We start from the raw sequence: 63630 nt of genomic DNA, 5'->3' as shown, positions 1-63630 counted from the left end.
TCATATAACTTATTGTGAAAGAAGGTTGACTACTGGTCCTAAGGAAGTATTCTGAAATATTCCAATGAGACAGAGTGAGTGACCTTAGTGTGGGGCTCTATGTATCACCACGCACCTGTGGCTTCTTTTTAAGATAAACAAGGTTTGTCCTCTTGCCTTTCTATTGGACTAGAGGCAGTTTAAAGAAAGAAGAAAAGGTCTTCCTATTCAAGGCATATCTGATAAGTTTGCACTTGATGAGTGACTGAGCTCTCCAGGTTTTGCACAGGTCCACTCACCCAGGTGGTCTTACCATCTCTTATTCCTAGGCTCCTGAAATAATGCTTTAAGCTTTTGTGCTAATTTTTGGTTTCACACAAGTGTAGGGTGAGGGTCAGACTAACTGTAAATGCATTTAAATTTTACCGTGGAGTCATTAAGTAATAATAAACTATGCATATGCAATAATTTAGTTTTAATTAGTCATGCTTTTTCTATCAAATTCGTGGATCTTATAGATAAGCCATTTTAAGTTGTTAAACAATTTACACATATGTACTGAAAATTCCACACATATACACCACTGCAATATCATAGATACCTACACAGAAAATGATTCCTCCCTTACAGACTCAAAGAACTTCAAAGTATCTTGGCTGGAACATCGTTTAGTACAAGCCCATGATTTGTACAGGAAGAAGAGCATGTTGGGATGATCTTCCAAAATTCCACAATCAGGTAGTGGAAAATCTAGACTAAATCTTGTAGCTCCTGTCCTGAGAATTCTATTTCTTTAGTTGAGATCACATCATAGCCCAATACCACAATCATAAATATATATATATAGACTGTGTTTTGTGAAGTAATGTCATAAAATGAGTCATTGTAAACAATTGTCCAAGGAAATCACTGTTTCACATGTGTATTTATTACAGCTCATCATCCAACTACTCATTGTAAAAGCTTTCCATAATGTTTGTGCTCTAGAATAAGAGAGGGAGATAAGAGACTCAGGAGCTTTAAGAAATGATGCAAACATGAGAATAGAACAGACCTACACAGAAAAGATATATGTACTAGTCAATACATCTCTTCCTTCCAGCTAGAAAAAAGGAGAAAGTTCTATGTCAAGGAATGAAAGGAAGTTTTTGGTAGAGTTGAGAAGCACTTATGGAGAACAAGAGGGTCAGACAGGAGAGCAGTTACTGAAGAAGAGTGTAGAGCTTCTTTCTTAAGGGAATTTGGCCCTTTTCCCCTCTTTCACTTCCACCATTCTTAGAGGATGTTGGAACTATTGATGTATTAGGACTTTTCACAACTAACAATGTTTTAATTACTCACAGTCAAATGAAATAGGTATAGACAGAAAATTAATATATTTTAGAAATGCATATGTTGTTATAAGGATCAAGTGAGGGTCAGGATCTTTTATGAAAATCTGGAGGAGATAGACTTTGTTTTTTTTCTTTTTCCAATTTTTTTATTTAATTATTTTTCAAGTACAGTTTTCTGTCTATTAGTCCCATCCCATCCCACCCCCGTACCCCCCCATTTCCACCCTTCTCAGTTGTTGTCCATGTATCCTTTATATATGTTCCTCTAAATCCCTCCCCTATTTCCCCTGAAATTCCCTCCCCTCTCCCCTCTGGTCACTGTCAGCCTGTTCTCTATTTCAGTGTCTTTGGTTATATTTTGCTTGCTTGATTGTGTTGTTGTTTAGCTTCCTGTTAAAGGTGAGATCATATGGTATTTGTCCTTCAACACCTGGCTTATTTCACTCAGCATAATGCTTTCCAGTTCCATCCATGATGTTGCAAAAGGTAGGAGCTCCTTCTTTCTTTCTGCAGCATAAAATTCCATTGTGTATATGTACCATAGTTTTTTGATCCATTCATTTACTGACAGGCACCTAGGTTGCTTCCAACTCTTGGCTATTGTAAATTGTGCTGCTATGAACATTGGGGTGCATAGGTTCTTTGGGATTGGTGTTTTAGGGTTCTTAGGATACAATCCTAGCAGTGGAATTGCTGGGTCAAAAGGCAAGTCCAATTTTAGTTTTCTGAGAAAATTTCATACTGTTTTCCATAATGGTTGTACCAGTCTGCAATCCTACCAACAGTGGATCAGAGTCCAGGAGGAGATAGACTTTGGAGTTCAACTCCGCCACAAGCTGTTTTCCAGTGAAGGGTTGAGGAAGTTAATTTCTAGCACAGCAGCCAAATTAATCTCAGGTGATGTCAGTGTACTATCTAAACACTTCATTTGATTCTGAATTAGAAACTTCTCTTTACCCAGATCTCCTCAGCCCTGAAGGGTCTGAATCTCGTCACCTCCATTACTGATGCTCATGTAGCTCTAGTCCTACTAGGCTAGGCTTTTATCTTTCCAAAATGCTAAAACTGCATCTATGTTAGGGATTCTGAACATCCTCTTCATTCTGCTGGGGTGGGTCTCCTTCTGCTCACTGCATGACCAGCTGATTTTCATCTTGTTCAGATTTTGTTCCCCTCCAAAGGTCTTTCTTGCCTTCTATCTGCTGTCACTTCCCTGACACATCCAAACTGTTGCCATTACATGGCGCTGTCTTACTTTTTCCTGACAGTTATCACTAGGAAAAATAACCTTATATGTTTAGCACTTAGCCCCAGGAGAGTGTGGCACCATGAGAGAAGAAACCTATCTTTGTTCAGTTTGCATTATTAGTACCTATAATAGTGCCTGGAAGGAAAAACATGCTCGGTAGTCCTGGATGAATGAAGAAATGACTGAGGGAAAGAATGAAAATAGAAAGTGGAGAGAGCTTTGGACAAGTGGGAAGTTGATTACCCCTCTTCTGAGGTGTGGGAGATGCTGGTCCTAGATCCTAGACTGGGAGAAGTCATATGAACTGATGACAGAAGTGATCATGTCCTTCACAAGATAGTGATTCCACCTTTGCTGTGTTCAGTCTCCTCCTTCTGCTGTTCTGTGTCTAAATGAAGAATGGACATACTTTTGTCAGGACTTATTTTACCTAAAGTCAATGGATTCTGTTGAGCATGGCAATTTTCCAAACCCAGGGTCTCTGTGCAATAGATTCAGGGTGCAAAACATACCTGGAGGTACAAAACCACCATTGACTTCTCTGAGAAAATACACAAATGCAGCTGCTGTTTGTAGTACTAATAAGAGCAAGCAGTAACCATAGTGGAACAGTGCTTGCAATGGAAACATTTTCTGCGAGGGCCTTGAAAAGGGAGATTAGGACTCCCAGTGCCAAGAACAGAAGTGCAGATTTGATGACTTGCCACATCTGCTCTACCTAAGTCAGACACTCCAAAAAAAAAAAAAACACCCCCCACACACTTTCACCAAAACAATCACCTGAATGCTGCTGGTGACCACAGTTTCTCAGGGGCTTTTCCTTTCTGATTCTTCTTGGGTCCTGAGTGCAACCTCGAGAAGGAAGTGGCAGGGGATCTCCATATCCAGCCTTTGTCTCCGTGTCTCTACAATCCCCTAATGCTGGAGCCTGGAATCCTTCCTGACCTGAGTGTGAAGGAGCTACTGATTCCCACTTGGGGACAGCAGTGGAGGCCAGAATGGGCAAGAGTGGCCTCACCCTGGTGAGACATGTCAATGTTAGGCCTCCTCCCTGCCCTTCCATGCAACATGGGGCAAGATGGCTCTTTACCAGGATACAGAAATTGCCAGGGAAGACTTCTTCTCTTCTCCAGGCAGCAGTAGAACCTACCTGTGAGCTACTTGAATGAGTGATGTCATTCCATATTTGCCTCCCTCCCTGGACTCATCCCTAGTAAAACCACTAATACCTGTAGAATTGATACACTCATATATAGAAAAACTGTCTCTGAGGTTATAGTTTCTTTTTTTCCCTGCTTGTTGTCTCATTAAATATGGCAAATTTTTACTATTAAAAAGATTTTATTTATTTATTTATTTAGATAGGGGGAGGGAGGGAGAAAGAAAGGGAGAGACACATAAATGTGTGGTTGCCTCTCATGAGCCACCCCAGTAGAGACTTGGCCCACACCCCAGGCATGTGCCCTGATTGGGAATTGAACCACTGAGCTACACCACCCACAGCTTCACTTTAATTTTTTTAACAACAAAAGTTTACACATATTATGGAAAATTTATTATTCATTAGTCAGAAAGAATCAAAGACATTTGCTTCCCACTCACTCAACTGGGCCATTTACCTCTTGGGGTGTAAATACGCAGATCAGTTGATTATTCAGGTTTTCAACTTGAGGAAGAGAGAGAGAGAGAGACTGAGAGAGAAAAGTCTGAGTTGCTTTATTTCACAAGAATTCTTGTGTCTCTCTATTTTCCTCAAATCCCCTATTAGAGGAAGAAAAGAATGATCTTGATGAGATGTGTCTACATGACTGCAGAGGGGCACAAACAGACACGCACAGATGTGTAGGTGATTCTGCAAAGAAGTTTATTGCAGGTGCACAGGAGCTTCAGCTCAGCAGAGAGTAAAAGAGGTTGTGAGCTGATGATGAGGGCTGATGCTGATATCCAGGATGGATGGTGGTCTGGGACCATGGCTGTGACTGCGGGGCTGGCGCAGAAACTTGGCACAAAGGGCTGACCCAGGTTTAGTAGAGTCTATCAAAGTGAACCGGAACATTTGTATTGTCACAGGCAATGCTGTAGTTCTTCAGCACAAAATATTGCTGGTATTGGCACTGTAAGTAAGTTCGAGCCTGTCTTGTGGCATTGCAGTAGGTAACATTCACTGCAGCTGGGCTCCTATGACAATTACGGCCTCCCCTAAAACAGGTTATGTTACGGGTATGACAAAGATTAGTTACAACAGGTAATGTAGTTGTGTTGAGAAAAGTATTTTCATTTTTGCATATCCTGTGAAAATAATTATAGCGGTTGATTGCCCGCATTGCAATGTTGCATATATTGCTGGTCATATTAATGTGCTGAATAACAAACCACTGAGCTGGGGTTATACCAGGAGGTGGGGCATGGACCAAGGCTGTCATTCCCAAGAGTCCCAGCACCAGAAGGAGAGAAAGGCAGGAATTCCACTGTGTTGGAACCATGTTTCCTGTAAAAAGAGAAGAATCTCTTACATCCCTGCCCAGTGGTAACAACCCTCTCATTATTCCCCTTGCAGGTGCCCTGCTCTAACTGAGATTCTATTTTCTTCCTTTTCAGCTTGTCACATCTGTCTGTGTCCTAGGTACTAACCAAAGCTCAGTCCTCTCACAGTTTTTGTGCCACCTCTGCCCCTCCTCTCCTGGGTCAGGGGGCTCATTGTCTTACCCAGTCTCTGCTGTGGCTGCTCCGAGAACAGATCCAGCTGGTCGTCCTGGGGTTCAGGGGCAGCTGGTCTCCCCTGCCCTCTGGACTGGAGATACCGAGCAGCTCCTGTGGGTGGGGCTGGCAGAGCAAAGAGGGGTCTGAGTGTAAGATGTGAAGAAACCCACAGATTGGCACATGGCCCAGTTGTGCAATGAGCCTCTTGTTGTATCCATTGCTGATCAATACATATCCAAGGACAGCCGGCTGCTACTTAACGTGGTTCAACTCTAATTGCTGGCATCCCACCCAGGACAGAACTCTGCCCATGGGTCTGGTTTCTGTTGATGAAAACCACACACTGGCTGTGGAATGGCCTTCGGTTTTATAACTGAACTTGGGACAGACACTGAGAGACAGAAAGACAAGCCTATTTCTCAGAACAAATAGAGCCAGGAAGGCTGTCCCAGGTCCCCTCATGTGCATGGTCTCCCTGGTTCCATCTCAGCCAAAAGGTCCCCTTCTCATCACCTCCCTGTGCTGCCAGCCTGAGCTCTGAGTTTCTTGCTGCTTAAAATTCTGAAGGTATATAGTAGTTTCTGACATATCTTTGAGGTTTGTTTTTTGGTTCCCCCTTTTTTGGATTCACTTTGGCTTGTTTTACCACTGGCTTGATTTTTGTTCACTTTCTGTGAAATAGTATAACTTGAAAACACCCAGGGAGAAGCCACGGTGGACACTCTGCCACAGGGTAACCATGTGGTGTCATCTAAAAGAAAATGTAGAGAGAGGGGACAGATATCCCAGTGGGGCAGGCCTCCACAAAGGGATGTTAAATTTTGGTCCAACTTCTAGGTTAGAAACCTGGCATTAAGACCTTTCAATGCTAACACATAACATCCCAATAAAAATAAGTGGCATCATTTTTTCACTGCCTGTCTATAATCCTGTTGTGTGGAAATGCCGTTATTTCACTCTTGATGTTCTTATGTCATCATGGGCACAGTGGTGACTTTCTCAGGACCCAGTGCAGAGCACAGGGAGTTTGCCTTACTATCCTGTTCTTGTTCAGATTCAGGAGTATCTTTTATTCTTAAGGCAGTTTTTGTAGTGAATTATTTGTGGAAGTCATTTATAAGTGATGAGGACCTAAAAATGCATTAGATACAGTGTCACCCCTTCATGTTGCCACTTCAGGCAGAAAGACCTGGACTCAAGGGTCTATTTTATGAGATGAAAGACATATTCTGCAGTCACCTGAGGTGTATCTGGTCACAAACCTCTTCTGATGAGCATATTATAAGTATGACTTACAATATTGTGTTTTTGGTGTTATCTTTTCAAATTGAGATAGTTCCCAGAAAATTTGCATTCCTGTCTTATTTAAAAAAATCAGGAAGTATTGATTGGTGCACTGAGTATCATTACCATAAGGGATCAATTGGAGCTAAGTCAGCAACGTCCCCTGTTGAAGGGGGCAGTTGTTCAGGGGTCTCTTCCCCTGGCCCTACTCCTCCCTACTGATTCCCGTCCTATCTGTTCACTCAGAGATGGAACTACCTGGCTCCTGCAGACTGTGTGTTCATGACCTCTCAGCCTTGTTACTGAGGAGCAGCTCACATAATACCTGCCCAGCTTGCAACCATGCTTTTCCTTTAATAAGTGCATTCAGAGCCCGTGTGCTAAGATTTTCCTGAATGTTTCCTCCAGAGATTTCCTCTGAACATTTTCAGCTGCCCTTCTTTGCCCCCAGGACTGGCACAAATGATCTAATTTGATACTTAAGATCTTTTAGAGAAGACTTCTTTATATAAAGCAGGATTAAATATATGCCTATGTTAATTTAAATACACTGTAACTTGGTGTATTTTTGTCTCTTCTAGATCACAGACACTTTTCATGGGCTCTTTCTATTTCTGCTTTTTATAATACAACCATCCTTGCAGGCCAACTTAGTGCACATTTTAGGACAGGATCCCTATTTGTGAACATGATCCATATTTCCATTGAGATGTATAGCCAGAATTATGCCCCGATATTATTAAATTACTTGCTGAAATCTAGGAACATTTTAAAGTATTGTTCAACAAAAAGACTTCTGCATTTGTGGTAAAAACCAGTGTTGAGTACATTGACCTTGGTATTTGTCAACATCTTTTTGAAAAAGGGTCCACGTACAACAGTGTCATTGATGTTCATTGTTTGCAATTTCTTCAGCCCTCGGTACTCTTGCAGTGTCTGCCCTTAACCTGCTGATAGAGCGATGCTAACTGTCAACACCTTCCTGCACGTGGCTTTCCTAATGCTGGAACTTCTAGCTTGCTTCTCTACATTTCATTTACCCTCCCTTTTTTTCTATATCTTACTCTTTTATTTGGGGCCTGTTTCTTTGTCTGCCAATTTCAGCTGTCTTTCTGTATTTGTTTTTATGTATTAGTAGATCTGCTATGATTCCAGTCTTAGTGGGGCAGCCTTATGTAATAGTTGACCCAGTGGAGTGGTCTCCTTGATGACCTGATCTGGGTGCTCTGGTAATGTCTCTTATATGGGCTGTATGGTCTCTTCTGGTGTAACTGAGTCTTTTATTTTATGAAATAATTTTTAATTTTATTTTTTCAATACCATTTAGTCCCCTTAAACCTCCCTCCCCCTGCTATCACTGCACTGTCATCCATTTCCATGAGTCCTTTTTCTTTTTTGCCCAATGCCTCTCCCTCACCTCCCCCCTTAGCTGTCATCCTGCTGTGTATGAATCTGTCTCTATTCTGCTTGTTAGTTCCTTTTGTTCATTAAATTCCACATATGAGTGAAATCAATTAGTATTTGTCTTTCACTGCCTCGCTTATCTCACTTAGCATAGCATTCTCTAGGTCCACCCTAGAGAATACTGTCACAAAAGACAAAGGTTTCTTGTTTTTTACAACTGAGTACTCCATTGTGTTGATATCCCATAGTTGTTTTATTCACTCATCTACTGATGAACACTTGGGCTGCTTCCATATCTTGATGGTTGTAAATAATGCTGCAATGAACATAGGGGTGCTTATGTTCTTTGGGACTGGTGTTTTGGGTTCCTTTGGCTGTATTCCCTGAAGTGAAGTTGCTGGGTCAAAAGGCAGATCCATTTTTAATTTTTTGAGGTATCTCCATACTGCTTTCCACAGTGGCTGCACCAGTCTGCATTCCCACCAACAGTGCAGAAGTGTTCCCCTTTCTCCACATCCTTGCCAGCAGTTGTTTTTTGACTTATTGATGACAGCCATTCTGACACATGTGAGATGGTACCTCATTGTGTTTTTAATTTACATCTCTCCGATGTTGAACAACCTTCCATATGTCTATTGGACATGTGTATGTCATCCTTAAAGAAGTATCAATTCAGGTCATTTTCCCCATATTTCAATTTGGTTGTTTGTTAAGTTCTTTATTCTTTAAAAAGTTTAGTTATTAAGTCCTTATCTGAGGAAATTAAAATGAGAAAGTAAAGGTTTTATGTGCTGTGCAACACCAGGTCTTTGGTTCTTTAGGTAAACCAAGCCATCATATATAGCCATCAATGCTGTTCATTGCAGCATTATTTACATCCATCAAGATATGGAAGCAGCCCAAGTGTTCATCGGTAGATGAGTGGATAAAACAACTATGGGATATCGACACAATGGAGTACTCAGTTGTAAAAAACAAGAAACCTTTGTCTTTTGTGACAGTATTCTCTAGGGTGGACCTTGAGAATGCTATGCTAAGTGAGATAAGCAAGGCAGTGAAAGACAAATACTAATTTGCAAAGAGCTAAATTTTGCTTCTAACTATTTAACTTTTTGTAATTGTTTTAGTGCAAGGGGAGATAAAGTGCCTCCCAGATAAGGTCAAATTTAAAAAGTTCATCATCACCAAGCCATTTTTAGAAAATTTTATTTTAATTGTTGTTCAAGTACAGTTTTCTGTCTTTTTTATTTATTTATTTTTTAGTTTTTCTTTTTTAAAAAATATATTTTATTGATTATACCATTACAGTTGTTCTATTCCCCCCCTTCATTCCCCTCCACCCACACACTCCCTCCCCCACCATGCTCCCCCCTTAGTTTATAACCACAAGTCTCAAGTTCTTTGGATTCTATATTTCCCCCACTATTCTCGCCCTCCCCCCTATCTATTTTCTACCTACCATCTGCTATTTTCTGTGCCTTCTCCCCCCTTCTCCCCCTCCCACCCCCCTGTTTCTAACCCTCCATGTGTTCTTCATTTCTATGGTTCCACTCCTGATCTAGCTGTCCTCTTGGTTTGCTTTTGTTTTAGGTGTGGTTGTTAATAACTGTGTGTTTGCTGTCCTTTCACTGTTCATATTTTTCATCTTCTTTTTCTTATATAAGTCCCTTTAGCATTTCATATAATAAGGGCTTGGTGATGATGAACTCCTTGAACTTGACCTTATCTGAGAAGCACTTTATCTGTCCTTCCATTCTAAATGAAAGTTTTGCTGGATAAAGCAATCTTGGCTGTAGGTCTTTGGATTTCATGACTTGGAATACTTCTTTCCAGCCCCTTCTTGCCTGTAAGGTCTCTTTTGAGAAATCCGCTGACAGTCTGATGGGTACTCCTTTGTAGGTGACTGTCCCCTTATCCCTTGCTGCTTCTAGGATTCTCTCCTTCATTTTGGTCTTGGCTAATGTAATTATGATGTGCCTTGGTGTGTTCCTTCTTGGGTCCAACTTCTTTGGCACTCTCTGAGCTTCCTGGATTTCCTGGAAGTCTATTTCCTTTGCCAGACTGGGGAAGTTCTCCTTTATTATTTGTTCAAATACGTTTTCCACTCGTGGCTGTTTCTTTCCCCCTTCTGGTACCCCTATAATTCGGATGTTGGAACGTTTAAAGATGTCCTGGAGGTTCCTAAGCCTCTCCTCATTTTTTTGAATTCTCATTTCTTCATTCCTTTCTGGTGGGATGTTTTGTTCTTCCTTCTGGTCCATTCCATTGATTTGAGTCCCCGTTTCCTTTCCATCACTATTGGTTTCCTGGACATCTCCCTTCATTTCAATTAGTTTAGCCTTCATATGTTCCTCTAATTTGTGACTTTGTTCCTCTAATTTGTGACTATAATCTACCAGTTCTGTGAGCATCCTGATAAATAGTGTCTTGAATTGTGCTTCTGGGAGGCTGGCAATTTCTTGGTCGCTTAGAGTTATTGGCTCTGGGACTTTGAGTTCTTCTTGCGCCATCTTTCGGGTTGTTCGTGCCTGTTCCATAGCAGGATCAGAGCCCTAAAGTGTTCACTAGAACAGGGCAACTAAGTCGCTGGGTTGTGACGTTGTATGTGGGGGCGGGGTCAAAGAGGGACTATGGCGTCCTGTCCGCCGCCTGCCACCACGGCCCTCACCGGTGCCCCAGTTGCTGCCGTCACCGGGCCCACGCGTTTCATCCCACTGCACGCGAGTGTGCCACCGCCATCAGCCCTCGCCCCCCGGGGCCTGCGTGGTCTGTCTCACTGTGCGCGAATATGCGCCCTCAGTCTGCCCCGCACCCCAACTTGTTCCTGTCTGCCTGCGTGCCTGGGTCGGGGGCCCTGTCCTGCCCGACCCTGCTCGCTGCTGGCTCCGCCCCTCTTACCGTCCCGTTGAACTGTTAGATGTAGTCGGACTTCCATATAATTCAATTTTCTGTCCTTTGGTTGTGTCTTTGTTTCTCCAAACCTTTGTTGTATTCAAACTTGGTTGTGGGAGAAGGCACAGTGTTTCCACCTATGCCTCCATCTCGGCGGAAGTCCTCTGTCTTTTATTCCCATCTCAGCCCACCCACCCATCCCTCCCCACCTACCCCCCATTTCCACCCCCCTAGTTTTTGTTCATGTGTTCTTTATATTTGTTCCTGTAAACCCTACCCCTTTTCCTCTGAAATTCCCTCCCCTCTCCCCTCTGGTCACTGTTAGCCTGTTCTCTATTTCAGTGTCTTTGGTAATCTTTTGCTTGTTTGTTTGTTTTATTGTTTAGGTTCCTGTTAAAGGTGAGATCATATGGTATTTATCTTTCACTGCCTGGCTTATTTCGCTTAGCATAATGCTTTCTAGTTTCATCTGTACTGTTGCAAAGGGTAGGAGCTCCTTCTTTCTTTCTGCTGCATAGAATTCCATTATGTAAATGTACCATAGCTTTTTGATCCATTTATTTACTGATGGGCACATAGGTTGCTTCCAACACTTGGCTATTGTAAATTGTGCTGCTATGAACGTTGGCGTGCATAGGTTCTTTTGGATTGGTGTTTCAGGGTTCTTAGGATATAATCCTAGCAGTGGAATTGCTGGGTCAAAAGGCGGACCCATTTTTAGTTTTCTGAGAAAATCTCATACTGTTTGCCATAGTGGTTGTACCAATCTGCAATCCCACCAACAGTGCACTGAGGTTCCCTTTTCTCCACATCCTCTCCAACACTGGTTGTTTGTTGCTTTGTTTATGATGGCCATTCTGACCAGGGTAAAGTGGTATCTCACTGTGGTTTTAATTTGCATCTCTCTGATAGCTAGCAATATTGAATATCTTTTCATGTGACTCTGGATCCTCTATATGTCCTTGGAGAAGTGTATGTTCAAGTCCTTTGGCCATTTTTCAATTGGGTTTCTTGTCTTCTTAGAGTGGAGTCATGTAAGTTCTTTGTATATTTTGGAGATTAAACCCTCGTCTGAGGTATCATTGACAAATATGTTTTCCCATATGGTTGGTTCTCTTTTTATTTTAATACTGTTTTCTTTAGCCATGCAGAAGCTTTTTATATTGATGAGATCCCATTTGTTTATTCTTCCCTTTAGGTCCCTTGCTCTAGGGGAACATATCAGTAAAAATGTTGCTACGTGAAATATCTGAAATTTTCTTGCATATGTTCTCCTCTAGGACTTTAATGGTATCACAGTTTATATTTAAATCTTTTATCCACCTTGAATTTATTTTTGTGTATGGTGTATGTTAGTGCTCGAGTTTCATTTTTTTGCACGTAGCTGCCCCGTACTTCCAACGCCATTTTTTGAAGAGGCTATTTTTACTCCATTTTATGTTGCTGCCCCTTTGTCAAACATTAATTGACTGTAGAGACTTGGGTATATTTCTGGGCTCTCCATTCTGTTCCATTGGTCCATGTGTCTGTTTTTATGCCAATATCAGGCTGTTTTGATTACAGTGGCCTTGTAATACAGTTTGGTATCAGGTATTGTGATCCCTCCTGCTTTGCTCTTCTTTCTCAAAATTGCAGCAGCTATTCAGGGTCATTTGTGGTTCCATATAAATTTTTGAAGTGCTTGTTCTATGTCTGTGAAATGTGCCATTGGTACTTTAATAGGTATTGCATTGGGTATTATGCATGTTACCCAGCATGGATAATGGACATTTGGGTAGTATGGACAATTTGATGATGTTAATTCTTCTGATCCATGAACACGGTATATGCTTCCATTTGCTTCTGTCTTCCTTGACTTCTTTCTTCAGTGTTGTGTAGTTTTCTGAGTACAGCAAGCCGTTATTACATGAAACATTAAAGAGCCTTATCTAAGAAAAAGAAGATGAAAAATTTGAACAGTGAAATGACAACAAACTCACAACAATCAATGAATGAACCTAAAAGAAAAGAAAAACAATGAAAACAAAAACTAAGCAAACAACCAGAACAGGAACTAAATCAGAGAAATGGACATCACACGGAGGGATTTCATTGGGCAGGGGGAATGGAGAAATAGAGGGAAACAGTACAGGGAATAAGAAACATAATTAATAGGCATAAAAGAGACGAGGAGAGATAAAAAATGGTATTGGAAACAGAGGACTCAAGAACTTATATGTATAACCCATGGACATGAAGTAAGGGGGCGTGGATGCTGGAGGGTTGTGGAGGCAGGGCAGAGGGGGATAGAAGAAGAAAAAATGGGAAAACTGTAATAACATAATTACTAGAAAAACTTTAAAAAACTGCAAAAAATAAAGTAGATGGTTAAATGGATAACTACAATAAATAAACCTATCTTTATTGGGGAAATAAAACTAACAAGCCTAATGCCACCAATTAGGCCTATTTTATGTTTGGAAAGTAGATTTCAATCCAATTGTCCATCTTAAGGATAAAAATGTCTTAGTGATGATCAGTATATGTTCTCATTGGCTAGAAGCATTCCCAGATTGAAGGGCTACAGCAGCAGCAGTTACTTCTTAATACTTCTGTAAAGGGTTTATTTTCCTGATTGGAAAATTGCCACAGGTCCCACAGGTGGGGGAACCTATTTTACTAGATGAATTTTGCGCCAGGTGGAAATCTTGGCAGACATTGGAACATTTTTATTGCACTTATCCCTGGTCCTCTGGTTTTGTAGAACAAACAAACAAGGTAGGTAAATTTCAATTAGGAAACTTGTTAATCTCCCTGGCCTAAAGCCCTTGCCTCGGTATTGTTTAGCTTAAGATCCATTTCATCAATTGTCCCTTTCTAAGACTGTGTCAAGAAGACCTATGAGAGTAGATGAAGGAATTTGCAAACCTATCTATTAAGGAGACCTTATCCTTTACTGCAAAGAACGTATAAAATCTCTTAAAATAAATGGAAGCTCATAGAGAAATCTTTTCATAGCATGCTTTCAGGAGACCAAGTCATTAAACATCATGGTCTATGACCTGGAGGTATTCTACATTCACAACCATCAAAGCACTCTCTGTATCCATGAGTCTGTCTCTGTTCTTGTTTGCTGAGTTTGTTTTTTAGGTTCAATTGTTGATAGATACATATTTGTTTCTATTTTATTGCTCTTAGTTTTGATCTTCTTTTTCTTTAATAAGTTCCTTTAACATTTCACATAATGATGGTTTGGCGATGATGAACTTTTTTAGTTTTTTCTTGTCTGGAAAGCTCTTTATCTGCCCTTTGATTCCAAATAATATCTTGGCTGGGTGCAGCAGTCTTGGCTGTAGGTCCCTACTTTTCTTGACTTTGAATATTTCTTGCCAATCTCTTCTAGCCTACAAAGTTTCCGTTGAGAAATTATCTGACAGTTTTATAGGAACTCCCCTGTAGTTAACTAAGTGCTTTTGTCTTGCTGCTTTTAAAGTTTTCTCTTTATCTTTGACCTTTGGCATTTTAATTATCATGTGTCTTGGAGTGGACCTCCAGTATAAAAGGATAAAAATGGATAAAAATGGATAAATAGTATATTCATTATACTATTATAGTTGTCCTGATTTTTCCCCTTTGCCCCCCTTCACCAAGCACCCCCCACTCCTTCAGGCAATCTTCCCATCATTGTTCACATTCATGGGTCATGCATATAAGTTCCTTGACTACTGCATTTCCTACAGTGTACTTTACATCCCCATGATTATTCTGCAACTACCCATTTGTACTTCTTAATCCTCTCACCTCTTCACTCATTCACCCTGTCCCCACTCCTATCTGGCAACCACATGGTAACTCACTTCTTTTGCTGCTTTTAAGATTCTCTCTTTATCTTTAACCTATGGCCTTCTAATTATGATGTGTCTTGGAGTGGGCTTCTTTGTATCCATCATAATTAGGACTCTCTGTGATTCTTGGATCTCCATGTCTATTTCCTTCACCAAATTAGGGAAGGTTTTCCCCCACTATTTTGTCAAATAGATTTTCAATTTCCTGCTCTTTCTATTCTCCTTCTGGCACTCCTCTGATGCAAATGTTGGACCTCTTAAAGTTATCCCAAAGGCTGTTTATACTATCTTCATTTGTTTGGATTTTTTTTTCTTCTTGTTTTGACTGGTTGTTTTTTGCTTCCATATTGATTTGATTCTTGGCTTCATCCAATCTACTGTTGTTTCCTCATAAATTGTTCTTTATTTCATTAGTGTATCCTTCATTTCTGACTGGGTCTTATTTATACTGCTGAGATCCTCACTAAGTTCCTCGAGCATTCTTATAAATAGTGTTTTGAATTCTACTCCTGACAGATTGCTTATCTCCATTTCATTTAGCTCTTTTTCTGGTGTTTTGATCTGTTCTTTCATTTGGACCATGTTTATCTAGTCGTTTGGGCAGCCTCCTTGTTTTTGTTTCTACATTTTAGGTAGAGCTGTTTTGACTCCTTGTCTTGGTAGTGTGGCCTAATGTACCGGGTGTCCTGTAGAGTCCAGTGGAACTGCCTCCCCTGTCACCCAAGCTGGGTACTCAAGGTGTACCCCCATGGGCATTGCACCTTGTAGTTGAGCCTTGGTTGTTGTTGGCAAGTCAATGGGAGGGACTTACCGAGGCCAGTCATCTGCAAGAACTGTCTGACCACTGACCACCAACTTTTGCCCTCCATGGAGGATCAGCTGTGCAATGAATGGCAGGGTGGTAGTACTGTAATGGGGTGCAGCCAAGGGGAGCCCTCAAATGGGGATATGTAATGGGATCCAAAACTCAGGGTCTCTAAGAAATATTTAAAAATATATATGTATATGAGATGTCCTCACCCTCAGAAGTCTGAGCTGGGGGATGGGACACATGGAGCAGGGCCATTGAGAGTTGTTTTGAATAGCAACAGTTTTGCAGATAAGCTCTGGAATGGTCATTTAACATATCTATAACCTATAACTAGTTTCATAGATATGTCAAATAGCTGTGACCATGCTTTGAGTCAAGGGGGTGGGAGTGACTTCAACCCACAATGTAACTGGGAGGTTACTCCCTCTGGGTACAGCACCTGTGTAAAAGCTTGCACATGATTGGCTCTGCACCACAGGGCTACAACTGCCTGGACTTACTATGGAATCCCAGTAAAGCTGGAAGAATAGGGGAATGCTGGCGGGTGTAACTGATTGTGGGAGGAGTTGGAAATGGGGCTGCAAAGGAAGATTGGCGCTGGGATTTAAACCCAGGCGCGTGAGCCATGTGGGGCTAGTTGGCCTTGGGATGCTCCTTGGGATGCTCCCTTTTTTTCCATGTGGCTTAGCAAGCAGGAGAGAGTTTGCCTAGAAGAAAAGGGGTGAATGGATTCTTGCTGGTGGGCCACGAGAAGGTGCCACATGGTTCTGGATTAACTGGAAAATGTGGTGGCAACACAACTGATGGTGTTGGAACCAAGGGGCTGGCTGGATCACAGACTTTTACTTCTTTTCCTGAGATATGGTACCCTGGCCTGGGCAAAGGGGAGAAGGATGGACTATGTGTTTGTGGGTATTCTAAAGGATTTTAGTATTTTTAATGAAGACATTAAGTCATTACTCTAAGTCTGTATAACTTTTTAAATAAATAATTCCTTTCTTTTTCACCAATCTCTGGCATTGAGAGACATCTTTCCCTAGTGGCAGGCAAGGAGAACCTACTATGGGGTGGGGGACCCTCAGAGCTCAAGGGTGGGTCCATTCAGTAATAGCGCATCATTCGCCCCCTCCTGGGTCTGTTCTGTAACAGTACTCCCACATGGTCTGTAGCTGTTCACTGTGTGTGCTGGCCCTGGGTGGTGCAGGCCAAGATCAGCCCTTACTTTTGTTTTGCCTGGGGTACCCTCACTGAGCTATAAAACAATCTGAGATGGCTGCTACTTGTGCTGGGCTTGGAGATTCCCAGGTGGAGCCAAGCTGTGAATCTAATCTGGCATCTGCTAGGGCTCACTGAAGACAGCTGTTACTTGTTTGATAGGATTTAGGAGCCAAGACCAGCCATTTTAATGGAAAATTAGTTTGAGTGGGCTGGCAAATTGGGTAGGGCACAGCCTCTGGGGATCTCCAAGGCAGGTCAAATAGTGTTAGTCAGATTGATGGAGTCTCAGCTATGGCACCAGTTTACCAGCTCTCTGGTGCTCCCATTTAACAATGGGACAATGGCCTCTGCTTGCCCCAGGGCCAGACACTTTGCTTTCTCCCATTATACCACTGGTGCCTTTCAAGCTGCTACCTCAGTGCTGGAGTCCATAGGGAGTGTGAGTAGGTGAGTCTGTGTGTTCTTTAAGAGGAACTGCTTGGGGCTCCAGAAGTTTCTTCCACCAATTCAATCCCTACTAGTTTTTGCAGCAAGAAGTTGTGGGGACTTATCTTCCTGGCTTTGGAATTCCGGGCTGGGGGCCCTGGTATGGGGCTGGGACTCCCTGCTCCTGAGATATCCCTCCTGGATTTTTATACAGCCTGTTCTGTGTAGCGCCCCTCCTACCAGTTTGAATAGATGTGGCTTCTTTAATTCTGTAGCTGTCAGACTTCCACACAGCTCAATTTCTAATGTTCCTGAGTGATGGTTGTTCTATCTTTTTCTTGTAATTTTGATGTGGTTGTGCAAATAGTCGAGCCCTGTCTGCCTGTGAAGCTGAGATGCAGTTTTTGTGTTCCACTGAGCCACCCTGAGTCATGTGTGAGCTTCGACCCTTATAGAAAACTCAGAAGGCATGGCAGCTCTTATGAAAGGCTATTTTCTGTAGAGTTTAGATTTCAACATTTCTTTTGCATGCTGAATAAATCCAGTTATAAATTGTAATATTCCAACGTCTAAAGTTGGACTTCAGTAGGACTTCCTGAGACCACCTCACTGTGATTTTAACAATTTGAGAGGGACAATAGAACCACAAACAACTTCTCAATTGGTTGGGGTCAACTAGGCCACTGTGCAATACATCTGCGGTCAGGATACATACATATTTGTGGGTCCCAGTACAAAGGATGCTACATAGCTTGTTTAAAAGACATTCAAAGACATCAATAAATGACTTAATTATGTACTCCACTTGATTTGGATTATCTTTGTTTTGGAGATAACTGCTGGTGACTAAAGGTGGAAGCAAATAGCTCTCTCATGTAGTTAAAAAAACAAATGAAGGATTCATTCCTACTTGTTATTTGGTATGTCCCCACTCTTTCCTTTTCTCCAGAGAATTTCACCTCACATGTGAGAGTGAATATCTGGTGAATTCAGAAGTGTGGCGATTTAGCATTTCTGGGTCCTAGAGTCCAGTGTCAGATTTGATAACATCTAGATGAAGAAATGGGGCTACTATGCTAACTCAGTGGGAATGTAGGATGTGGATTTAATCTATTCAAGGTTCCAGTTGTCCATGGTGATCCCCCTGCTACCCTGCTATACTAAAGCATCTCACCTCACCCATTTGAATCCAATAAATATTGGCAGTGCTGAGAATTCTGAAGTAGGCATGGACCTTCTTATGTGATTAACATAAATGAGATTGGGACATGAATGACAGTTAACTTTGCCTTATTTCTGTATGCATTTTGGGTGGGAAATTCCACTAACCTGAATAAAGTTATAGATCAGAATGAAGGCTATTTTTCATAAGTAATTTGAATTAGAAAGAAGAACAGAATTTCTGTGCTCCCTTTCCTACTTATTGCATCATTGCTTCATGGAATTTAAATGGAAACACTGTTTCTAAACTCTCAATATCAAGCAGAAACCAAGCACAGTGTTTGGCTTAGATTCCTGTCCTCTAGTGCCCTCTGACCAGACAGTGGGGTCTCCTCTCCGTGATCTGAGGTCAATCCAGACAACCCCCTCTAGCTGCACTGATGTCTGTGCCCTGCAGTGTTCTTGATGTTAAAACATAAAGTGAAAACAACTGCAGTATGAGCCATTCTTGCACCTCAATCTGGACTCTTCAAACTGTGCTACAACCATTAACTTCATTTAGTCTTCCCAGACTGCTTTTAGGATGTCGTATCATTCTGAGTGTTTTCATAAAGTCAGAAATGGAGTCTTTTTTTTTAATATTTACTTTTATTGATCTGGCCTGCAACCCAGGCATGTGCCCTGACTGGGAATTGAACCTTGATCCTCTGGTTCACAGGCCGGCACTCAATCCACTGAGCTACACCAGCCAGGGCTAGAAATGGAGTCTTTGAGAAGGAAAGTGAGCTCCAGAGTATGTGTTCTTAGAATATGCTGATGTGAACAATGAACTTATTGGGATCAGTGCATCTGGAAGATATCTGATGTCTGTTGCTCAGGGTGGTGTGAGCCAAACCTTGGTTTCCTCATCTCTGAGCACAGAACCCTACTTGCTTTGATTTGCATCATCCATGTGCCTGGCAGAGGGACCTGCCCCTGAGCTTCACGGTCCCCAGCTCCCTGTGATGTCAGTCAAGTCCTCAGCTGCCTCTGCAGGATGGAGGGATGCAGAAGAGAAGGAACAGGGTATTGGCAAGAGGGTGGGGAAGCCATGGCAAAGCAGGAGGCAGGACATGGCTGTGGAGAGGGGAATAGGATGGGCCTTTAGAGTGAGAGAATGACCCTGTGCTTTACTGGGATAAGAAGACTCCTCTGTTTCCCTGTCCTTCTACCTCTGATTGGGCATTGAGGCCTGATGATTCTAAATGAAAACATATCCAGTGTCTGCACTTTCTATTCTGTTCCCTTGTTATTACTCTCACGTGAGTCTTTAGCATTTGGCCTTGATACTGGAATCTCCCTACTCTTACTCTCAATTCCACACCTGTCTCTCCAGTCAGCACTGTAAATATGGCAGCTGGACTGACCTTTAGGTCACATTATTCTAGAGCTTACCAAGCTCTATTGGGACCCCACTGGAAATGACTGTTACCTGTGTCTGCACAGTTATGTAGCATCTTAACCTCATTAACCTGTCTCCTTAATGTCTGTGCTTATAGTGGTCTTGTTCTGCTGGTGTAACATTTATTCCTCCAACTTGCCCTGTCTACATTCATATTGTGCCTTTTGACTTTCTGTCTTTCTGTGGTGGGATGTATCTCTCCATGGTCTCTGCATGACCAGCTGTTTCTCTTCATGCTCAGAACTCATTCCCCTCTTGGGCCCTTTGTGATTGCGCTTTCAGAACCACAACACATACACCTTCTGTATTGCATTGATCTCTGTAATCTTTACTCTGACACATTACCTGGACAAGTTATTTTCTATTTTTATTCTCTTCCTGGTAAAATAAGCACTGTGGGGGGAAGAACCTTTCTGTACTCACCTGCTGTCATGTCCTCTTTAGAGGTATGTCTGGATCAGGTTTGCTCAACAGATACCTGCTGGGTGAATGAGTGAATGAGGGCAGCATAAATGAAGACACTAGGGAGAGAGACCTTGAGGCAGCTGGGTGATGGATCTCTCTACTGTGTCCAAGTCTGGGAGGAGACATGTGCTCTGTAACTGAGGAGATGAACATGTGGTGCATCTTATTTTATAGGACATGTGGCTCCCACCTCCCCCTGTGATATTCCAGGGCTGTTGGAAGCATGAGCTAATTTCCTGCTACTTGTGATTAACCTAGTGTCAATGGATGCTGTGGAGCACTGTAATTTCCCAAACCCTGTGTGCCTTGCAATTCTTTGAATCAACAGACCCACCTGGAGGAGTCCAACTTAGGTGGCTTCTCCACATGCGCTGCTTGAATGCAGTTTGTGTCTGAAGTACTACAGAGCAAGAATTACTAATACATGGAAGGCAGGTGGCATTAGAATTGCTACATCCCTGGGGCTGGAAGAGCAGCTGAGAACAGAATGTCAGAAACCCTAGACAGAGGAAGAGATGGAGATTTGGTGATATACCTCCTCTGCTCCAGCCTAAGTCAGACATTCCAAAAAGACACTCCCAACACACCCCAATGGTCACCCAAAATGTTGAATGCCACTGCTGACCACAATTTCTAAGGGGCCTTTTCTCCTGTTCCACATTCAATACTGAACGCAGCTTTGAGAAGGAAGTGGGCAGGGGATCTCAATACCCAGCTCCTGTCTCCATGGCTCTACAATCGCCTAATGGTGAAGCCTGAGCCCCTTCCTGACCTGAGTGTGAAGTAGCCACTGATTCCCCCTTGAGTACAGCAGTGGAGGCCAGAATAAGCAAGAGTGGACTCATCCTTATGGGATATCTCAGTGTTGGGCTTCCTCACTGTCCTTCTATCCAACATGGACCAACAGGCCCCTTTACCAAGATACAGAATTTGCCAGGAAAGACTTCTCCCTTTTCTCCAGGCAGCACCAGAACCTGCCCAAGGACTACCTAAACGAGTGATCTCATTCCAAATTGCCTCCCTCCCTGTACCCACCCCTAGTAAAACCACTAATATCTGTGGAGTTGATACACTCATTTACAGAAAAAAATCTATGAAGTTAAAGTTTTTCTTTTGTTTTTGTCTCATCAAATATAGCAGTTTTTACAAGAGTTTGCATATATTATGGAAAATTTACTACTTATTAGAATAAAAGACATTTGCATACCACTTACTCAACTGGGCCATTTACCTCTTAGGGTGTAAATATGCAGATCAGTCGAAGCTTCAGCTTTTCAACTTGAGGCAGAGAGAGAAAGGGACTGAGAGAGAAAAGTCTGAGTTGCTTTATTTTACAAGAATCCTGTTATTCTTGTGTCTCTCTATTTCCCTCAAATCCCCTATTAGAGCAAGGAAAAAATGATCTGGATGAGATGTGTCTACATGACTGCAGAGGAGCACAAACAGACGCACACAGATGTGTAGGTGATTCTGCAAAGAAATTTATTTCAGGTGCACTAAAGCTTCAGTTCATTGGAGAGTATAAGGGGTTGTGGGCTGGTGGTGAGGACTGATGCTGATATCTATGGTGGATGGTGGCCTGAGACCATGGCTATGACTTCAGGGCTGGCACAGGAACTTGGCACAGAGCTCTGGCTTAGAGCTGAGCTTAGTAGACCTTATCCAAGTGAACTGGATGGTAGTAATTGTTACAGGCAACATCGTAGTTCTTCAATCCGTTAGTGTTGTGGTATTGGCAAAGCGTATGCCTTCGTCCAGGTCTTGTGAGGATGCAGTTGGTAATAGACACAGGAAGTGGGCTGCTATGACAATTTGTATAGAGTCCACTAAGGCAGGTTATATTTCTGCCTCGACAGACCTGAGCTACAGTACTAAGGGGTATGTGGAGGAATGTATTTTGGTTTTTGCATATCCTGTGAAAATAATTATAGCGGTTGATTGCCTGCATTGCAATGTTGCATATATTGCTGGTCATATTAATGTGCTGAATAACAAACCACTGAGCTGGGGTTATACCAGGAGGTGGGGCATGGACCAAGGTTGTCATTCCCAAGAGCCCCAGCACCAGAAGGAGAGAAAGGCGGGAATTCCACTGTGTTGGAACCATGTTTCCTGTAAAAAGAGAAGAATCTCTTACATCCCTGCCCAGTGGTAACAACCCTCTCATCATTCCCCTTGCAGGTGCCCTGCTCTAACTGAGATTCTATTTTCTTCCTTTTCAGCTTGTCACATCTGTCTGTGTCCTAGGTACTAACCAAAGCTCAGTCCTCCCACAGTTTTTGTGCCACCTCTGCCCCTCCTCTCCCGGGTCAGGGGGCTCATTGTCTTACCCAGTCTCTGCTGTGGCTGCTCTGAGAACAGATCCAGCTTGGTCGTCCTGGGGTTCAGGGGCAGCTGGTCTCCCCTGCCCTCTGGACTGGAGATACCGAGCAGCTCCTGTGGGTGGGGCTGGCAGAGCAAAGAGGGGTCTGAGCGTAAGATGTGAAGAAACCCACAGATTGGCACATGGCCCAGTTGTGCAATGAGCCTCTTGTTGTATCCATTGCTGATCAATACATATCCAAAGACAGCCGGCTGCTACTTAACGTGGTTCAACTCTAATTGCTGGCATCCCACCCAGGACAGAACTCTGCCCGTGGGTCTGGTTTCTGTTGATGAAAACCACACACTGGCTGTGGAATGGCCTTCGGTTTTATAACTGAACTTGGGACAGACACTGAGAGACAGAAAGACAAGCCTATTTCTCAGAACAAATAGAGCCAGGAAGGCTGTCCCAGGTCCCCTCACGTGCATGGTCTCCCTGGTTCCATCTCAGCCAAAAGGTCCCCTTCTCATCACCTCCCTGTGCTGCCAGCCTGAGCTCTGAGTTTCTTGCTGCTTAAAATTCTGAAGGTATATAGTAGTTTCTGACATATCTTTGAGGTTTGTTTTTTGGTTCCCCCTTTTTTGGATTCACTTTGGCTTGTTTTACCACTGGCTTGATTTTTGTTCACTTTCTGTGAAATAGTATAACTTGAAAACATCCAGGGAGAAGCCACGGTGGACACTCTGCCACAGGGTAACCATGTGGTGTCATCTAAAAGAAAATGTAGAGAGAGGGGACAGATATCCCAGTGGGGCAGGCCTCCTACAAAGAGATGTTAAATTTTGGTCCAACTTCTAGGTTAGAAACCTGGCATTAAGACCTTTCAATGCTAACACATAACATCCCAATAAAAATAAGTGGCATCATTTTTTCACTGCCTGTCTATAATCCTGTTGTGTGGAAATGCCGTTATTTCACTCTTGATGTTCTTATGTCATCATGGGCACAGTGGTGACTTTCTCAGGACCCAGTGCAGAGCACAGGGAGTTTGCCTTACTATCCTGTTCTTGTTCAGATTCAGGAGTATCTTTTATTCTTAAGGGAGTTTTTGTAGTGAATTATTTGTGGAAGTCATTTATAAGTGATGAGGACCTAAAAATGCATTAGATACAGTGTCGCCCCTTCATGTTGCCACTTCAGGCAGAAAGACCTGTACTCAAGGGTCTATTTTATGAGATGAAAGACATATTCTGCAGTCACCTGAGGTGTATCTGGTGACAAACCTCTTCTGATGAGCATATTGTGAGTATGACTTACAATATTGTGTTTTTGATGTTATCTTTTCAAATTGGGATAGTTCCCATAAAATTTGCATTCCTGTCTTATTTAAAAAAATCAGGAAGTATTGATTGGTGCACTGAGTATCATTACCATAAGGGATCAATTGGAGCTAAGTCAGCGACATCCCCTGTTGAAGGGGGCAGTTGTTCAGGGGTCTCTTCCCCTGGCCCTACTCCTCCCTACTGATTCCCGTCCTATCTGTTCACTCAGAGATGGAACCTCCTGGCTCCTGTAGACTGTGTGTTCATGACCTTTCAGCCTTGTTACTGAGGGGCAGCTCATGTAATGCCTGCCCAGCTTGCAACCATGCTTTTCCTTTAATAAGTGCATTCAGAGCCCATGTGCTAAGATTTTCCTGAATGTTTCTTCCAGAGATTTCCTCTGAACATTTTCAGCTGCCCTTCTTTGCCCCCAGGACTGGCACAAATGATCTAATTTGATACTTAAGATCTTTTAGAGAAGACTTCTTTATATAAAGCAGGATTAAATATATGCCTATGTTAATTTAAATACACTGTAACTTGGTGTATTTTTGTCTCTTCTAGATCACAGACACTTTTCATGGGCTCTTTCTATTTCTGCTTTTTATAATACAACCTTCCTTGCAGGCCAACTTAGTGCACATTTCTGGACAGGATCCATAGTTCCATTTAGAAGAATAGCCAGAATTATGCCTCAATATTATTAAGTCACTTGTTGAAATTTAGGAACATTTTAAGATATTGTCCCAGGGAAAGAGTTCTGCATTTGTGGTAAAAACAAGTGTTGAGTACGTTGACCTCAGCATTTGCCAGTGTCTTTTTCAGAAAGGGCCCTTGTACAACAATATGTTGTTCGTCACTTACAATTTCTTCAGCCCTGGGTACTCTTGCAATACCTGATATTCACCTGCTGATAGATGCTGTCAATACCTTCCTGCATGTGGCTTTTTAATGTAGGCACTGCTTGGGTTAACAGCCTTGTACACCGCTTACTTGTATCTCTTTTGTAGTCTTGTAACAACATGGCGCAAGTTAACTGAATTAGCAGTGAATGAAGTAAGATTTAACTAAGTGTAGGATCAAAAGACGTTTGGTGTGCTGGGCTCTCTCTGGTCTTTTGAAGTCAGCAAGGTGGCCCCAGCCCTGCTTCCTTTTCATATAGCAATGCTTACATATGTTCCCTGAAGACCATTGAACAAAAGAAGAACTTGACTTATTTTTTTGGCTATAGATTTTTAAATTTATTTTTAAATTAATTTATTTTAACATATTTTATTGGTCATGCTATTACAATTATCCCAGTGCCCCCCTTCACTCCCCTCCACCCTGCACACCCTCTCCCACCCACAGTCTCCACTTTAATTTATGTCCATGTGTCATACTTAAAAGTTCTTTGGCTTCTGCATTTCCCATACTGTTCTTACCCTCTCCCTGTCTATTTTTTAAAATATTTTATTTATTTATCTTTAGAAGAAAAGGGAAGGAGAGAGAGAGAAATATCAATATATGGTTGCCTCTCATGCATCCCCTGCTGGGAACTGTCCTGCAACCCAGGCATGTGCCCTGAGTGGGAATTGAACCATGATCCTTTGGTTTGCAGGCCCGCACTCAATCCACTGAGCTACACCAGCCAGGGTTCCCTGTCTATTTTCTACCTACCATCTATGTTACTTATTCTCTGTACCTTTTTCCCTTTCTCTGCTCCTCCCTTTCCCTTGTTGATAACTCTTCATGTGTTCACCATTTCTGTGGTTCCATTCCTGTTCTAGTTGTTTGCTTTGTTTGTTTTTGTTTTAGGTGTGCTTGTTAATAATTGTGAGTTTGCTGTCATTTTACTGTGCATGTTTTTGATCTTCCTTTTCTTAGATAAGTCCCTTTAATATTTTATCTAATAAGGGGTTGGTGATGATGAACTCCTTTAACTTGACTTTATCTGAGAAGCACTTTATCTGCCCTCCCATTCTAAATGAAAGCTTTGCTGGATAGAGTAATCTTGGATGTAGGTCTTTGCCTTTCATGAATTGGAATACCTCTTTCCAGCCCCTTCTTGCATGTAAGGTCTCTTTTGAGAAATCAGTGATAGTCTTACGGGCACTCCTTTGTAGGTAACTCTCTTATTTTGTCTTGCTGCTTTTAAGATTCTCTCCTTATTTTTCATCTTGGATAATGTACTTATGATGTGCCTTGGTGTGTTCCTCCTTGGGTCCAACTTCTTTGGGACTTTCCAAGCTTCCTGGACTTCCTGGAAGTCTATTTCCTTTGTCAGATTGGGAAACTTCTCCTTCATTATTTGTTCAAATAACTTCTCCACTTGTTGCTCTTCCTCTTCTCCTTCTGGTACCCCTATGATTTCAATGTGGGAACGTTTAAAGATATCCTGGAGGTTCCTAAGCCTCTCCTCATTTTTCTGAATTCTTGTTGAATGTTTCTTTCTTCCTTGTGGTCCACTCCATTGATTTGAGTCCTAGTTTTCTTCCTATCACTATTGGTTCCCTGTATATTTTCCTTTATTTCATGTAGCATAACCTTCATTTTCTTCATCTAATTTGCTACCAAATTCAACCAATTTTGTGAGCATCCTGATCACCAGGGTTTTGAACTGTGTATCTGGTTGGTTGGCAATCTCTTTGTCACTTAGTTGTATTTTTTCTGGAGCTTTGATCTGTTCTTTCTTTTGGGCCATTTTTTTTTTTGCCTTGATGTGTCTCTTACATAGTGAGGGATAGAGCCTTAGGTGTTCACTTGGGTGGGGTAACCCAGTTACTGAGTTGTGATGCTGTATGTGGAGAAGGGGTCTGAAGGGAACAATGGTGCTTGCTCCACTCTGCCAGATTTCAGTCACTTCCCCCACTTCCCGCAAGCAAATTGGGCCTTTCTGGTGCTGATTCCCATGTGGGTGGGTTTGTGTACATCCTTGGACCCTGTGGGTCTCTCCAATCAACTTTCCTGTGAGGCTGGAAGTTTCTCCTGCTGGTGCCTCAACCCTCACAGGTGTTTTCAATAGCTGTTTTGAGGCCTCATTTCCCTGCACTGGGACCCTGGGTTGCGCTGTCTGTCTAGCTCCCCTGTTTTACCTGGTTTATCTGCGCATGAATGTGGGACCTCCTGGCTGGGGCCACCTTGTGTGCTGTGCTCCTCCATAATCTGCCACCTCACTGGGTCTGCCAGCTGCTGCTTTGCATGCTGGGGTTCCACCTGCTGCCCTGCTGTGAGCCCTCTCCATCACAGCTCCCCAACTCTGCCCCTCCTACTGGTCTGGATAAACGTGTCTACTTTAACTCCTTGGTTGTTGGACTTCCATACAGTTCAATTTTCTGCCAGTAATGGTGGGTTATTTTTGGTTTTTAAATTGTTGTTGACCTTATTTTGGTTGTGCGAGGAGGCACGATGTGTCTGCCTATGCCTCCATCTTGGCTGGAAGAGATAGGGAACTTGACTTTTTGATCAAGTGTCTTCAATGGTGTAGGAAAAGAATGAGCCTTTCTCTTTTCCTCAATTAGAAGAAGTTCTACCCCACCCTGGAGAGGGGAGGAGAATTTAGATATAATTATGGACAGTTATGTCTGAAGAGGGATGATACAGTGTTTTCTCACCCATCCCCCAAAATTGTAAAGTTGCATTCAAGGAGTGCACATTGACCCAATGTGTATTGAGCTCATGCAGGCATTAACTGTTAAGTTCTCAGGGCTCACATATATATGTGGGTTGGTATGTTTGTAGTTAAACTGATTGTGTAAGTATTGTGGTGACAATGCATATAGATTTTGAATTGCCTTGTCAAGTTTTCTGTCCCAATTTTTTTATCTGAGGCCTTTATTATAAGAGTTGTTCAGTTACTATTCTTCTGTGCCTCTGTCTTCGAATCTATAAAATACCAACAACAATAACATAAACGTAACAGTTTTGTGAGAAAATTTAATGTGGAATATATGCCTGTGTGTAAAATATGTTGCAGAGCACATGGTAATAAAACTATCTGAGTAAGAAATATCAACCTGACCCCAGCCCATCTCCCGTCTCCCAGTCGGGCGCACCCACCCCAGATGCCGACTGGCACCGATCGGAGCCAACGCCGCTGTCGCCGCTGCACTTTCCACTTGTATTGAGCGCCTCCCAGCCCCGCTCAGCCTGCTCGCCCCAGTGGAGCTGCTAGCTCGAGAGCCCTTGGCAGCCCCAGAGCAGAAGGGCTCCAAGGAGGTAACTCCTCGGGAGCGCCCTGTCTGGGGTGCCCTCTTCGTTCTGCAGTCTTTTTCTCTACCTGGGAGGAGGAGAAGGAGGAGGAGAAGGATGTCTTGTCCGGACTGGGAGGTGGAGCAGCGGCAGCCACCGCCGCCGGAAAGGGAGAGGCGGGAGAGACCGAGACTTGGAAACCCGAAAGTGCCCCTGACCCTGCACTGCAGGCTCCCTTCCAGCTTTATAGGCAAAGTGTGGAAACAGCAGATGTACCCTCAGTACGCCACCTACTACTACACCCGGTATCTTCAAGCGAAGCTTAGCTTTCCTGTCATACTTGCTTTATAATTTCGTTCAGACTCAGCCCTGGAGGCTTTGCACAGTGAACTGAGAGGAGCTGCGCTGCTGTGGTCAACACCTACTTGACAAGTAAATTGGAGTTCGTTTCCCCACTGGTGTGTTTTATGGTCCCCTGTGTCTTACAGTCTAAAAACTTAGGGAGAGAAAATAAAGGAAAAAATGAACAAATTGGACTACATCAAATTAAAAAGCCTCTACATGGCTAAAGCAACCATCATCAAAGTGAAAAGGGAGCCAACTGTATGGGGGAACATATCTGCCCATGATACATCAAATAAGTGTTTAATCTCCAAAGCATATAGAAAACTCATGTGGCTCACCACCAGGAAGACAAGCAATCCAATTAAAAATTGGGCAAAGGAACTACAGGGGTCTCAGGGACACGAGTAAGGACGGAGGCAGCCAGGCCAGTGGCAGCCCTCGGCTGGCGCATAACCGCCCTGGAGCCGCGGCTGCCGCTGCGTTAGGGGTGTAGAGGCTTCTGTCTGCGGCCAGTGCCACGGAGGACTCATAGGGAGCCCAGCACCCAGTGGAGCATTGGGCCGGCTGCGGGGTCCTTGGAAGAGCTGGCTCCCTCCCTCACCATCTAGGCGGGGCTGGGTGGCAGAGACCTGTCTGCCTAGGTGTGCAGGGAGGGTGGCAAGGACAGGGGGCCATGTTCAGTTGTGATCTCTGTGGTTGCCAGCCCACCAGCCTGCCAGTCCAGGAAATTTGAGAGGAGCATTGTCCTAACCAGTCAGGTTGGGGATTGGGCTGGGCTGAGAGGCATGCTTTCTGGAGAAGTTTTTACTGGAAAGTGGACTGAGGTGTTCTCCTGTGAAGGCAGCTTGACTTGCTTCTCACCCAGCCACAGGACTGGGAAGGACCAGTACCAGATCCCGGGGGACCCAGGCAGCCTGTTGGGTGGGCGGGCACTCGCACCCCAGTCTGGTAGCCTGGCTGACACGCAGGAGTGTGCCTGGGCCTACAACCCAGCCCACAGAAGGGTCCTGCCGAAACCAGAAAAACCGGATTGGACAGTTTGCAACCAACAAGGGAGGAGTTTTTTTTTTAACTTTTTGTAAACTTTTTAAAACTTTTTTTAAAACTTTTTTTTCCAGTAATCGTATATTTTTAATTTTATTGCTGCTGTATCTCTCAGTACTCTGTTCCTCTCCTTTCTTTTTTCCTATTTTAGTCCTTCTTCCTTTCACTCCAAACTTACTGCTTTTTCCTCACTTCTCTTGCCCTTTTTTTGTGTTTGTTTGTTTGTTTGTTGCTTTCTATACCACTGTAAACACTTCACAACACATCTCTCGGGTCTTAGCCCACTTTACAGGTTCCTGAATTCTATTACTGTAGTGATTAACTCTACTTGCTCACACGCTACGTCTATTTACTATTCTTTACTCTCACCTTACCTCAAAATCTGACCACCCGCAACCTCACTGCTTTCTAGATACAACTCACAAGCCTTCCCTCCCCAACAAGAGGCTTATCTTTGGTCTATCCTTTCCTAGAGGTGGCAAATTGGGTTGAAGATTACAGTTAACACTATATAGAGCCTAAAGATCTTCTATCTCTTCTCTGCCAGCTGTGACTGTAAATATCATAAAGTACTCTCCTGCTGTCATAAACCATTTTGCCTCCCCCTCCAGCTGATCACACACACACAAAGAAAGGAGTAGGTGGAAGCAGAGAACATCAAGATACCTGCAGGAGACTGTACCACTGAATTTCACAGGAATTCTACCACAGAAGTTCACACCATAAACCTAGGGAGTCAGAACAGATCAATTTAAGAAGCTGAAGCTAACAAGAAGAGTCTCATAAGCAATGGGAAGACAAAGAAACAATGCCCAAATGAAAGAAAAGGTGGAAGTCTCAGAAATAATGTTAGATGAAAGAGAGGCAAGTCAGCTATCAGATATTGAATTCAAAGCACTAGTTATCAGGAAATTCAAAGAGCTCACAATGAGCTACCAGAAACTAGAGGGGAGCTACCATGAGCTCTCCGCAAACTATATCAACATGAAAAAGGAAATAGAAACTATCACCAAAGGACAAGAGGAAATGAAGAATACAATTTCGGAACTGAAGAACACAGTAGAAGGAATGAAAAGCAGGATCGATGAGGCAGAAGATCGGATCAGTGAGTTGGAGGACACAGTAGAAAGAATCTCCCAGAAAGAGCAAGAAAGGGAAAAGAGGCTCAAAAAGAATGAAGATGGACTAAGAGAAATGCAAGATAATATGAAACGTAATAATATCCGAATAATAGGAATACCAGAAGGAGAAGAAGAAGAACAAGGGATAGAAAACCTATTTGAAAGAGTAATGATGGAAAATTTTCCTAATTTGATGAGAGAAAAAGTTACACGAATCCAGGAATCACAGAGAGTCCCATTCAAGAGGAACCCAAAGAGGCCCACTTCAAGACACATCATCATTAAAATGGCAAAATTTCAAGACAAAGAGAGAATCCTAAAGGCAGCAAGGGAGAAAAAGGAAGTAACATACAAGGGAGCCCCAATAAGGTTAGCTACTGACTTCTCAATGGAAACACTCCAAGCAAGAAGAGAATGGCAAGAAATATTTCAAGTAATGAGAACCAGAGGCCTACAACCAAGGCTACTTTACCCAGCAAGGCTCTCAATCAAGATAGAAGGCCAAATAAAGAGCTTCCAAGACAAAAGAAGTCTAAAAGAATATGCCTCCACCAAACCAGCTCTACAAGAAATACTAAAAGGGCTGCTTTAAGGAAAGGAAGGAAAAGAGAGAGACAGAGAGGAACTGTGGTACAAAAATGGCAATGAATAAGTCCCTATCAATAATAACCTTGAATGTAAATGGATTAAATGCTCCAATCAAAAGACATAGAATAGCTGAATGGATAAGAAAGCATGACCCACACATATGCTGCCTACAGGAGACCCACCTCAGGACAAAAGACCATCACAGACTAAAAGTGAAAGGCTGGAAACAAATTTTCCAAGCAAATGGACAAGAAAAAAAAGCCGGGGTAGCAATTCTAATATCAGACAAAATAGACTTCAAAAAAAGGGCCATAAAGAGAGACCCAGAAGGTCACTTCATATTGCTCAAGGGAAGAATCCAGCACGAAGACATTAACATCATAAATATATATGCACCCAACATAGGAGCACCCAAATATATAAGAAAAATCCTAGAAGACTTCAAGAAAGATATTGACAGCAACACAATTATAGTAGGGGATTTTAACACCCCACTGTCAAAAATGGACAGATCTTCCAAACAAAATATCAACAAAGATATAGCAGCATTAAATGAAACTCTAGAAGAAATGGACTTGACTGATATATATAGAGCGCTTCATCCCAAAGAAGCTAAATACACATTCTTTTCAAATGCACATGGAACATTTTCAAAGATAGACCACATGATAGGACACAAAATGAGCCTCAACAAATTCAAGAAAATTGAAATCATACCAAGCATTTTCTCTGACCACAAGGGACTGAAATTAGAAACCAACCCCAAAGGAAAAAACCCAAAACACCCAAAATCATGGAGACTGAATGGTATGCTATTAAACAACGAATGGGTCAAGATTGAAATTAGGGAAGAAATCAAAAAGTTTCTGGAAACAAATGAAAATGAACTCACAACAACCCAAAACTTATGGGACACGGCCAAGGCAGTCCTGAGAGGGAAGTTCATAGCAATACAGGCTTACCTAAAGAAAATAGAAACATTTCAAACAAACAACCTAACCCGACGCCTGCAAGAACTCGAAGAACAACAACAAAGACAGCCCAGAGCAAGTACAAGGAAGGAAATAACCAAGATCAGAGCAGAATTAAATGACATAGAGACCAAAAGCACAATTATAAGGATCAATGAATCCAAGAGTTGGTTTTTTGAAAAGATAAACAAAATAGACAAGCCTTTAAGTAGGCTCATTAAGAAAAGAAGAGAGAGGACACAAATAAACACAATCAGAAATGAAAGAGGAGAGATTACAACTGATACCACAGAAATAGAAGGGATTGTAAGGAATTACTATGAAGAACTGTATGCCAAGAAATTTGAAAACCTAGGTGAAATGGACAAATTTCTAGAAAAATATAATCTTCCAAAACTCAATGAAGAAGAAGTAGAAAGCCTGAACAGACCAATAACAGCAAATGAAATTGAAGCAGTAATCAAAAAACTCCCATCACACAAAAGCCCCGGACCAGATGGTTTCACAGGAGAATTCTACAAAGCGTTTAAGGAAGAGCTAACCCCTATTCTTCACAGACTATTCCAAAAAATCCAAAATGATGGGAAACTCCCAAACTCTTTTTATGAAGCGAGCATTATCCTAATTCCAAAACCAGAGAGAGACACAACAAAGAAAGAAAATTACAGGCCAATATCACTGATGAACATAGATGCTAAAATCCTCAACAAAATATTGGCAAATCGCATCCAACAATACATCAAAAAGATCATACACCATGACCAAGTGGGATTCATCCCAGGGATGCAAGGATGGTTCAATATCCGCAAATCAGTAAATGTAATACACCACATAAACAAAAGCAAGGACAAAAACCACATGGTCATATCAATAGACGCGGAAAAAGCTTTTGATAAGGTACAACACCCATTTATGATAAAGGTACTCAGCAAAGTGGGAATAGAGGGAGCATTCCTCAATATAATAAAGGCCATATATGAAAGACCTACAGCCAACATCATACTGAATGGGCAAAAACTGAAAGCTTTTCCACTAAGATCAGGAACAAGACAAGGTTGTCCACTTTCACCACTTCTATTTAATATAGTATTGGAAGTTCTAGCCACAGCAATCAGACAAGAAAAGGAAATAAAAGGCATCCAAATCGGAAAGGAGGAAACAAAACTGTCACTGTTTGCAGATGACATGATAGTGTACATGGAAAATCCTATAGACTCTACCAAAAAACTGCTGGAACTAATAAATGAATTTGGCAAAACAGCGGGATACAAAGTCAATATCCAGAAATCAAAGGCATTTCTGTATACTAACAATGAATCAGCAGAAGCAGAAATCAAGAAAAAAATCCCATTCGATATAGCAAAAAGAAAAATAAAATATCTGGGAATAAATCTAACCAAGGAGGTTAAAGACCTGTATGCAGAAAATTACACAACACTGAAGACAGAAATCAAGGAAGACACAAACAAATGGAGACGTATACCGTGTTCATGGATTGGAAGAATTAACATCATCAAAATGTCCATACTACCCAAAGCAATTTACAGATTCAATGCAATACCTATTAAAGTACCAATGGCATATTTCACAGACATAGAACAAACACTTCAAAAATTTATATGGAACCATAAAAGACCCCGAATAGCAGCTGCAATGTTAAGAAAGAAGAACAAAGTAGGAGGGATCACAATACCTGATATCAAACTGTATTACAAGGCCACTGTAATCAAAACAGCCTGGTACTGGCATAAAAACAGGCACATAGACCAATGGAACAGAATAGAGAGCCCAGAAATAAACCCAAATCTCTACAGTCAATTAATATTCGACAAAGGGGGCAGTATCATAAAATGGGGTAAAGATAGCCTCTTCAACAAATGGTGTTGGGAGAACTGGACAGCTACATGCAAAAAAATGAAACTCGAGCACCAACTTACATCATACACCAAAATAAATTCAAGGTGGATAAAAGACTTAAATATAAGCCATGACACCATTAAAGTCCTAGAGGAGAACATTGGCAGGAAAATCTCAGATATTTCACGCAGCAACATTTTTACTGATATGTCCCCTAGAGCAAGGACTATAAAGGAAAGAATAAACAAATGGGATCTCATCAAAATAAAAAGCTTCTGCGCAGCTAAAGAAAACAGCATTAAAATAAAAAGACAACCAACTGTATGGGAAAACATATTTGCCAATGATACCTCAGACAAAGGTTTAATCTCCAAAATATACAAAGAACTCACACGACTTCACTCTAAGAAGACAACTAACCCAATTAAAAAATGGGGAAAGGACTTGAACAGACACTTCTGCAAGGAGGACATACAGAGGATCCAGAGACACATGAAAAGATGCTCAATATCACTAGCTATCAGAGAGATGCAAATTAAAACTACAATGAGATACCACTTTACACCGGTGAGAATGGCTATCATAAACAAAGCAATAAACAACAAATGTTGGAGAGGGTGTGGGGAAAAGGGGACTCTGGTCCACTGTTGGTGGGATTGCAGACTGGTACAACCATTATGGAAAACAGTATGGAATTTTCTCAGAAAACTAAAATTGGACTTGCCTTTTGACCCAGCAATTCCACTGCTGGGATTGTATCCTAAGAACCCTAAAACACCAATCCCAAAGAACCTATGCACCCCAATGTTCATAGCAGCACAATTTACAATAGCCAAGAGTTGGAAGCAACCTAGGTGCCCGTCAGTAAATGAATGGATCAAAAAACTATGGTACATATACACAATGGAATTTTATGCTGCAGAAAGAAAGAAGGAGCTCCTACCTTTTGCAACATCATGGATGGAACTGGAAAGCATTATGCTGAGTGAAATAAGCCAGGTGTTGAAGGACAAATACCATATGATCTCACCTTTAACAGGAAGCTAAACAACAAAACAAACAAGCAAGCAAAATATAACCAAAGACACTGAAATAGAGAAAAGGCTGACAGTGACCAGAGGGGAGAGGGGAGGAAATTTCAGGGGAAATAGGGGAGGGATTTAGAGGAACATATATAAAGGATACATGGACAACAACCGAGAAGGGTGGAAATGGGAGGGAGGGGGGAGCACGGGGGTGGGATGGGATGGGAGTAATAGACAGAAAACTGTACTTGAAACATAATTCAATAAAAAAATGGGAAAAAAAAGAAATATCAACCCTATTCATCAAGGTGTCAATGTCTCTAGTGCTGCTGTAACCCTCTTGTGATATTTACTATGAGCTAGAAGATGCTTGCTTGTTTTCCTTACCCCTGAAGGCATTAGAACTAAAACTCAGGCTTTCATCTCTTTTTGACCAAGTCCTGCCTGTATGAACAGCAACTCATATTGGCAACTCTCTTTATTCAGGGAGCCTTACCCAAAATGAAAGAAATCACCCTTTAACATCTTGTTTTAGTCATGAAATCAGAACAAAGAGAAACAGATGATCACAAGAATTAAATCTTTTATCAGTTCAGTGGTAAATTTTCAGAACTGTCTTAGCAAACAATCAGAGCACCCGTTTGAAATAAGAATACAGTACTTTTGTGATTTACTTTCTCTTTTGAGTAGAATTTGATAAATATGGACAAATCATTGACCTTGGGCTTCATTTGTTTCTACTATCCTTTTGTATTTATTCTTATAAAAAAAACATTCTAAAATATATATTTTACTGATTATCCTATTATGGTTGTTCCATTTTTTTCTCTCCTTTATTCCTCTCTGCCTTGCACCCTCCCGCCAGCATTCCCTGCTGTCTTAGTTCATATCCATTTGTCATACATATAAGTTCTTTGGTTTCTCTTTTTCCTATACTATTCTAATCACCCCCTGTCTATTTTGTACCTACCATTTATGCTGCTTATTCACTGTACCTTTTCTTCCATTCTCATCTCTCCCCCACTCCACTGACAACCCTCCATGTGATCTCCATTTCTGTGATTCTGTTTCTGTTCTAGTTCTTTGCTTTGTTTTAGGTTCAGTTGTTGATAGTTGTAAGTTTGTTGTCATTTTGCTATTCATATTTTTTTATCTTCTTTTTTAAGATAAGGACCTATAATATTTCATATAATAATGGCTTAGAGATGATGAACTCCTTGAACTTTACTTTATCTGGGAAGCACTTTGTCTGCCCTCCCATTCTAAATGATAGCTTTGCTGGATAGAGTAATCTTGGATATAGGTCCTTGCCTTTCATGACTTTGAATATTTCTTTCCACCCATTTCTTGCCTTCAAGGATTCCTTTGAGAACTCAGCTAATAGTTTTATGGACATTCTTTTGCAGGTAACTGTCTCCTTTTCTCTTGCTGCTTTGAAGATTCTTTCCTTAATTTTAAACTTGGCTAATGTAATTATGATATACCTTGGTGTATGCTTTCTTGGTTCTAACTTCTTTGGGACTCTTTGAGCTTCCTTGACTTCCTGGACGTCTTATTTCCTTTGGCAGATTAAGGAAGTTCTTCATTATGTTTTTAAGTAAGTTTTCAATTTCTTCCTCTTCTGCGTCTGGCACACCTATGATTGGGATGTTGGAACATTTAAAGTTGTCTCAGAGGTTCCTAAGCCTCTCCTTATTTTTTTGAATTCTTGTTTCTTCATTCTGTTCTGTCTGAATGTTTATTTCTTCCTTCTGCTCCAAATTGTAGATTTGAGTCCTGGTTTCCATCCTGTCACTGTTGGTTCCCTGTATATTTTCCTTTATTTCATTTTGCATAGCCTTCACTTTTTCCTCTATTTTGCTATCATACTCACCCATTTCTGTGAGCATCCTGATTACCAGTGTTTTGAACTCTGCATCTGATAGGTTGTCTATATTTTCCTCACTTAGTTCTAATTTTGAAGGTTTGATCTGGAGCTTTCATTTGGGCCATATTATTTTGTCTCTTTGTGCCTGTTACTTTGTAAGGAGTGGAGCCTTAGGTATTCACCAGGGCATGGCAACCCATATCACTATGTTGTCGTACTGTATGTCAGGGAGGGGTCCAAGAGGGAACAATGCTGCTTGCTCAGCTCTCAGGCAGCTTTTAGTCACTTTCCCCTCTACCCACAAGCAAATTGGGCCATTCTGGTGCTGATTCCCAGGTGGGTGTGTTTGTGTATGTCCTGGGGCCCTGTGAGTCTGTCCAATGAACTCTCCTGTGCAGCTTGGAGTTTCTCCTGCTGCCTCAATCCTCACAGATTTTTGTAGTCAGAGGTTTGGAGGCTTTCTTTTCCCATGCCGGAATCCTGGGTTGTGCAGGCTGTCTTGCTTCCCAGTTGTTCCTCCCAGTTTTGTAGGAGGAACATGCAAATGTGGAGCTACCTGGTCTACCAGCTGCCACCTTGCCATGAGTCTTCTCTGCCCTGGCTGCCCATCTTGGCCCCTCCTACCAGTCTGAATAAATGTTTCTTCTTTAACTTTTTGGTGTTTGGACTTTATACAGTTCAATTTTCTGGCAGTTATGGTCATTTTTTTGTTTGTTTTTAAATTGGTTGTTGTCCTTCTTTTGGTTATGGGAGGAGGCAAAACATATCTCCCCATACCTCCATCTTGGCCAGAAGTTACCACATTTCAAGGGAACATTAGGATTTTCAAATTACATCTTCTGATATAGTTGTGAACAAATTATGAAATATGTACAACATGTAAGGCAAGAGATGATTGATCATGTTAGAGGGTATACAGATAAATACTTTAAAATTTTAATTGTTATGTGTCATGTAATTTACAAATTGATTCATCATATTATGTACTTTTTGCTTAAGACCAAGCTGTGTAAAAGCATGAGGTGCTAAAACGGATAATATTAATTAATAGAACAAGTGAAATGGAGCTGTGGTCAGGAATGACTGATGTCTAGAAAATGCAGAGATAAATAGCTGAGTTGGTCTAGATGTACGATACGCTTTCTTGCATTTCTCAGTTTGTGCTAATCTACTTATTTCCTAACAATTGTCATTCTTGCTGATTTTCCTAGTAAATTATACCTTTTCTTAAGAGAGATCCTTGACCTCTTACATTGTGAAGGTACATTTTTCCTTCAAAACCAGGATATTTTCCTGCATGGAGCATCATCCCTTACTTCTTCTTAGTCCCCTCCTTTCCCTGAATTAGAACAGGCTTGGTTTTCTGTTAAAGATCATGGACTTATAAAAGAGATCAGAGTCTGACTCACAATTCTGCTATTCAGCAACCATATGACTTCAGACAAGGAGCTTGCCTTTTCTTTTCTACCAGGGAGACAGCAAAATTATTTATGGTACACACATAACACATCTGATAGTAACTCTGGATTCTGAGCACAGAGACAAGTCTTTATCATCTCTGGAAAAATGGAGGATAGGGTTATCTACAGAACAGTGTTATTCTGAGGCATAATATAAATGTCTAGAATGCAGTATATACACCCATATGGTGTTGAGTTCCTTAATTACCAATGCTCAGTGGAAAATTATAATGTATATAAATTAGGAGAAAGCCAAGATTCCTTAGGATATATAGCACCTATCAAACAAAGTTTTCTCATGAACATAATAAGTTATAGGACTCTTGATTGACTATTAAACCAAAGGAAGGTAAATGAAACAAACCTTACCAAAGATAACCAAAGTGGAAACTATACATTACATTGATGTTTGCTGACTGAGAGGTGTCTCCCAGAGTATTTATCAGTCCTCTAATCTACTGTGGAGAGTCTCAGGGACTTAACATCATCTACAGTCTTTTGAGCTGACCTTCTTGCTTATTGGAATGACAGTTCTGAGTGACAGGACTTATCATCTTCCCTACAATGAAATCAGTTTAAAAATTACTTGCATAGTCTTAAAGTACTGATGTGATTTTTATATAAGAACAATTTTATTTTAGATAGTTATGCTTTTTCTGTCTAAATTCATAATGACATAGAAAAACAGACTTACATAGGCAAACAATGCATAAATGTCAACCAACATTCCCATGTAGCTTCACAACACACATGCACACCCACTCTATACTCCTAATCTGGGTATTAGATTTCTAAATAGAATCTGAGCTAAAAAAATTCTAAAGACACTGATTTAAACAAAAATCTCTCATTTCCTAGTTGAGAAACAATCTAGGTAGGGTGAACTCTCAAACTTATTAAAAAATTTAATGCTACATGGGGTAGTTAGAAAACATGTCTTCTGAGCCTGGGCAGTGAGATGGGAAGGAAGAAAAGAAAAGGGGAGGTAGGGGTGGGCATGTGAGAAGAAAAGAGGCTGTGATGGAATAAATAGCTCAGATGAGTACTTAGAGGATGAAGAGAGATGAAGCAATGCAGAGGATGTGAAGTTCTGAGAGCCCAGGGTAGGCAGGGTTAAGGAGAGAACAGTATATTAGCAGAAATAAATCCAGATGACCTACTCACTGCGTCTTCATTTCCTTCTAGAAAGTAGAGACAGCTCGGGTGTGGATCATCTTCCTACCTATCACCTGGAGAAGACTGTCTTTCTAGACCCAGAAATTTGGGCATCATTTCAGTCAATTCCCCAGACTCTTCAGCTCTGTAAGCAGGAGTTATGGGAGTGGCCCTTGCGTTTGGAATAAAACCCCCATGCCTTGACAAGATTGATTTTTCCAGGCTCAACAGTATTTGGCAGATCTCCTGCTCTTTCCCTGCTTCTTAATGAGAGCAACCTAAAGCTGCATGTGTGTGTGCGTGTGTGTGTGTGTGTGTGTGTGATAGAAACTGGAATGAAAAACATTGTGAGATCAGTTCTCATGCCTTCAAGAGACATAGTTGTGTAAAGGATGTGTGTTGGCTTACAGCACACCACCATTTCCTGATTTTTATTCCCCTGTATTACTAGACTCTTAGACTCCTTCACCAGATCTTTCCCTTTTCTCTGGCCTCTTGATGTTGAAGATTTGCAAAGTTATTCTTTCTGTCCTAAACCACCAGTTTTCTAACAATGTCCAAATCTTCAGCCCAGCTTTTTCTCTTGAACCCTAGGTGTGTACGGTAACTTTTATTCAACATCTCCTCTGGTGTGTCTTATTAATAAGTATATCAAATTCAACATGTTTCTGGTGGAAATATTGATCATATTTTATAGTCTTTCCCCTAAGCTGCTCCTCTCTCAACATTCCTCATCTCAGTTGAACATAACTCTACCCTCTAAAATCCTTAAATAATTATCTTTTCTCTTATAGGGCACATTCAACCTGTCAGTGAAGTCTGTTGCTTCTTCCTTCAAAACACAGGAAGAAGCTACCCTGGCTAGTGTGGCTCAGTTGGTTGGAGTGTCATTCTGTAACTGAAAGGTTGACTCCCAGTCAGGGTATGTTCCTAGTCTGCAGGTTTGTCCCCTGTCCAGGCACAGGCATGTACCACCCTTGGCCAGACACACATGATACCCAGTCTGGGCATGTACAGGAGGCAACTGATGCTTCTCTCTCTCTCTCTCAAAGCAGTGCAAAAATTATGTCCTTGGGTAAGAATAAAAAAAAAATTAAAACACAGGCAGAATCTGATTACCTCTTACTGACTTCACTGCTACCCTCAATCTGAGGCACCATTACCTCTCACTGGGATTACTGAGCTTCCTTCTCCCACTCTTGAGCCCTACTACACAAGAACAGCCAGAGTGATCCTTTTAAAACATATCTCAGATGATGCAACTCTGCTCAAAATCCTCTAAAGTTTCTTTATGTCATTTTGAGTAAAAGTTAAAATCATTATAACAATCATGTGCTCATACAGGATCTAGCTTCCCAAACCCATTACTTTTTAGATATTCTCTAGTTCCCTAGCCGTTTTGCTGTTCCTCAAAGACTCAGGCATATTTCTGATTTACGGCCACCCAGCCTCTCTCTACCCTCTATGTACATGCTGACTTCCTCACTTCCTCTAAATCCTTGCTTATAAATTACTTTTTCAAGGAGACCTAGTTTGACTATTTTCCTTATAAATGCTATTCCTCTAGGAATGAATAAATGTTACTGCAAACATTTCTAATAGAAAATCCACTATAATCTTTCTGTGACTTAAAGCCACTTAAACTCCATTCCTTCCAAGTACGTAGTCTTTGTGATGTTACAAGAACCTGGATAAACCATTGTAAGCAATAAAGGATAGTATGGCTTAATGAACAGCTTACCAGAACTCAGATGGTGGTAAAGAACCCAGTTGATTTGTTTTTTATCCTCCTTTTTTCTCCATCATGGCATCACCATCAGACAGACATTCCTCACATATTTGTATGGTGGCTGCAGTAACTCTAAACCTTACATTCTGTCAGGATTAAGTTCAGCAAAGAATAGCACCTGCATTCCTCCCCTGATGAATTTACATTCTTAGTAAATGTCTTTCATTGGGTGAAGTACCTGTCTCAGAAGCAACCACTGTGTCCAGAGAAATGGGACACAAGCACTGATCAGCTAATCACTGGGGCCGTGAGAGAGCCAGTGCACCCAAACCACAGATTGGGGCATAGGAGAAGGTTAGTTGTCCAAAGAAAACTGGCAAATACTTCCTAAAAGAGGAAGTGAAGACTGGCACACCTCCAAACAACCAACATTCCCCACTCAGCTGTTTGTACTTGGACCCTCCCAGTGGGCCACAGCTCTCTGCACCACTCTGCCCACCTTATGCCTGTTATCCTTCCCTTCTGGTACCAGGATGATTGGAGTGAATGTTCCAGAGAGAAAGGGGCTATTTCTTGGTTCTTTTTCTTACCAAACTCCTAGCTCCCACAGAGCAGGCTCCCATAAATGTGTGCTTCTGTGGTATTTCTATCCCTGTGATATTTTTACACTGTCCTCCATGGTACATGTTCTTCTGGGACTCAGTCTCTGGTGGGCAGCCAACACACAATTATCATAGGCTTCCCAGGACTCATTCCTAATTTCCACTTCTTTGGTCTATATTTCTAAATATGATATTGTAAGGCAATATTTTTAATGTTTTCATTGTTTTCTAATGAGCAAATAAACAGTTTTGAGTCATTTTGTGGCTTACTTTTTTTCTCTTTGTAAAGGTATTGACACCAGTGTCAACATTAATAAGGGTTTATAAATTTTCCTGTGTTTTATTTAACTCATTTTGAAAACCCTTTGTTAGAACTTTTTCTGTACTTTTCTATCTTAACTTTACTGCACCTATTCTTCTATTTGTGAGAAGAATGGAAATTAGCCACACCACACATATTTCTACCTTCATGATGAGTCATGATCTTCCTGTAAAAACACTGTTCCTTGTTCAATTTATTAAAATGTATTTTAAGATAAGCAAACATTTTACCTTAAACTAAATTTCCTCATGACCAGATTTTATTGGCTAGGTCACGAATTTTCCAGTGCTACCAATCACTACTACTCATTTTAGGTAATGTGCTTTTCATTCTTGGTCATTTTCAGAACATTAGGCTAGTCTCACACTACAAAGGTGCCTTTCTCCTTAGTATAAAGACAATTTTTTTCTCGTGAAGAACAAATTCCTACTCTTTTCTTGTTCTGCTACCTGCCACACACCCTCTTCAGAAAGTTAAGGTCAGATAAAGGACACTGGTTTGAGTCAGTGCTCTGTTTCTTGTGACTAATGAGATCCTGTACAGACTACTTGGCCAAGTGGAGCAGTCCAGGGCATTTAACCCAAATGGTCAGTTATGCAGGGCCATGAACACATGAAACTGTGAAATCTGTAAACATTCACACACACTTGTCAGAACTGTTTTGTGAATTAAACAAAAATAAATGAGCACAATAAAATTAATAAAGAGGCAGTTCCTCTTTTCTTGGGCAACTCTAAAGCAGCTGGGTGTTAAAGGATATTGAAATCTATATTTTAGGTCTCAACTCAGTTTTTTTGCCAGAGATTAGTCAGCTTTTGCTCTGTTGCCTAGTTAGACAAAGGCGTTTGAGACCTATCTACCCAGGAGATGCAGCAAAACATTTGAAGTCTACTTACTTTACAATTTGTTGATTATATACACCACTCAAAACCTTCATTAGCAAGTTTCCTAACCTAGCTGATTTTTGAGTATGAAAATCATATATACTGATTTTTTTCCCTTGCCTTACTGAAATGGAGATCCAAGTTTCAGGCAATTACTCCTATAATGAGAACACTCAGTTTTAACTGTGGAAACAAAACCAAAACAATCTTTACTCAAAGTTAATTACATTTTTTTACCTAAATTTACTAACAACTGCTTTTAAGGAAAATTAGACTGCATTGAATTAACAATTCCCAAATAGAAACCCAATCTGCAAATAAAATATTTCTCCTTTCATGAATATATAGAGATCGATATGCACACACACACACTCACACGTGGACTCATATACACAGTAACATATAACCAGGGAGTGAAAGACAGAATAACAGAACTGGAAGTGATCTTTGGTCTGTAACTTTCACTTTGGAGATGAGGAATAGAAGAATGAGGTGATTTGCAGACTTCCAACAGCAAGGGGAGACAGACGGGCACTGAACTGCAGGATGCTTTCCTCATATTTGTAGCGATGTCATAGGCACTCTGTGACGCTGATAAAGGTTCTAGATGTGAAATGCAAAACATGAAATTAGTGCTTAAGCAATCTGTTTAAAATCATTGACAGGCCTGGGAGTTTTCTAAATTGCCTCCACCCTAAGGTCTGGGAAGAAAATATGTACAATGTAGTTTCTACAGGATTAGAAGAAAGACAGGCAATGGAGGTTCCATTTGTGCTAGGAATATCCACCTCTGAGGGTGATACATCTCCCTCTGTGCATGTCATCTACTCTGCAAAAACCCTTCTCTGGGACTCCCAAGTATTAAAAAAAAAGGAGGAGAAGGAGGAGAGGAAAAGAAGGAGGAAAGAGAGAGAGAGAGAGAGAGAGAAGAAAGAAAGAAAGGGAAAAGAAAGAGTTGGAATATTAGACCGAGAGACAGGCACCTGACACCCAGCCATTACTCAGAAACCCTGAGCACCTGTTGAGAAGTTTCCTGATGATGGGCCGACTTATATGGAAGAGTGGGGAAGCTTTACTGCGAGTCAGAGAAATATGCAGGGGAAACATGAAATACTTTGTTAAAATTGAAATGGTCACATTTTCCCCTTCTTCATGACATTTGAAACAGGCACACATACAGAAGGGGAAATGTGTAAGATGCAAGCCTTTTGGATCTGTCAGTTTCTTTCCAAGATAGCATCTTACAGAAAAAGGTTGGCTGTGACACCCACCTCCCTCACAGGCTGATTTATCAGGTGGCTGATAGATGCAAATACTTTAGAAACGGTTGTTTTTAGGTCAACTGGTATGCATAAGTAAGGAGCAAGAATCACTTTGGGTTTGAAATAATCTTGTAAGACAGGTCCATGAAGGAGTGAGTGAGTGGAAGGAACCCTTTTATTGATAAGTAGTTCTCTCTTCTCCTTGCCTCTTACCTGTAGAAATGAAGAGGTATGAACTGGAAGGAGGATATGAAAACAATAGTTGCCCTGAGTACAAGAAGAGCAACTGTAGATAGGGACAGGTGAGGAAATTTTACATTAGGTGTTTGGGCCGAGAGTTTGTAGAAATGAGTATCTTGGTGAAAGGGACCACAGCCAGGTCTCTGACCTTGCTCTTCTTTTACTTACTTCCACAAGAGACATGAGTCTGATGTGGACCCTTCTCCTCTTTCTCTTCCTGGAGCAACCTGTCTTCATTCCAGGCCTGCCCTTCTCAACACAACATATAGACAACCCCAGGTCATGGGTCCCTGAGGGACACCACTGGGCAATACTGGGATATGATGATGAAGCCACCATGGTGATCTACAGATGTAATTGCAAGTGGACTGAAACCTTCATTCAGGAGGTTTTGCCACCATAGCAGATTTCTGCAGAAGTCCATTTGTGCCCTGCACCAATGGCCACTCTGTGCCCAACTGTCACAACAGTACTCACAATGTCAGAGTCACTGACTGCTTTGCCAAAGCAGGGACCCAGCACCCCTGCTATCACTACCACAACAAGGACTCCACCAGGCCCTTTTGTGACACCTGTGAGAAGGGGGCACTTGTCCACTAGGATGGCAAGGACCCTCCTAGACGTGTTGTAGGAGGCTGAGTTAATTGCCTTCTGCACCCCTTTGAAATCCTGCCAGTCTTCTTTGTAAATGTTTCTTTGCATATGGACCCCTCCTTGTTCCTAGTAGCCAGCTCCTGCTTCTCTCTCACAGCCTCCTCTTCCAACCCCGACTCTGCTCACCACCTCACATTCTTCATCCCACACTCCACTCCCAGCTCCAAGATCTAGGGGGCATTTGTTGATTCTACTGGAGACCCTGAAGGAAGCGGATCCTGTTTAGGAGGAAGAGGTCTCCAGAAGGATAGTGACTTCAAGCAATACCCTCCCTCTCTTTAAGAGTCCTCATGTGCTGGCTGCATCAAGGAAGCAAGGTCTTGAGAATAGTCATTTGCTTAGAAATTCTTCCAGTCTCAAATCTTCCACCTCCTGCTTTCCTCCTTGTGTTAATCATCAAGCACCACAGTGCTTTTCTCCCCCAAAGTGGGAGATATTGCCAAGAGCAAACCACATTGATAGGGAAGTCCGTGCAGAGAGTACAGAGGAAGTCTCAGATCTACTTTAAGTGGAGCCTTTTATTTACTCACTAAGTTCAACCTCCTGACCCATTGGCTGATGTACTTTGAGCTTTAGATTAAATAGTTTTAATGGCTTCTCTCATTGCAATCTCCTCTGGAAGGAATTTCCTCTCCCTGAATGTGGTCTCACTTCTCCAGAAAGGCTAATTCTTAATCCCTCTCTGCTTTTCTGTTTCTGCCCCAAATTCAACTCTTTTAAAAGATTCACATTTTTAAAGAAGATTTGATTTATTTATTTTTAGAGAGAAGGGGAGGGAGGGAGAAAGCGAGGGAGAGAAACAATGATGGGCTGCCTCTCATACACTCCCAACTGGGGACCTGGCCAGCAACACAGGCATGTGCTCTGACAGGGAATTGAACTGGTGACTTTTAACTTTATGGGATAATGTCCAACCCGCTGAGCCACAGCAGTCAGGGCTCTATATTTTTTCCCCTTTTATCCATTTTCTGTCTTACAGAGGAGCTGGAAAAGCAGACCTCAGTAGTGTTCCGGTTGTTTTATATGAGCAGGGGAGAGTATCTCACCATCAGCAGCACTTGTGTGAGTATAAGTGTAGGTGCCAGGCAACCCAGGCCCCCACCCCCCAGCATGGTCACAAGGCCCCTGTCAGCAGATCTGCAGTGACTGTGCCAAACCATGTGGCTTCTCTGAGCCATAGTATTGTTTTCTGAGAAATGAGAGGGTGAAGAAAGATGATTTCTAAGACTGCACCCAGTTAAAACATTTTTCAATGTTTTTTTCTTTTAAAGAACTTCCTTGCAATACCTCCTCAAAAGAAAGATTGGATATCAATATAAAATCTATTTCCTTAGGACATTTATGATTTTTAAAGAGTCAAAGTTGCTTTTATGGATATATTCACCAATTAATTGCCTTTGGTATAACTAAAAAAACCAAATTTATTCACACAGAAACACAGATACACAGGAAGAGAGAGAAATGTTCTCACTTACCCCTACTCCTCTCCTATCAAAATACCAGCAAGAAATGAATTTTTACCACATATGGATTTTGTATGTTTTAATATTAACTAGAATGCACAAACTCCTATCTTTCAATGAAAAACAAATGTCTTCAGAGTGTTCACATTTGAAGAAGTTTAATAAAGCTTTAATTGTATAGCTGAGGTAACATAAAAATAAGTAATTTAATATACTAATTTATTATATGTTGATTTCTTTAAAATTTTTTATTGTTATTCTATTACAGTTGTCCTAATCTATCCCCCTTTGCCCTCCTCCCCTCAGCCCTGCCCCCCCACCCCCACGGTCGTTGATTTCTATAGTAGGAAAAAACAGTGTTGGCTTGTCTGTGGTTCCATCATCAATTCATTGGGTAAATAGAAAGTTTCAGGAATATGGGCTTATCAGAGACAAGAACTGAGAGACAAATCTAGCAATAGAATTCAAAATATAGAATTAGAGGATTCCCATTTGTTAATTTTGGGAGCAAGTCAATAGTAAGTAATTATTCATTAGAAAGTACCAGTATACATTTCTTTAAGTTACCAAGTGGATGGTAAGAATTGAAAAAGACACACATAATAAAATTCCTGATAAACAAATAGAAATATGTCACTTGTACTTTCATCACCTATTAAAACATTATTAACATTTTACTGTGTAAGTTTCCATAATTTTGTCTATGCTATGTACATTTTTTATAAAATATGGAATACTGTGCTGACCGATGTGGCTCTGTTGGTTGGGGGTCATCCTGTAAAGCAAAAGGTCACCAGTTTGATTTCCAGTCAGGGCACATGTGTAGGTTTCAGTTCTGTCCCTGTTTGGGGCATGTGTGAGAGGCAGCTGATCAATGTTTCTCTCTCTTCCTCCCTTCCCCTGTCTCTAAAAAGAAAAATAGAAAAGCAGAGCATGGAAGTTGGAAGCTGGTGAGGCAGCACCAAGATGTTTCATAGTGAGGGCCTCGCCTGAAGCTGGACCCCAGAGGAGATGAAACGAAAGATGCGAGAGGATGTGATTTCCTCCATACGGAACTTCCTCATCTATATGGCCCTGCTGCAGGTCACTCCTTTTATCTTAAAGACAGTGGACAGCATGTAATATAAAGATTGGACATCACATGTGAATGCATGATACAAAGGATCTGGTTACAGTTTCTGCTCTGCAAATGAATAGGCCCATGAAGACATAAGAGACTCTTTGAATGGACATTAAACTTCTGCTTATTAAGAACAAATTTGGTTGTGGTAATTGACCTTCATAGCTAAAATAGAAAGCTATTTGGGAAGTATGAAAAGACATTTCCTGTGACTGTGATATTTAGCCTCCATGAATATTGCTGTAATTGTAAATAATGTCAAAGTCCATTTTCTAGCAAGTATTAATTATATAAGAGAATTTTGTCTGCAATAGCCCTGCCTTGTCAGTCATTTCTGTTGACCTTTTTACTTCTGTCTGGAATGTATTCACTGAAGAGCTTCTTATGATTAGTTATGTTTTATGGAAGCCAGCACACAACTGCAACAATACTTAAGCACAGGACCATTAGTGTATGTTTTTAATAAATGTACCAATTAAGAAAACAAAAGAAATAAAATCTTTAAAAATAAATGCTATGTACTTTATAATACTGCTTCTGCTTTTTCTCTTAAAATGCATCTGGGTCCCTGATAAAATTAAGTTTCTTAACCTTGATAGTGGTGAACAAAGATATGTTCATTTTGGATTAATTTTTAGAGTTATATATTTAAATTTTGTTAATTTTTCTGCATATATGTTATATATAACAAAAAAAGCTATTCAAAAAAATGTATCCTAAACATTTACTCCAATTCATGTCTCTATAGTACAGTATTTCATATTATGGATGTAGCATGATCCATTAAACAAATTTTTTATTGTTGGGCACTCATAACATTTAAAACATGTACACATTCTCACCCTGGCTGGTGTAGCTCAGTGGGTTGAGTGCGGGCCTGCGAACCACTCAATTGCGGTTCGATTCCCAGTCAGGGCACATGCCTGGGTTGCAGGCCAGGTCCCAGCAGGGGACTTACAAGAGGCAACCATACATTGATATTTCTCTCCTTCTCTCCTTCCCTTCCCCTCTAAAGATAAATAAATAAAATATTAAAAAATGTTTAAAAAATAAAACATGTACACATTCTAAAATAAAACCCATCCACATTTACATTTACATTCCTGTGTCATAAGTCAGGTTTCCTGACAAATATACACTGAGATAGAGACCTGTATTCAGGAAGTTTGCTGGCAAGTGGCTTAAGATTAATACCTACAGAAGGTTCCACAGTGACCCTAAATGCATCCAGGTACTCATCTAGGCTAAGGCCCCTGGCCTGCTAGTGAGACCGAACCCCACTGTAGATTATTTCATTTGTGGTTTTTACATAAACTGATATTGTGTGGTTGGATTAAACTCAGGACTTCTGTGAATAGGACCTACTTCTTTTTTTCTTTCCAAAATGGCAGCCTCCAGTCACACACAAGTGTTTGATCTGTGCCAAGAAATGCTAAGAGAGAGTGAGCATTTCAGCACTCAGAATTATAGAACTTAGGCTATCAGGAGGATAAGAGATGCCTTCAAAGAAAATAAGAATGTAAAAAAAAAATCCTGCAGAAATTCAGGATTAAAGCCAAAAGAGACCTGGGAATGATTTGTGGACAGGCCCACATTAGTCATTAGGCAGGATGGTTCTCAGCCACTGTGGGTGATTCCCTGAGAGGGATGTGGCTGAGAGCTGTCCGTCACCACCACACGAGCAGCTGGGAGGTGCCTTGGTCTTGAAGTAGGGAAATTTCAAGACATATCACAGCATCCACTACTCCTTGTCCTATTAACTTTCAGGTAAAAATTCCTCAATGTGTTCAGAGGGCATGGGCTTTTAACACAGCTCTAGACATAGCTATAAAACCTGGGGCAAGGATCATGTGTCTGGCTTATTAGTGGAGAATCTTCCGTCCAGACAGAGCATGAGTAATTTGCTCTAAATTCACAGCTAGTAAGTGACAGGGTTGGGAGTAGTTTCTCAACTTTTCACAGCAACACACAGCTTCCACATGAGCTGTCACAATTTCTCTGCCTTACCTGTCTAGTTTCCTTAATTATAAATGGCTGACTAACTTCCATGTGAAAGGAAGTGCAATTGTCTCAAAAATTCTGAGAGATTCCAGGAATACCTTCTACTCCCAATAGCCAAGTTTTCCTATATATTTTTCCCTATATGTATTTTCCCAAGGTTCCCTTCTGTATATTTTCATAAGTATTCTTCTGCTTGACTTTCTTTGTTCACAGAAGAGGACACGTTGCACAGAAGACACATTTCCTCATAAAATTGCTTTTTAGTCCTTCAAGAAAGGAGCAGAGCAAAACCCAGGGGTCAGGAGAGTCTGAATGATCAGAAATTTTTAGAAACCAGGATCCCATCAATAGATTTTTCAAAAAAGATGATAAGGTTTAAAATATGTTGATTTTCTTTCAACATAAGAAAAGATGTTTCCTAAATATGACAAAGGTGTCTAGATGGAGATGACTAGTGGTTTCCTTTGGTGTTCCAAATCTAAACCTTTGTGGCAGTTATCTTTAGGCAAATCAATCAGGAAAGTTTACATGAAAAAGAGTGGGAAGGAGCATCAAACATCAGTGTTTATCTAAATATCTTTCTGAAATTAGAAGCAAATGATACCAGCAATATTATTATTTGATATTGTTTTAGAAGACCTAGTCAATCAATAAAATATGAAAGAAAACATGTTTAAGAAATTTGGAAAGGAAGAAATTACAGTAGCATTGTCTTTACGTGGTATTACTTAAGCGAGAAAAAATCCCTGGCTGATGTGTCTCAGTGCATTGAGCACCAGCCTAAGAACCTAAGCCCTGATTTGATTCCCAGTCAGGGCACATGACTGAGTTGTGGGCCAGGTCCCCAGTAGGGGGTGTGTGAGAGGCAACCTCACACTGATGTTTCTCTCCCTCTATTTCTTCCTACTTTCCCCTCTATAAAAAATAAATAAATAAATAAATAAATAAATAAAAATTGTTAAACTTTTAAAATTATATTGAAAAGAGAACTTAGAAATGGCTAGGTATAAATGTGGGTATAAATATCTTATTATAAAGAGTTCTACATTTGAAGTCATTATGTATGAAGTCATAAACTTAAAATGACCTACATTATAAAAATATTTTATTTGAAAATTGCTAATGTTTGAAAGAGGGCAAGATAAGGGTAGCAATGAAAAATTCTTGCTGATTAGTGCTTATATTACTCACAATATAGTATTCCCTTGGTGAATTCATCACACCTCATGGTTTCCAATTTGTTGGATTAAAGTCTGATTTTGTTTCCAGAGGCAAAAATGTGAAATAAATTCATACATCACCCAGGTATAACCCAAATTAAGAGATATGCTATGTAATAACCATCAAAGTCATGAAAGTGAAGAAAAGACTGAGGAATTGCTCCAGACTAAAGGCAAATAAAGAGACATAACACCTAAAGTAACATGCGATCCTGAGCTGGAGTCTTTGCTATAAAAGACACTATTGAGTCAACTGGCAAAACCTGAATGAGATCTGAAGATTAGATGGAAGTAATGTATCAATGATCATTTCCTGATTTTGGTAACTATTTGATGATTATGGTTAAATAGGAGAACATCTTTGTTTGTATGAAATACCCACTAGTGTATTTGGTGGGGCTGGGATGTGGCAGGAGGTGATAGGCAACATGTCCTCAATGTGGTTTTTGTCTCCATTGGTTCAAAAAAAAAAGANTTGCTATAAAAGACACTATTGAGTCAACTGGCAAAACCTGAATGAGATCTGAAGATTAGATGGAAGTAATGTATCAATGATCATTTCCTGATTTTGGTAACTATTTGATGATTATGGTTAAATAGGAGAACATCCTTGTTTGTATGAAATACCCACTAGTGTATTTGGTGGGGCTGGGATGTGGCAGGAGGTGATAGGCAACATGTCCTCAATGTGGTTTTTGTCTCAATTGGTTCAAAAAAAAAAGAAACTTCTTGGAACTCTACTTTCAAAAATTATGTAAATTTAAAAACTTTTTTCAAAATGAAAAAAAAAGTTATATTAAAAAAATACAGGACAGTCCAAACAGGACTTTTATATCTAAGAAAAACTGACTCAAAATTTTATATGCAGGTACATTGCAAAATATTCAAAACAAGAGATGATGATGAACACAAGAAAGCTGAAGAGAAAAGGACATAAGTGCAATGGTCTTGAATAATCACTTAAGATAATTGTAAGGACAGGCTAAAATATGATACCTGGGTGGTCTGGCCTGTTAAAGAGCCAGAGGAAGTGAAAACATAGGAGAAGTAGATAAAGTCTAAAATAATACACTAATTCCAAGAAACATTCTAAGCAGGCTATTAAAGTTCTGATTTTCTGTCTGGATTTAACATGAAAGGGGTGATAAATAGCAGTCAGCACAGATGCACATGAAAGTCACATGAGACAAATTTTATCTCCTGCTTTGACAAGATAGAATTAAGAAATCCAGGGAGGAGGTAAACTCAGTACTCAGAACCTTGTATAACCACCTCAAAATTACAACTGAACTACAGAGTAATCATCATTTGGAATCACCTTAAATCTAAGTGAACAGAAGCCCTACAATTAAGGATATAGAAAAGAAGCCATACCAAGACAGTTAGAAAGGGCGGAGACTCAAAATGGGCTGGTCCTACACCCATGTGTGGTCATTAAAAGTTGGGAGGAGGGACTTCTGGCCAAGATGGAGGTGTAGGTAGACACACTGTGCTTCCTTGCACAACCAAAAAAAGGACAACAACAATTTAAAAATGAAAATCAACCAGAACTGACAGAAAATTGAACTGTATGGAAGTCTGACAACCAAGGAGTTAAAGAAGACACATTCATTTAGACCAGCAGGAAGAGCAGAGTCCAGCAGCAGGGCAGATAGGACTCATGGCAAAGCAGTGCCTGGCAGACTGGGATGAGCAAGGTGGCAGCTGGTGGAGCAGATGGTCCCACATTTGCATGCAGATAAACCAGGAGAAGCTGGGGAGCGAGACAGACCACACAAACCAGGGTCCCAGCACAGGGAAATAGAGCCTCAAACCACCGATTGAAAACACCTGTGGGTGTTGAGGCACCAGTGGGAGAAACGCCCAGCCTCACAGGAGAGTTCATTAGAGAGACCCAAAGGGTCCTAGAATGTACACAAGCCCATCCAACAGGAATCAGCACCAGAAGGGCCCAATTTGCTTGAGGGAAGCAGGGGAAGTGACTGAAATCTGGCAGAGAGTGGAGCAAGCACCATTTTTCCCTCTCAGACCCCTCCCCCACATATAGCGTCACAACCCAGCAATGTGGGTTACCCCGTCCAGGTGAACCCCTAAGGCTCCGCCCCTCACTACATAACAGACACATCAAGACAGAAAAAATGGCCCAAACAAAAGAACAGATCAAAGCTCTAGAAAAAATACAACTAAGCGATGGAGAGATTGCCAACCTATCACAAGCACAATTCAATACACTGGGAATCAGGATGCTCACAGGATTGGTTGAATTTGGTTGCAAATTAGATGAGAAAATGAAGGTTATGCTACATGAAATAAAGAAATATGTACAGGGAACCAATAGTGATAGGAAGGAAACTAGGACTCAAATCAATGGAGTGGACCACAAGGAGGAAAGAAACATTCAACAAGAATTCAAAAAAATGAGGAGAGGCTTAGGAACCTCCAGGACATATTTAAATGTTCCCACATCGAAATCATAAGGTTACCAGAAGGAGAAGAGGAAGAGCAACAAGTGGAGAAGTTATTTGAACAAATAATGAAGGAGAAGTTCCTCAATCTGCAAAAAAAAAAAAAAAAAAAAACCTTCCAGGAAGTCCAGGAAGCTCAGAGAGTCCAAAAGGAGTTGGACCCAAGAAGGAACACACCAAGGCACATCATAATTACATTAGCCAAGATTAAAATGAAGGAGAGAATCCTAGAAGCAGCAAGAGATAAGGGGACAGTCACCTACAAAGGAGTTCCCATCAGACTGTCAGCTGATTTTTCAAAAGAGACCTTGCAGGCAAAAAGGGGCTGGAAAGAAGTATTCCAAGTCATGAAAGGCAAGGACCTACATCCAAGACTGCTTTATCCAGCAAAGCTTTCATTTAGAATGGAAGGGCAGATAAAGCACTTTTCAGATAAGGTCAAGTTCAAGGAGTTCATCATCACCAAGCCCTTATTATATGATATGTTAAAGGGATTAATCTAAGAAAAAGAAGATTAAAAATATGAACAGTAAAATGACAGCAAGCTCACAATTGTTAACAACCACACCTAAAACAAAAACAAACAAAGCAAACAACTAGAATAGGAACGGAACCACAGAAATGGAGATCACATGGAGGGTTAGCAAGAGGGGAGTTGGAAGAGGAGAGGGGGAAAGGTACAGAGAATAAGTAGCATAGATGGTAGGTAGAAAATAGACAGGGAGAGGGTAGAAATAGTATGGGAAATGTAGAAGCCAAAGAACTTATATGTATGACACATGGACATGAACTAAAGCAGGGGGAATGTGGGTGGTAGGGGGTGCGCAGGGTGGAGGGGAGCAAAGGGGGGAAATGGGACAACTGTAATAGCCTAATTAATAAAATATATTTTAAAAAATAAATAAAAGTAAAAAATTGGTAGAAATATCCTGGCTTCAGTGGTCCTCCCTAATGAGCCAGGATCCCAGCCTCAGCCCAGGCTCCCCAGCCCAGATTTGCAATGCCAGGAATAAAAGTCCCTGGAACTTTGGGCTGTAAAAACCAGCTGAGTGAGGAGAGCTTCTGGAATCCCAGGCTTTGCTCTTAAGGGGCCCACACAAGACTTATTTGCATTCATTTACTCTGAGCTCCAGCACTGGAGCAGCAGCTTAAAAGGCACCAGGAACACAGGAGAAGGAACCAAATTGTTTGGTATTGGGGCAAAAGTTAGAGAGGCAACTTTCTCCCAGACAGAAGTGCAGGTAGAGGCCACTGCTTTTTGCTGAGCCCTCCCCTAAAAAGCCAACCTGTGGGCACCATATCTGAGTCTCCATCAACCTGGGTAATGCTGCTAGACCTGCCCTTATGATTCCCTACCCTGTCCCAACCTGCAGGCCCATCCAAGCCCATTCCAGTGGCTTTTCTGTACAAATGGCTTGTCTTGGCTCATGCTTTAGACTTTCCTAAAATCTCTCAAACAAGCAGCATCTGGCTTCTGTGTACCCCATACATCTTGCTAAGTGGCTCTAGGCCTGGCACTAGTAGCAGCTGGCTTTTGTTTCCAGCTTAGACTCACCTGGCACCTCCAAGCCAAGCACAAGTAGTCATGGGCAGATCAATTTGTAGTTCATGTTGGGTGTCCCTGGGAAGGGCATACAGTACAGCTAAACTTGGCCTACACCTCCCAGGAGGCCCCAGAGCCAGCTTACCTGGTGTATAGCTTCAAACCATGCTGAAGCACTACCCAACTACCTCCACATGTGGCACACTCAAGGGTGTGACTGAGATGGTACCTGAGCCCCACTGAAGTGATCTCTGGTCTATGGGGTTAGCCCCCGCACAGCAGATTCTCCACAGTGGTCATGGTCAGTCCTCACAGCTGATCAGCATGGGGGTAAATCCCTCCCACTGACATGCCAAAAATAATCAAGGCATCGTGTGAATACTACAGTAGGAGGGTGCACACAGCCCACACCTGAAATATCCAGCTTGGGTGCCTGGGGAAGCTGCACCACTGGGCCCTACAAGATACCTACTACATAAAGCCACCCTACCAAGATCAGGAGATGTAGCAGCTCTACCTAATACATAGAAACAAACATAGAGAGGTGGTCAAAATGAGAAGATAAAGAAACATGCCCCACGCCCTGGCTGGTGTAGCTCAGTGGATTGAGCACGGGCCTGTGAACCACACGATCGCGGTTTGATTCCCAGTCAGGGCACATGCCTGGGTCGCAGGCCAGTTCCCTGCAGGCCAACTCCCAGCAGGGGACCCATGAAAGGCAACCATACATTGATGTTTCTCTCCATCTCCTTCCCCTCTAAAGATAAATAAATAAAATCCAAATACCATACGATCTCACCTTTAACAGGAAGCTAAACAACAAAACAAACAAGCAAGCAAAATATAACCAGACACCGAAATAGAGAACAGGCTGACAGTGACCAGAGGGGAGAGGGGAGGGAATTTCAGGGGAAATAGGGGAGGGATTTAGAGGAACATATATAAAGGATACATGGACAACAACTGAGGAGGGTGGAAATGGGAGGGAGGGGGGGAGCATGGGGGTGGGATGGGATGGGAGTAATAGACAGGAAACTGTACTTGAAAAATAATTAAATAAAAAATTTGGAAAAAAAAAGAAGAAATATGCTAAAAATGTAAAATGAAAAACTATGATTTGCTAAAGAAATATAATTGTTAATCCAAATAATATAGGCTTTGTGAATTCAGAACAGGCAAAAACATTGATTGGGAAAATTTAATTAATATAAAGGAAAGTAATTTAAATACTTTTATTTAAAAGAAGAAAAAGTTGTATGCTATATGACGTAATTATTTTTTTTCTGCCAGTGCTTATGGTCTAAGTTTATTTAGAAATAGTTTACCTGTTTTGCAAATAGAAAACAAAGATTCCTGAGGTTAAGAACAAAGTGAAGTGCATCATTAGATTTATTTTAGTTGAAAATATGACTCTAAAATATTTGGCAATCAGTGCTCTGAATTCACTAATATATATATTTTTTGGTTTTATAAATTAGAGAAGTTTAAAAAATTTTTAAAAGTTTTAGGTTTTATTGGATGATGTCTTGATAAGATGTTAACAATGAGTGAATTTTTATGAGAAATATAATTGCACTATTATTTAATATCTCACTAAAAGTATTATTAATGACTATTTTTATGTATTTGCAGAAATCACACCTAATGTACCATATTAGACATTATAAAATGTCTAATTTGTATGAACTATAATGTCTATAATTAGACATTATAAAATGTCTAATTTGTATTAAGCCATTTGTAAAATGGCTTAATTTGTATGAACCTTTTTGTGATTTATGTATCTAAAACTTTTCTAGAATATTTAAAATGAGAATATATATTCATCAATGTCCTCATTTAAAAAAGTAATTATCTGAATGAATAAAATTATTTAAAGAAAAATAAATAAATAAATTAGTGATTGAACTATGAAAAAAAAAAGAAACATGCCCCAAATGAAAAAAAAAGAACAAAACTTTATAAAAAGAACTAAACAAAACGGAGAAACCAGATCTCTTCCAGATGCACAGTTCAAAACATTGGTAATAGGATGGTCAATGAATTTAGAGAAAAAATGAGAAACTTTGTGAGAATTTCAACAAAGAGATAGGAAACATGAAAATAAAGATAGAAAATATAAAAAGAACCAGTCACAAGTGAAGAATACACTAACTGAAATGAAGACTACATTATAGGAAATCAACAACAGAGTAGATGAAGGAAAGGACTAAATCACTGATTTAGAAGATTAGAAAGCAGAAAATACCCAATCAGAACAGCAAAAAAGAAAAAAAATCTGAGGATAGTATAAGCGTTAGAGGAAATTGGCAGTTATTTTAAAACATAGCACAGCACCGAGGGAATGACTTGTTTTTCCCTTTGTTTCTTGCTTGTCCCTGTGCGCCAGAGATAATGATTGCTAGAGATAACATTTGTGTGCTAGAGACAACATTGTGTCTCTGTGTGCTGGAGATAACATTTCACTTCTGTAAGCTGCTTCTTTCTTTCCCACCAGAAGTAATGGTTTAAGTGACAGACCACCCCTCACCCTATATAAGCAATTGCTCCCCGCTGATTGGGCCCCAGAATTTGGAGACTGCCTCCTCTGTGTCCATGCACATAAATAAAGGAAACACTTCACTTCATCCAGTGTTCAGCATGAGTTCTTCTGGTAACATAAGGACCCTCAGAGACAACTTAAAGCATACCAACATTTTTGTTATGAGGATGCTGAAAAAAGAAGAGAGAGAGAGCAAGGAATTGAAAAACCTATTTGAAAAAATAATGATAAAAAATTTCCCTAACCTGGTGAAGAAAATAGACATACAGGTCCAGGCAGTGCAGAGGGTCCCAAACAAGAGGACTCCAAAGAGGGCCACACAAAGACAAATCATGGTTAGAGTGTCAAAAGTTAAAGACAAAGAAAATCTTAAAAGCAGCAAGAGAGAAGCACTCAATTACCTACAAAGTAGCTTGCATAAGACTGTCAGCTGATTTTTTAGCAGAAAACTTGCACGCTAGAAAGAATGACAAGAAATATTCAAAGTTATGAAAAGCAAGGACCTAGAACCAAGATTATTCTAGATAGCAATGTTATTAGCAATAGATGAATGGATAAAGAAATGGTGCATATAAACAGTGGAATATGATTCAGCCATGTTATAAAGAGATTCCCAGAAAATAAAAAGCTAAAGGAGTTTATCATCATCAAACCAATGCTACAAAAAAATGAAGTGTCTTCTTTAAAAAGAAGAAAAAAGAGGATAAAAATATAAATATTAAAATGGCAATAAAGATGGGCTTTCAGTCAAGATGGAGACATAGGTAGATGTACCTTGCCTCATTGCAAAACCATAAGAAGTAACACAACTAACTTAAAAATGAAAAACATCCAGAACTGCCAGAAAAACACTCAGAACTATATGGAACTCTGACAACTAAGGATTTAAAGAAGCTGTATTCATCCAGACAGGTAGGAAGGATGGAGACAGGGAGTTGGGGCAGAAAAGACTCAATGTGGCAGCAGTAACCTGGGGGTGGAGAGGTGGCAAGGCAACAGTGGTTGGCTAAACAGGCAGCCCTACATTCACGTCTGGTGGATAAAACTCAGGGAGACACCTAGTGAGCAAGTGAGCCCAGCCTCAGGCCAGACTGCATAGCCCAGGGCTCCAGTGGCAGGAAAGAAAGCCTCATAACTTCTGGCTGTAAACCCAGTGGGGGTAGTAGCAGTGGAAGAAAATGCTGGTTTCTCAGGAGAGTCCAGAACATTCACAAATCCAGCGACCCTGGGAACCACACCCAGAACAGCAGCTGGAGGGGCGCCAATTGCATATGGGGAGTGGATGAAGTGCCTTGAAATGGGGTGAGGGCCAGGCAAGCCCCCAGAAGTCAGTCTGCAGTGGCATTGTCTCCTCTTTTACTCTTCCTGCACACACAAAGTCATGGTTGCTCTGCCCTGGCAAATACCCAAGGCTCTGAGCGATACGACTTAATAGGTGCACTAAAACAGAATCAAAGCACCTCTACTTAGTACACAGACACAGGAAGTCTGCCAAAATCAGGAGGCAAAGAAATATGGCCCAAATGAAGGAACAGAACAGAACCCCAGAAAAAAAACTAAGCAATGCAGAGATAACTAACCTATTCAATGCAGAGTTCAAAACACTGGTGGTCAGAATGCTCAAATATCTCATAGAATATGGCAAAAGCATAAGGGAGGAAATGAAGTCTGTACTAAAGGAAATAAAGAAAAATCCACAAGAAACCAAGAGTGAAGGGAAGGAAGTCGGGATTCAAATCAATGATATGGAACATAAGAAATAAACATTCAACCAGAACAAAATGAAGAAACAAGAATTCTAAAAAAAATGAGAAGAGTTTAAGAAGACTCTGGGGTATCTCCAAAAGAGCCAACAACCGAATCGTATGAATGCCAGAAGGAGAAGAGAAAGAGCTAGGAATTGAAAACTTACTTGAAAAAATAATGCAAGAAAAATTCCCTAGTTTGGCAAAGGAAATAGACATACAAGTCCAGGAAGCACAGAGAGTCCCAGGTAAGTTGGACGCAGAGAGGTCCACACCAGGATGTATCATAATTAAAATGCCAAAGGTTAAAGATAAGGAGAGAATCTTATCTTTAATAAGCAGAGAGTTACCTATAAAGGAGTTCCCATAAGACTATCAGCTACTTTCTCAAAAGAAACCTTACAGCCAATAAGGGCCTGGCAAGAAGTATACAAAGTGATGAAAAGTGAGAACCTACAAATAAGATTAATCTATCCAGCAAAGCTATCTTTTAGAATGAGAGGACAAATAAAGTGCTTCTCAGACAAAGTAAAACTAAAGGAGTTCATCATCATCAAGCCTTTATTATATGAAATGTTAAAGACTTATTTAGGAAAAAGAAGAAGATTTAAACTATGAATATTACAATGACAACAAACTCACAACTATCAACAACTGAATATAAAGAATAAAAACAAAGCAAACTAAGCAAACAACTAGAACAGGAATAGAATCATAGGTATGGAGATCAGTTGAAGGGTCATCAGCTGGGAGAAGGAAGAGTATGGGGAAATGGTGCAGGGATTTAGAAGTGTAATTGGATAGGTACAGAATATACAGGGGGACGTTAAGAACAGTATAGGCCGTGGAGAAGCCGAAGAACTTACATGCACAACCCATGGACATGAACTAAGGGTGGGGGATTGCAGGAGGGAAAAGGGAACCAGGCAGAGTCGGGAAAGGGAGAAAAATTGGGACAACTGTAATAGCATAATCATTAAAATATACTTTAAAAAACTTTTAAAAATGGCCATAAATACACATCTATCAACAGTTACTTTAAATACAAATGGATTAAATTCTCCAATCAAAAGACACACAGTGGCTGAATGAATAACAAAAGAAGGACCTTAACAGAGCAATTCCATTTGTTTCCGACAAAACAAAAACAATTCCATTTCTGGGTATTTATTGGAAGAAACCCAAAACACTAAATTGAAAAGACATACACATCTATATGTTTATTGCAGCATTATTATAGTAGCCATGACATAGAAGTAATGTAAGTGTCCATCAATAAATGATTGGTTAAAGAAGTTGGGCATATATACAATGGAATGTGATTCTGCCATAAAAAGGAATAAAACCTTGCCATCTGCAACAGTATTGATGGACCTAGAAGGTATTGTGCTGAGTGAAATAAGTCAGACAAAGACAAATGCCAGACGATTCCACTTATATGTGGAATCGAAAACACAAAATAAATGAACAAACAGAATAGAAACAGACTCATCAGCACAGAGAACATTTTGATGATTGCCAGATGGGAGGAATGTTGGGGGCATGGGTGAAAAGATGAAGGGATTAAGGAGTACAAATTGGTAGTTATAGAATAGTCATGGGGATGTAAAGTACAGTATAAGGAACATAGTTAATAATATTATAATAACTATACATGGTATCAGATAGGTACTAGATTTATCAGGTGACCACTTCCTAAATTATATAAACATCTAATCACAGGGTTGTCCATTTTAAACTAAAATAATGTTGTATGCAAACTGCAATTAAAACTTTTTTAAAGTCAGATAAAAGTAAAATAAGAAAAAAAGAAATGCAGGAAATATTTTGCATCTTTACTTCAGCAAAGCATTTGATAAAGTCACCATACTCTGGGGGCCTTACTAGTGATGCTGTTACAGGAGCTGCCTCCTTGGGCTTGTCTTGTTCATTATATTTACAAATGACTTGGATGAACATGCCAAATCTCATCACAATGGATAGCAGGACAGACGACAGAGAGAAAAAAGTGACATGGATGACAGAATCAAGATTCAAAAAAGCTCTTACCAGGCCGAGGCAGTGAATACATCCACAAGGAGAAAAGACAAAATTTTACAGGAATGAATTTTTTACTCTTGGGAGTAGAAAACCAGTTACAAAGTACAGGATGGAGGTGGGGTGACAGCGAGTAGCATATTAAAGGTACCTTTGTTCCTGCTACATTAACAGCGTGATTGCCCATTGTAGGGGTGTTTTAGGCACTTCAAATACAAAAGTGAATCAAACAGAGTTCCTGCCCTCTATGAACTTGCTGTCTATTGGGAGATATGAAAAGTGAACAGCAAATTTAAATGCTATGTGACAAAGACTACTAGTTCTGAAGAACACATGCTGGGAGTGCTTTACTCTATTCCTGTGAGATTCAGAAACACAGTTGAGTAGGAACCCAAAAGATGAGTAAAATAATGTTGAGGGAAAGAGTTTTCCGGGCAAGTGCAGCAGCAATTCAAAGACCTGTAGATGAAGGAGAGCATGGCTCCTTGGGCCTTGAAAGCTCTAAAGGACCTGTGTGGCTGGAGTCTGAGGCTAGTGGAACTGGAAAAGACAGCAGGGAAGGACCGAGGCAATTATAGTTCATAACCTTGGGGAAATGACAATGGTCTAAGATGCGCAGTGGAGATGAAAAGCAGTAGCAAACAGTTTTAGATATGAAAGTGATAAAATCCCCAGAACTTGGCAAATAATAGGGCAATGAGAGGAAGGGAGACATCAAATAGAACACCAAGATTACATTGACATTGTTATGTGTAGCAATTTAGTTTTTTATTTAATGCTTCCAACAACTCTAAGATATAAGTGCTCTTATTATATCTACTTTATGGATGAATGAACTCAGAGAAGTTGAATAACTTGGCATAGTAAAAGCTAGAAAGTAATAGATCTGATATTTAAACCCGGAGGAATGAAAATACAATGAACTAGCCATTTATTGTCACATAAGAAATAAATAAGAAATAATTATTAAAATATTAATTCCTATATATCCTTAAAAGTGTATGCCTCTCCTATTTTCATAGATGTCCAACTGCATTGACATTTGAATGACAGGTCATAACAAAGGGGCTAGTAAAGCACCTTCCAGGTCCTCCTTTTTAACTAATGGCATGCCCACCAGCAAAGGAGGTGCAGAAGTCCTGGGATGTGATGACTCTAGGGGTTCTGTCTTAGGCGATTCACTGACAAAAGCAAAGAAAACAGAAGGACTATCCACTACAAATCCAAATACTTATTTTTTTTGCATCTCTAATAAACTCTTGTTGTTTCTCACTTTAGCCTTTTACTTTTTGGTTAACAACCCCATAAAAATTAGTCAAGAATTCTCTGAACAAACCCTTGGATTCCAAATAGTCATTTATTAGTATTACCTACTAGGAGGATCCAAAATTCTGGGCCAGAAGAATGATCCTGTGGGACTGGAAAAGACCACAGAATGTCTGAATTAAGAAGCCAATATTTTAAATAAGACTTAAAATTTTCACTTAAATGGAGAAGTAACACATATTTCGTACAGAAACATTAAGATATTTGGGGGGAAAAATCACAAAACCAAAAAAATAGTCACCTATAGTCTCACCAACCAAAGACAAACACTCTTCACATTTACTAATTTCTAACCAGTGTTTTTCTATGGTTATGTTTAAAATAATATATATATATGAAGTAATACATAATATTTTATGTTCTGCTTTTTTTGTCTAGCAACATGAAAGGTATGTTTTCTCATTCCTGTAAACTTTATTTTGAAGTGTAACTTACACTGGCAGCAGCAGAGATTTGCATCCTAGGTGATATCATCATTGCTGAGTATTTCCCTTATTTTCCCTACTCAAGACACCCAACTGGGAGCTGATAACTGTTTAAAATTTTGCCCTCAGTGGTGGCCTTTCTTCCTTCCTTTTTTAAAAATTATATTTTAGTGTTTATGCTGTAACAGTGGTCCCACTTTTTCCCTGTTCCATCCAGCAACCTCCTCCTTCTCAGGCAATCCCCACACCATTGCCCATGTCCTTACATCATGCCTATATGTTCTATTAGCGGCCTTTCTTGTTGTGCTGTTTCAAGTGCATGTGATCACCAGAGCGAGAACTTGTTCTTAATGTTCTTGTTCTTTGTTTTAAGAGTGTTAACAACATCCCTCACTCATAGCCAAACAAAAATGAGGTTCTAGAGAGTAAATTTGAAGGTGGCATGTTAAATACTAAAGAGAAAGAGCATGAAGGTTAAGGTAAACTGAGAAATCTATTCTTTGACCGTTAGGTGGTATTTATGCTGGATGAATTTTCTGTTTATTTTTCAATTATCCTCCAGCGGTGAGTCAGTAATCAAGAAACTTCAGCTGACCTGCTATCTTTATAGGAAGAAATTCACCGGGGTTCAG

The 63630-nt window shown here is 40.7% G+C and overlaps 2 protein-coding genes and 2 pseudogenes across 2 annotated transcripts; 2 read left to right on the top strand and 2 right to left on the bottom strand.

Annotated features, from left to right (window-relative positions):
* Nucleotides 1-4438: 4438 nt before the first annotated feature.
* Nucleotides 4439-5379, bottom strand: RNASE2 (ribonuclease A family member 2). Its single transcript, XM_037039800.1, has 2 exons — nt 5269-5379; nt 4439-5050 (listed from the first exon to the last, which is right to left on the bottom strand). The coding sequence occupies exon 2, from the start codon at nt 5043-5045 to the stop codon at nt 4587-4589; it is 459 nt and encodes a 152-aa protein (XP_036895695.1). The 5' UTR covers nt 5046-5050; nt 5269-5379; the 3' UTR covers nt 4439-4586.
* A 16273-nt stretch (nt 5380-21652) lies between these two features.
* LOC118982639 (non-secretory ribonuclease-like) lies at nt 21653-22630 on the bottom strand. Its single transcript, XM_037039789.1, has 2 exons — nt 22519-22630; nt 21653-22300 (listed from the first exon to the last, which is right to left on the bottom strand). The coding sequence occupies exon 2, from the start codon at nt 22293-22295 to the stop codon at nt 21837-21839; it is 459 nt and encodes a 152-aa protein (XP_036895684.1). The 5' UTR covers nt 22296-22300; nt 22519-22630; the 3' UTR covers nt 21653-21836.
* Nucleotides 22631-47540: 24910 nt separating this feature from the next.
* On the top strand, nt 47541-48101 carry LOC118982657 (mitochondrial import receptor subunit TOM5 homolog; annotated as a pseudogene).
* Nucleotides 48102-49078: 977 nt separating this feature from the next.
* On the top strand, nt 49079-49299 carry LOC118982668 (LYR motif-containing protein 4-like; annotated as a pseudogene).
* Nucleotides 49300-63630: the final 14331 nt, after the last annotated feature.

Source organism: Sturnira hondurensis, unplaced genomic scaffold (genome assembly GCF_014824575.4).
Source record: "Sturnira hondurensis isolate 20B ecotype Veracruz unplaced genomic scaffold, ASM1482457v3 Scaffold0025484, whole genome shotgun sequence".
Classification (NCBI taxonomy): Eukaryota; Metazoa; Chordata; class Mammalia; order Chiroptera; family Phyllostomidae; genus Sturnira; species Sturnira hondurensis.
The sequence above is the reverse complement of the archived record's forward strand: the minus strand, read 5'-3'. Positions and strand labels throughout refer to the sequence as shown.

Bases quoted from the DNA above. Each gene is read 5' to 3' on its own strand.
- LOC118982639 (XM_037039789.1), bottom strand. From the start codon at position 22,295: ATGGTTCCAACACAGTGGAATTCCCGCCTTTCTCTCCTTCTGGTGCTG.
- RNASE2 (XM_037039800.1), bottom strand. From the start codon at position 5,045: ATGGTTCCAACACAGTGGAATTCCTGCCTTTCTCTCCTTCTGGTGCTG.